At 45.9% G+C, this 60,948-nt stretch overlaps 4 protein-coding genes across 11 annotated transcripts; 2 read left to right on the plus strand and 2 right to left on the minus strand.

Annotated features, from left to right (window-relative positions):
* Window positions 1–172: 172 nt before the first annotated feature.
* On the minus strand, window positions 173–6,377 carry OTOL1 (otolin 1). The gene is made up of 4 exons (XM_077785541.2): window positions 6,152–6,377; window positions 4,362–4,451; window positions 3,231–3,302; window positions 173–3,086 (listed from the first exon to the last, which is right to left on the minus strand). Exons 1-4 carry the CDS (start codon window positions 6,375–6,377, stop codon window positions 2,209–2,211), a joined length of 1,266 nt encoding a protein of 421 aa, XP_077641667.1. The 3' UTR covers window positions 173–2,208.
* An 11,120-nt stretch (window positions 6,378–17,497) lies between these two features.
* Window positions 17,498–29,564, plus strand: LOC110476612 (serine palmitoyltransferase small subunit B). Of its 3 annotated transcripts, none has more exons than XM_021541708.3 (2): window positions 17,498–17,630; window positions 27,323–29,564. In XM_021541708.3, the coding sequence occupies exon 2, from the start codon at window positions 27,351–27,353 to the stop codon at window positions 27,585–27,587; it is 237 nt and encodes a 78-aa protein (XP_021397383.1). In that variant the 5' UTR covers window positions 17,498–17,630; window positions 27,323–27,350; the 3' UTR covers window positions 27,588–29,564. The 3 variants fall into 3 exon arrangements, with proteins under 3 accessions (XP_021397383.1, XP_021397384.1, XP_021397382.1); XM_021541709.3 differs by lacking the exon at window positions 17,498–17,630 and adding an exon at window positions 17,648–17,740; XM_021541707.4 differs by lacking the exon at window positions 17,498–17,630 and adding an exon at window positions 17,718–18,199.
* A 10,005-nt stretch (window positions 29,565–39,569) lies between these two features.
* Window positions 39,570–58,955, minus strand: LOC110476602 (serine palmitoyltransferase small subunit B-like). 5 transcript variants are annotated; one of them, XM_085588063.1, is made up of 3 exons: window positions 58,130–58,955; window positions 40,784–56,169; window positions 39,570–39,794 (listed from the first exon to the last, which is right to left on the minus strand). In XM_085588063.1, the coding sequence occupies exon 2, from the start codon at window positions 56,149–56,151 to the stop codon at window positions 55,909–55,911; it is 243 nt and encodes an 80-aa protein (XP_085444189.1). In that variant the 5' UTR covers window positions 56,152–56,169; window positions 58,130–58,955; the 3' UTR covers window positions 39,570–39,794; window positions 40,784–55,908. The 5 variants fall into 5 exon arrangements, 2 of the variants coding, with proteins under 2 accessions (XP_085444189.1, XP_085444190.1); XR_014957419.1 differs by lacking the exons at window positions 40,784–56,169; window positions 58,130–58,955 and adding an exon at window positions 40,484–40,593; XR_014957418.1 differs by lacking the exons at window positions 40,784–56,169; window positions 58,130–58,955 and adding an exon at window positions 40,362–40,496.
* Window positions 40,939–52,071, plus strand: NMD3 (NMD3 ribosome export adaptor). Of its 2 annotated transcripts, XM_021541711.4 has the most exons (16): window positions 40,939–41,011; window positions 41,095–41,229; window positions 41,732–41,828; window positions 42,274–42,354; window positions 42,589–42,717; window positions 43,213–43,303; window positions 43,444–43,522; window positions 43,809–43,905; window positions 44,109–44,226; window positions 45,148–45,293; window positions 45,799–45,911; window positions 46,532–46,604; window positions 47,050–47,156; window positions 47,613–47,683; window positions 48,120–48,249; window positions 50,235–52,071. In XM_021541711.4, the coding sequence occupies exons 1-16, from the start codon at window positions 40,968–40,970 to the stop codon at window positions 50,269–50,271; spliced, it is 1,548 nt and encodes a 515-aa protein (XP_021397386.1). In that variant the 5' UTR covers window positions 40,939–40,967; the 3' UTR covers window positions 50,272–52,071. The 2 variants fall into 2 exon arrangements, with proteins under 2 accessions (XP_021397386.1, XP_085444187.1); XM_085588061.1 differs by lacking the exon at window positions 50,235–52,071 and having other exon boundaries at window positions 48,120–49,049.
* Window positions 58,956–60,948: the final 1,993 nt, after the last annotated feature.

The raw sequence follows: 60,948 nt of genomic DNA on the forward strand, positions 1-60,948 counted from the left end.
CGAGTTTTTGAGCGAGTGCCACGTGAGTTTCTGAGCGAGTTCCACGCGAGTTTCTGAGCCAGTGCCACATGAGTTTTTGAGTGAGTGCCACGCGAGTTTTTGAGTGAGTGCCACACGAGTTTTTGAGTGAGTGCCACGCGAGTTTTTGAGCCAGTGCCACGCGAGTTTTTGAGCCAGTGCCACATGAGTTTTTGAGCCAGTGCCATGCGAGTTTTTGAGCCAGTGCCACGCGAGTTTTTGAGCCAGTGTCATGCGAGTTTTTGAGCGCATATTAGTTCCAAAGGTTGTGAGGTTTTAGAGGAGTAAGAAGTTGGGTAGAGTTTAAAGTAGTTACAAGTTTCTTTGTTGTAAGGTAATATATTAACTTTCTAATCTAATGGAAAGTTGTGACAAAGTTTCTTTTGTTTTTCTAACCGATTGTCTTTACTTCATTCTCCCATACTCTGTATACTTTTATAAATATTCCCTATTAAGGAGCATTTTACAAAACACTGGAAAAATGGCACTGCTCACACTGTAATCCACTTTAATTCCCATCAAAAGGGGTTTTTCTCCTTTCAAAAGGGAAAACCTTTCAGCAGCCAAGCAGCTGCAAGCAAAGACACAGGGGAAAAAAAAAAAAAAAAAACCTGAAAACATTTCACCTGAAATGGAACCTGGATTATGATATTATATTTGTAATCTGGGCTGAATCAATGAAATCCATTCATTTTCATCCAAATCAAAGAAGAGCAGAACTAGGATCTTACCTGGGTCAGGGAATAGAAATTCAGAATGGAAGGAGCAGGAGCTGAGTGAGGATCCAGCCTTTGAGCAGCCAAGAGCAGCTCCTTGATCCCAAATAAATGCAAATAAAAACATGGAAAACACCACAAAATAGGTGTTTTTATGGCTTTGGAATAATTTTTTATAGTTATTGACAAGAGCTGTTGGCCTGATTAGAACCCTGAGCATTTATTTTCTTCCACCAGTGTCAAAATGCTTCACTGCAGCCTGAGGAGGGGACAGTTTTACCAAACAAAATAAAAGCAGAAGTAAAAGGGAACAAATATTTTGGCAAGTGTTTTTTAGCAGGGCTCCATAATGAGGCAAAGCACATCCTCAATCAATCCATTGTCATTCTGCCACAGCACGAAAAGTGAGGGAAAACAGCTCAAAATTAAGGATGTTTTTTATTTTTTAGTATTTTTAAGGTGAAAACCAGCTTGGATTAAGGTCTTCTGGTCAAATGGTTCCGGTGAGGCTTTTTAAACATTCCCACAAATCCTCTGAGCCATCACAACACCTTGAGGGAATTCCAAAGTCTGTTCTTGGCTGCCTCCTCCTCCCAGCAGCCCGAGGATGATCCCACAGCATCAGAGGCTCAGAACCTGGTGGTCTGAGTAGGCCAATAAAGTCAAATATTCATCTCTCAGCTACTTTTGAAAGTTGCAAATTTATTTTTGTTTAAGAACAAGAGTTAGGAGGGTTTTTTACACTGATCTAATACTCTTTTAGATAATTTTATATATAATTCATGACCAAAGCACTAAATAACACTGATTCAAGGATAAAAGAGCTTTAAATCTTTTCAGGTGATCTCAAGGAACCTACTGCTCATGTTCCCTTCTGGCTGATCCCAAGGATGATCCCACAGCATCAGAGGCTCAGAACCTGGTGGTCTGAGTAGGCCAATAAAGTCAAATATTCATCTCTCAGCTACTTCTGAAAGTTTCAGATTTATTTTTGTTTAAGAACAAGATTTAGAAGGGTTTTTTACATTGATCTAATATTCTTTTAGACCAAGACTAAAGCACTAAATAATACTGATTCGAGGATAAAAGAGCTTTAAATCTTTTCAGGTGATCTCAAGGAACCTACTGCTCATGTTCCCACCTGGCTGAGCTCTATAAATCAAATCCTGGCATTTGTCAAAATCAGAGGTGATCAGAACTGATTCCTAGAGGGAATTTGGGCCATGCAAAGTCTGCAGAAGCTGAGAAGGAGTTTCACTCCATGATTTGAATATTCTAATTACAAACTGTGCTGGGAAATGCCCTCCCCATGCTGGTCCTGTTGGGACAACGGGCAAAGGATGCATGACTTCTTCAAACTAATCCACGCCTTGCAAATATAAACGTCTTTTGTTAAAACATCACAAAAATAACAACTAAACCAAGGTGCTGCCCTTTTCTCCTCTCACGCCGAGAGGGAAAAGACGTTATAAACTCACAGAAGGACCTCAAAACCATCAGGGTACAGCAGGAACCCCGTGAAGACGCTGTCGTCCTCCGCGCCGGCGTAGAGCCCGTTCCAGTCCTTCGCGACCTCCAGCCACACTTGGTCGCCCACCCTCAGCTTGAGGATGGTGAGGAAGGAGGCCTGGTCGATGTCCTGGCCGTAGAGGGTGTCCCTGGCCTTGGCCACCCTCCTGCTGCTGGCCACGAGGCTGAGGCGCGCGGGGCGGCCGCGCACGGTGACGTGGTAGGAGAAGACGTAGGCGCCGGGCACGCTGCAGTTGAACTTGCCCGTGGCGGGGTCGTAATCGTGGCGCTCGTTGAACCACACGCGGTCGAACCTGATGGGCACGTTGGGAGGAGGGAAGGGCCTGGAGAGCCCCGCGCTGAACGCCGAGCGCGGGGCCCTGGGGACGTGCCCAGCGGCGCCTTTGGCTCCACGGGAACCCTTCCTGCCCGGGGCGCCGCGCCCGCCCTTGGTGCCAGGCTCGCCCTTGGCGCCCGCGGGGCCCAGGTCCCCTTTGTCACCCTTGGGGCCCTGCTCGCCCTTCTCTCCCTGCTTGCCGGCCGCCCCCCGCGTGCCCTCGGTGCCCGCGTCCCCTTTGCTGCCCTTCTCCCCCTTGGTGCCCCCTTCCCCTCTGTCCCCCTTGGCCCCTCTGCCCCCCGGCTCCCCGCAGTAGCCCTTTTCCCCCGTGTCCCCCTTTTCTCCCTTGTCCCCCTGCTCCCCGCCCGCTCCCGGCTCTCCGGGATCGCCCCTGTCCCCTTTGTCTCCCTTGGTGCCGTTGTCACAGGTGTCCCCTTTAGCCCCCTTTTGTCCCTTCAGGCCGGGGAAGCCGTAGCTGCCCTTATTGCCTTTGGCTCCAGCTTCACCTGGGGGGAAAAGAAGATTAAAACCAATAAAATTGGATTGACCTGGAGATGGAAGGACCATCCAAAGGGATTGGTCCTTCCACGCCGCTGCAAAACCCAGAGCAGAGGGAAAGGTCAGAGCAATCCTGGATTTTCCAGGCCTACCTTGCAGCCCGGGTTTCCCTGGATAACCGGGGCTTCCACTTGCTCCTCGCTCCCCTTGCTCCCCTTTTCCTCCTAGGACGTTCCAGCATGAATTAATGGATCAATTCATTAATTGGTGCTGGTGTGTGCAGCAGAGCAAGCATCACACCCCACTGGGACCGTCAGTGTGTGCCCCTCACTTCATTCACAAAACAGACGTAAGCAATGTGGGTTTTGAGGAAACACCTTCAGGAACCTCAGCTGGATCCCACAGCCCCCAGCACCACCTCACTCCAAGATTTCTGCCCCTCTGTGAGGCAGCTGCTGCTGTTCAATGGAAGATGGAGAAGGTGACAGCTCTGCATTCCTCATTCCTCATTCCTCATTCCTCATTTCTCATTCAAAAGCCCAAAAAGCTTTTTCCAGGAGTACATCGCTGCCTAAGGGGCTGCAGGGACTGAACAGCACCAGCCTCTGCTGCTGGGAGCCCGGGTGATTCTCCAGAGGCAGCAGCAGCAGGATCCTGCCAGGATAAAGCTGCTCCAAGCCCCAGACAAAGGGCAGGGTTTCCTTTCAGGAATACTGATGGATAAACTGATCTCAATCATTTCAAAACTGAAGTGTTTCAGAGTTGCAAATTGTTTAGCTTTGTACAAAATTATATGACAAAATGAAAAATCTGCTTAAAGTACTGAATTCTAGGTAAGTCCAATTCATTCCTCTTCATTAAAGCTGAGCAAATCAGGGTAGAGGTAGGATCAGAAACCATTTTCAACTTCTGCTTAGTATATACTAACATACATCTTAAAGTTCTTTTGCCTGAGATATTGAAATTGAAATGCAGATTTTACACCTGCACACAAATTCCGTGGTGGCTTTTTCATACTTCTGTCCTTCATCCAAAGCAAACTGAACCAGGATTTTGAAGTCCTGTTCTGAACAAGAATTTTCGAGTGAGGTCTTTATGAGCACCTGCTCCTGTTCCACCTGAACAAACACTGCCACCACCTGAGTTCCTGTCCCTGCACTGATGCCAGCTAAACCTCTCCAGGGCTCAATCCCTAGCAGAAATCTTCTTTTGCTTTGAAAATTTTTTTAATAATTTTGTGGTATTTTATGAGGACAGCAGCATTTCCCATCAGTCTGGTTTACCTCTTTCTCCTTTAGAGCCTTTTGGACCTTGAGGGCCAGGAGTTCCCGGCAGCCCTGGCAGCCCAGCATCTCCCTTCTCCCCCTTGGGACCTGTAAAATCAACAAAATTACCTCAGTAACTCCAAGGTTTAACTTCTAAATGACATTTTCATCAATACTTGAGCAGCGTGGCATTGAGGAGTGTATATGAGGTGATTCCATCACCTTGGGAAGAGCTGCTTGTTTTATTTGACATCATCAAATCTCACAGCTTCGCCTTTCACTCTGGGCCACAGTTAAAGACTTTTTAAAACCAACTTTGAGCTGCCTCAGAGCCACAGGAGCTCAGAGGTTCACAAAACATCAGAAATTAATCTGTCTTCAAAACCTGAGCACATCCAAGGAGCTGCCAGAGCTTTGGGATTGTCCCTTTCCTTAAGGAGAATTAATTCTGCAAATACAGAAAGGGAACCTGGCTGAGAGTTCCACACTGCAGAAAGGAGGGATTGAAATCCTTTCCCTTTTCCATCCCCTTGGGAATCCAGAGATTCCCAGTGCCTGTCTGGGAGCAGATTATGGCAGATTATGGAAAGAGAAGAAGAGTGCAAGGCTGTTGTGATGAGAAAGAGGAGTGCAAGGTTGTGATAAGAAAGAGGAGTGCAAAGCTGTTCTGATAAGAAAGAGGAGTGCAAGGCTGTTGTGATAGGAAAGAGTGCAAGGATGTTGTGGTAAGAAAGAGAAAAGTGCAAGGGAAAGAGAAGAAGAGTGCAAGGCTGTTGTGATAAGAAAGGAGAGTGCAAGGCTGTTGTGATAAGAAAGAAGAAGAGTGCAAGGGAAAGAGAAGAAGAGTGCAAGGGAAAGAGAAGAGTGCAAGACTGTTGTGACAAGAAGAGTGCAAGGCTGTTGTGATAAGAAAGGAGAGTGCAAGACTGTTGTGACAAGAAGAGTGCAAGGCTGTTGTGATAAGAAAGACAAGAAGAGTGCAAGGGAAAGAAGAGTGCAAGACTGTTGTGATGAGTGCAAGACTGTTGTGACAAGAAGAGTGCAAGGCTGTTGTGATAAGAAAGAGAAGAAGAGTGCGAGGGAAAGAGAAAAAGAGTGCAAGGCTGTTGTGATAAGAAGAGTGCAAGGCTGTTGTGATAAGAAAGACAAGAAGAGAGCAAGGGAAAGACAAGAAGAGTGCAAGGGAAAGACAAGAAGAGTGCAAGACTGTTGTGACAAGAAGAGTGCAAGGCTGTTGTGATAAGAAAGAAGAAGAGTGCAAGGGAAAGAGAGGAGTGCAAGGCTGTTGTGATAAGAGAGTGCAAGGCTGTTGTGATAAGAAAGAAGAAGAGTGCAAGGGAAAGAAGAGTGCAAGACTGTTGTGATAAGAAGAGTGCAAGGCTGTTGTGATAAGAAGAGTGCACGGCTGTTGTGATAAGAAAGACAAGAAGAGTGCAAGGGAAAGAAGAGTGCAAGGCTGTTGTGATAAGAAAGAGGAGTGCGAGGGAAAGAGAAGAAGAGCACAAGGCTGTTGTGATAAGGACAGTGCAAGGCTGTTGTGATAAGAAGAGCAGAAGGCTGTTGTGATAAGAAGAGCGCAAGGCTGTTGTGATAAGGACAGTGCAAGGCTGTTGTGATAAGGACAGTGCAAGGCTGTTGTGATAAGGAGAGTGCACGGCTGCTGTGCAAGGAGTGTCCCCCCGAACCAGCCAAGCCCGGCCAGCATCAGAGCTGCAGCCGGCTGGGATGCCCCGGGAGCTGCACCAGCCCCGCCGAACGCTCTCCCGGGGACGAGCCGCGGGATTCGCCGCTCCCCGCCGCTCGCACACCTGCGGGTCCCCGCGGCCCGGCGGGCGGGCAGCACTCGCAGCAGTTGAAGAAGAGCTCGGCCGAGTCCAGCGTGGAATTCTCCAGCGGGAAGAGCGTGGGGAGCTGCGCTCCGGGCGGCGCCGCCGGGAGCGGCGTTCTGCCCGGGCCGGAGGCGGGAGGATGCGCCGCTCCGGGCACCGCGGCGAGCAGCAGCAGCAGCGGGACGGGAGCCGGGCAGCTGGGCATGGCAGCGCTGCGGGACAGCACGGCCGATGAGGCACACCGGAGATGCTCGAGGATGGTTCGGCTTGAAGCATCCCAAATCCCGCCCCGGTCCATCCCCGGGACACCTTCGCTGTCCCCGGTGCTCCAAACCCTGTCCAGCCCGGCCGCGGGCACTGCCAGGGATCCAGGGATGGTCACAGCTGCTCTGGGAATCCATCCCAGCCCCTTCCCACCTTCCCAGGCAGGAATTCCTTCCCAAAATCCCACCCAGTCCTGCCCTACTTCTACTCCAGACCATGCCCATAACTCCGTTCCTTTAGGGAAAAGTTTCTCTCCAGCTCTTTTGGAACCCCCCTTTGATTCTGGAAGGACATGTGGAGAATTCCATAAATATTTCAGAGTCCAACACAACTACACAAAAAAAAAGAATAAATGGGAACATGTCCAGGCTGCTCCAAACCCCGTCCAGCCCGGCTGCGGGCACTGCCAGGGATCCAGGGACAGCCCCAGCTGCTCTGGGAATCCATCCCAGCCCCGTCCCACCTTCCCAGGCAGGAATTCCTTCCCAAAATCCCACCCAAGCCTGCCCTTCTTCTACTCCACATCATCCCCATTACTCCGTTCCTTTAGGGAAAAGTTTCTCTCCACTCTCTTGTAACCCCGCTTTGATTCTGGAAGGATGTGGAGAGAATTCCTTCATGATTTCGGCGTCCAACACAACTACACTCACTAAAACTTCTTCTCTAAAATCAATTATTCCAAACTCGTGTACTTTGGAATCAAAAGTATCAAATATGCCAACATTTTTATCTTGATGTTCTTCCTTTGTTTCTGCCTGATTTTCTGGGTTTTTTAGTGTAAATTTTCACATCTGTTCTATTTATCCCTAAAGTGTTGCTTATTATCCTATCACTTCATGTTTTTTGGGGAAAAGTTTCTCTCCAGCTCTCTTGTAACCCCCCTTTGATCCTGGAAGGATGTGGGGAGAATTCCATCATGATTTCAGAATTCAACCCAACTACACACAGTTAAAGAATAAATGGAAACAAATGAAGCATCAATTATTCCAAACTCAGGTACATCGGAATCAAAAGTATCAAATATGCCAAAATTTTTATCTTGATTTTTTTTTTCCTTTGTTTCTGCCTGATTTTTGAGGAAACTTCCACATCAGAAAGGACAAAGGCAGAGGCCCCGATTTTTCCTTCAGGCCAGGTGGTGCCTCTCAGGTGACCCCTCACAAAAAGCACTTTTGTTCCTTTTTTAAAGCAGCTGGAAAGGCAGGAGGAACAGAGCCCCTTTCTGGCTGGAGCTGAAACCCAACCTCCCCCAAACAAACATCCAAATCTAAACAAAAAAAACACCATCTCACACATTCAACCTCAACCCTAACAAAAAGAAAAGAAAATTCAGCAGCTGCCATTGGGGAGAAAGTCAATCCAGAAATAGAAATGATTTATCTAGAAATTATTTATCCCTTCTCCACGAGTGGGTTTAGCCAGAACGGGATTTTATGGGCAGATTTTGGTCCAAAATTGGGATTTTTTTTCTTCCCTTACCATGAAGATTTTCCTGGGAAGTTGGTGTGGAAGGAGATGCTCAGCACGGGTAGGCAGGGAGCAGCCAGAGCCTGCAGCTACAGAGAAAAAGGAGAAAAAAGGAGAAAAAAAGGAGAAAAAGGAGGAAAAAAAGGAGGGGAAAACAGGAGGGGGAAAAAGGAAGAAAAAAAAAAGGAGGGGAAAAAAGAAGAAAAAAAAGAAGGAAAAAAAGGAGAAAAAAAAAGGAGGGGAAAAAGGGGGGGAAAGGAGGAAAAGAGGAGGAAAGAAAAGGAGGAAAAAAAATGAGGAAAGAAAATGAGGAAATTAAGGAGGAAAAAAGGAGGGAAAAAAGGAGGGGGAAAAGGAGGGAAAATGGAGGAAAAATGAGGAAAAAAAAGGAGGGAAAATAGGAGGGGAAAAGGAGGAAAAATAGGAGGACACAAAGGAGGAAAAAAAGGAGGAAAGAAAAGGAGGAAAAAAAATGAGAAAAAGGAGAAAAATTATCATCTGCTGCCTGGAAAAAGGGAAAAAAAAAACAATTTCTCCTTTTGAACAATATCCTCACACAGGAGCGCCCTGTAACAGCTGGAGATAAGTAAATAAAGCCAATATTTACACACAAAACCCCCCAGAGATTTTAGGGATTTAAGAATTTTTTGGGGAAATTCTAAATCAGTTCCCAAATCCAAACCTTTCCTGTCACACATCACAAGCCCCAAACCCAGCCAGATGGATGGACTGCTGTCCAACACTGGAAAAGCATCATTAATAACCAAATTATACTTCACCACCCTGCAAAAATTAAATTCTCAGAGCAAGGAATCACTAAACTGATTTTCATTTTAATGGGCAAGACTGTTCCTACAATCATTATTCTTAAATAATTATTTCAGGATTTTTTTTTTACATGCCAGGGCATTGGAACAAAATGATCTTTAAGGTCTCTTCCAACCCAAACCAGTCTGTGATTCTAAATAAATGCATTTAAATAAAACTGAAATTTTGGATTTCTTCATCACATTAATTCACCATCACTGAATATAAAATCATTCTTTGGAATCTCCCCACTAAAATTATAATCCACAGTGAACACAAAATAGGAAAAATTAAACTTTGCTCCCATGCCATATCATTAATAAAATTAATCCACATTTAATTGGATGTAAATATCTACTAATTATTAACACATTTCTCATAATAAGATGCAATAATACACTTGGCTTTTTGTGTATTGCTCCCTAAAATTCCAGATATTCCAGTTCACAACAGGAATTTAACCCCAATCCATCAGTTTTAAATATCAGGGATATGACTGCACTTTATCTTATTTAATTGTTTTTAGTTCTCAGATGTGTGAGGAAGAGGAAAACCTAATTCCCACGCAGTTATACATTGATTATAGACAGGAATTTTTCTGCAGACAAATCCTATTCCCTTAAATTCTGCACCTCTCTCCTACCTTACACACGCTCCCGCTCCCAGGAGGAGCCGCCCTCCATGGCACCTGGAAAAAGGGAATTTATTTGGGGAGAGAATCAGATTTATTTGGGGAGAAAATTGGTTTTATTTGGGGAGAGAATCAGTTTTATTTGGTCCCAGCTGCTGCTGTGGCCAATGAGAACCTGCAGGGGGGACAGGGGGGATTGGCAAAGTTCCCGCAAGGAGCAGGGGACACTGAAATTCCATAAATCCAACCCTTCCCTAAAATCCTGGCATTGGCAAAATCCCCTGCAAAGAGCACAGGGACACTGAAATTCCATAAATCCAACCCTTCCCTAAAATCCTGGGACTGACAAAATCCCTGCAAGGAGAAAAATGAAATCCCCAGAATTCCAACCCTGTCATTGGCAAAGTCCCTGCAAGGAAAAAGATGAAATCCCAGAAATCCAATCCTTCCCTAAAATCCTGGGATTGGCAAAGTCCCTGCAAGGAATGAGGTGAAATCCCAGAAATCCAACTCTGGGATTGGCAAAAATTCCCTGCAAGGAGCAGGGGGGACACTGAAATCCCAGGAAAATCCCAGAATTTCAACCCTTCCCTCAAGCCCTGGGATGCTGCTGGGGTCTTTTTTGGCTCTACCCCAAAGATTTTTTTGGGAATTTTTAGGGATGCTCCTCTTTCATCTCATTGGGAACCACAAGGCTCAGCAGGAATTTGTCCGGACAGTTTCGGGGAGAGTTTTGACATTTGAGGACCCAAAGGAGAAGGAATTTTTCCATTTATTTCTGCAAGGTCCATTTATTTCTGCGGTGCAATTTGTCCATTTATTTCTGCAAGGTCCAGGTTTCCCTCTGTAGTTAAAATGCAGATTTTTGGCAGCTGGGAGTGTGGAAAGGGGTAAAATTAAAATAAAAAAAGCTCTGTGGGATCATGAGAGCAACACATGTTAAATTCCCTTTACTAAGATCAAATTTCAATACTAATTTCCCTTTTTTTTTTCCCCAAATTATCAAATAGTGAATTAAATGCTTGGGTGAAATCAAACCTGAAAACAAAAGAGAAAATAATCTTTGGGCAATGCCTTTATAGTTGTTCTGTTTTCAGCTTGAATTTGGGGGGAGAGGGGATTCATTTGTGCTGAGAACTTTAAATACTGCATGGGGTAAAAAATATTTCCTTTGCATAGAAAAAGAGCAACGGTTCATGCAGGATTTTAAATACTTGACTAGAGAAAATACATAGAAAAATAGAAAATACGTACTAGAAAAAAATATCCCACTTCATAAGAATTTCCATTGAATTCGGAGGATTAAAATGATCTGGCTGTAAATTCAATCTCGCTAAATTTGGTGTTACTAAAATTCAGATATCAGGGAGAAGATGAGATGGGGAAAACCTGCATGGCTCTGTGCATCCCACAAGCCCTGCACCAAATATTGCTCCAAATCCCCTAAATCTGCACTTGCACCGAAATAGGGATTTATTGCCCTTTAAATTTCCTGGCTAGGAGATCCGAAAGCTCCCATTTCCCAAAAATAACCATGTGGGGAGTTATTTGAGAGCCTCGGAGAGTCCCGAAATGCAGATTTCGAGCAGCAGAGATCCGCGGTTATTTATGGGAGACAGCAGAATTACAGCTCAGGAATGATGCTGGCCTCAAATCCCACCCGGCGCTGGCTTTTAAAAATCCTTTTGGGATGTAAAAAATATTCCCGTGGGTGTTCTCCCAAAGCCCGCTCCAGGATTTCCTTTGTTGGGAGGTCTGGGTTAAGAAAAGCATCCATTGTCTCCTCTGGAAACTCGAGCCAGCCAAAAGGGAAAAGGGATAAAATTCCCTTTTCACCGGGGTTTTCCTTTGTCAGGCAGCCCTGGGATGTCATGGACACCCTTCTTTTAATTTTATTTTTTTTTATTTTTCAAGGGGAAAGTTGTTTTCCTTGTGTGTTTAGGAAACAAAACCATCCTCAAGAGGGTTTGGTTTTTTTGGGTGGCCAGTGGCAGATTTCAGGGAAAACTGGAAAGAAACCGGGCTGGAATTCCAGGCTGGAGGTGAGAGCTGCTCATTCCTTTGGGGCAGGGCTGCTATTCCCTCACTGGAATCATCATTTAATGCTGGAAAATCCATCGGCATCCAGCTCCCCACGTTAATGATCAATTTATGAGACAAAATGAATTCATTGAGTGAAAAGGAGATTGAATTCCCAGAGGAGGATCCTGCCTGTTCCTGTGGCACCGAGTCCCTTTGCAGGTGATTTCTGCCCAGCGGGTGCTGCAGCACTCCTTGGGAAGAAGGAAATGGAAAATTCTGATTTCCTTTCACCCAAATTCTTAATCCGAGCTGTGTAATAAAATCCGGGGCTCCAGCAAAGGGCAGAGTGCTGCAGCAGCACCTTCAAATCACAGCAAAAATCTGAGAATAAAATTGCCTCTGCATGCTGGACTCAAAAAATTCGGGGAGTTTATGGCATTTAGGGAATTCAAAAGCAAAGGAGAGTGAGATTTTATTTTTTCTCATCTATAAACTCGCTGCAGGCTTTGGATCTGCACGAAAATCAGAGGGAATATTGCCACTGATTTCTTCAGAAATGCCTAAAACTCTGCACCTCCTCTGCAACTCACCCAGAAGCAGCAGAGGCAGCAAAATATCTCCAAAAAATAAACAGGGGGATGTATAACAGTAATAAATTAGAAATATTTGTAAAAGACATTGTATTTTTTAGGTCTCCTGACTCAAATCACGGGCTATAAAATAAAAAACAAACAGGGGGATGTATAACAGTAATAAATTAAAAATAATTGTAAAAGATGTTGTATTTTTTTAGATCTCCTGACTCAAATCATGGGCTATAAAATAAAAAAAAAAAAGGAGAAATATAACAGAAAATAATTATAAATAATTGTAAAAGACATTGTATTTTTTTAGAGCTCCTGACTCAAATCACAGAATATCCTGAGTTGGAACAGATCATTTAAAGTCCAGCTGCTGTCTCTGCACAGGACATCCCACCAGGAATCCCACCAGGATTAGGGCAGGAGCAGAGTGACTTCATTTCCATCTCTCATTTTTCATTTCCAGCTCTTGTTTTTCATTTCCAGCTCTTTATTATTATTATTATTATTATTTCCAGCTCTTTTTTATTATTATTATTTCCAGCTCTTTTTTTTTTTTTCATTTCCAGCTCTTTTTTTTTTTTTTTTTTTTTTCATTTCCAGCTCTCCTTTTTCATTTCCAGCTCGTATTTTTCATTTCCAGCTCTCATTTTTCCCTCGGAAAGGGAGAAGGAGCAGAGTGTGCTGAGGTGGGAAGGATGGCTCCGGTGTGCCCGGAGGTGACAGCTGTGCCAGATGTGGCCTGGCGCTGGCACTGGGGACAAGCGCTGTAAGAACGGGGCTTCAGGCCGGCAGCTGGAGCTGGGAGGAGCAGGGATGGGAGGGCAGCAGTGGGATGGGGAAGGAAAGCACAGGGGATTTTAGGAAAACACTGAAAATGCTGCTCCAGGTGAGGCTCGGCACAAGAGGGAGCTCCAGGAGCTGCCAACAGCTCGGCCAGTGTTGGAATCTGTGGTATTGATGATTCTGAGATTGTAAAAGTCTCTGTCTGTCAGCCCCCTGCCAAAGCAGAAGCCATAATTGGTCTGTGCTGGTTTCCAGGTTGTTTATTCTGTTGATCTCTCACATGTTCTGCTGCCCTGCCCAGCTCTGTCCTGCAGGGCAGCGTGTGGGGCTCTGCCCTCAGTGGGATGTGACAAACATTAAATACCAGAAACTCCCTGGGCTGCATTTACAAGAACGTGCCAATATCTGTCACCTACGTTGGACAGTGTGTCCCCAGCCTGAACCAACAGAAAAATGCCAACACCACAGTGAGACATGGAGGGCATGAAGAAGGAGAAAAGGACAAGGCACACCCAATTTCCTCCAGCTTGTCCCCTTTGGACCCCTCATCTAGAATCCTAAAATTTTACTTTTGCACCTGTGCCACACTTAATTATTACTGATATCAAACACTCAGAGCTGGTAATTGATCCTGTAAGATTGCAAACTCTTTTCCATGGCCAGAGATCACAGCCAGTGTCTCTGGGGGCTCTGTCCAGGGGGTTCCTGACCCCTGCCAGGGTCCCAGGGCAGCCAGAGGGAAGCCCTGGATTCCCACAGGTCAGGGACAGGTTTGCAGCTGAAGCACAAAAATCAGGGAATATCCAGGTTGGAATGGCCCCACAGGCGTCGTCCAGTCCAGTTCCCACCCTGTGCAAACACCTCAGCCCTAAGAATTAATGACCCCACACACACTGAGCCATCCCAGGACAAGCACAAAGCTCCAAACCAAATATTTTCCCAGCGTAACTTCCCAAAATGGATTTTTTTGAACACAAAAATGCAGTTTCTGAGAGACCTGCACTGCTCAAACCAGTTTGTATTGGGAGCAGTGACCTATATGGAGGTGAAACAAACCTAAATAAAAAACCCATCCATAGGAAGAATTCCTCATTTTAAGGACATTTCCCATGGAGAACTGGTGTTAGAATGAGCAGGATTGATCTCAAAGCTGGTGAAATTCTTCTCCAGCCACAGGATGGGATGTGTTCAATGGGGGATTCCTCCCAGAGCATCCCAAACTCAGCTGCCTTCTCCAGAGGGAAACTCAAACCCCCCAGAGCAGCTGGATTTTCCTCTGGAACACTTGGGAAGAAACCCAGGCATTCCCAGCCCTGGGATGGGGATCCCCACCTGGTGTCCCAGTCAGGGTGGCAGTACGAACACGCTGGCATCTGCAGGTCAAGAACAAATCCCAGTTATCCCAGTTATCCCAGTTTTCCCAGCAGATCACACACTTGGCTCAGGCAGAGCCCAGCCCGGCTGGAGCAATTGGAATTGGCCAAGGGACAGAGCAGGAAGCAGAGAGGTGAGAATGTGACTCAGCCAGGACTGCAGATCCTGCCCAGCCCTTGCTCTGATTATTCCTTTGCCTTCTAATTACTTGTTCCTGATCCCAGAATTCCACCCAGCCCCTCCCCCAGCTGGGTGCAGGCCAATTAACCCAGAACATTAATTGTTATTGATATTGATTTATTGATACTGAGGAGGGCAAGGCTGCTGATAAATAATCCAAATTCCACATGAAGAGATCCCCATAAAACAGAATTCCTCAGAGGGCACCACAGAACCTTTTTTTGGCACAAAATTCCCAAGGAAATCACTCAATGCCTATTACCTATATTAAATGGTGATTTTCTATCTTTTATATGGTACATTACGTGTTACATGGTTACAGTTTTCCCCAATGCCTATTACCTATATTAAATGGTGATTTTCTATCTTTTATATGGTACATTACGTGTTACATGTTCACAGTTTTCCCCAATGCCTATTACCTATATTAAATGGTGATTTTCTATCTTTTATATGGTACATTACGTGTTACATGGTTACAGTTTTTCCCCAATGCCTATTTCCTATATTAAATGGTGCTTTTCTACTCTAAACCAATCTGTGAGTGCCAACATCACAAGAACATGGAGGTGAGGAAGGAGAAAGAGGGAGGACAGGGCAGGCCCAAATCCCAAATCCATCTTAAAACCTCTGACCCCCATGTACAAAACCAAAACTCCCCTGTACAGCACTCAGAAATTCTTCCCTTTACTTTGTGACTACTTCTACTCTAATATCTAAACTTTTGTGACTTCTTGTTCTCCCTGCAAGGTTGGTAACTCATCCCATGGCTCAAACCCAAAATCACAGCTGTTTGCAGCTGCCTGCCAGGGTCTCAAATGCTTCTGAGCTGGGCCCGGAACATCCAGAAATGTCTGAGGGACATTTTGAGTTTTGACACTGTGGTGGCACCCAAAGCACCTGGAGGGATGAGCACCCACAAAGCGCTGTCACCACACCCCACGGTGCTGATGGCTTCATCTGCCCTGACATTAGATAAAAGGCTTGTTCTCTAATTTGTTGGGATAGGGTGGCTGGGGACAAGATCACCACGCACCAAATTAGCTGACAACACAATTAGCAACACAATAATCTCCGGTTTAGCCAGAGAACCACCTCGGCCCAGAATATTCTGCAAACTCTACCACATTTCCTTGCTTAGCCTGGAAGTTTCCTCCCCATTAATCAAGACAGCCTCACCAGCCAGACAAAACCTGAAAGGGCACATCCAGATCTCTCACTGCAGGAAAGTGAAGAGGTTGGGTTGTTGCTTTGATGGGTTTGCAGGAACATCCTCAAGTCTGCTCAGGCAGGAGGTTTAGATCACATTTTAGGGAGAAATTCCTCCCTGTGAAGGTGGGGAGGGTGCCCAGAGCAGCTGTGACAAGGCCAGGCTGGACAGAGCTTGGAGTGACCTGGGATGGTGGAAGGTGTCCCTGCCATGGCAGGGGTGGAATGAGATGATTTTGAGGTCCCTTCCAACCCACAAACCATTCTGGAATTCTGGGATTTTATGAAATTGGATCTTCTGGGAAGAGCCCAGCCTGGTGCAAAGTGTCCCTGCGGGGCTGGGACAGAGCCCAGAGGCTCAGGAACACTCCCAGACTCTGCAAATCCCCGCTGGCCTTTCTGGCAGGGCAGGGATTTTATTCCTGTCTCCAGGGCTGAGCTGGATGTTTCCTGCAGCAGCCAAAACCACGCTGGAATCCCCAGCAATAATTAACACAAATCCCCAGGGGCCAGAGCAGAAAGGGATCAGATCTTCCAGAGCAGCAGCAGACAAGGAAACTAACTCCTGTATTTTTATCTACTTTATGCAGGTAATTTGGTCTGATTTTTACCACCACAAGCAGAGGGCTTTTAGGGAAGGCTGAGGTTCAAGCAGGTCTGGAGCAGGAGGATGGTAACCCTGAGGAAGCTGGCAATTAAATGCGGTTGTGTTCCTTATCTTTTATTTTATAGGCCTGATTTTAAGGCATTGGGACGTTTTCCTGCTCAGTGCAGAAGGGTCAGCCTGCAGTTGGTAAATGCAAGGGTTAGGTTTATAAATAAATTTATTCATACACATGAAGCGTCTCCTTTTCAAACCCTGCTCTAATGGGAAAGTTAGAAAAGTTAGAAATAGAAAATCCCCAGGATTTTTAGGGGATTGGGTGACACCCACCCACCCATCTCTGGCAAAACCCCTCTGGCCATTCCAAGCTCTGCTCACTCAGGGATTTCACCACCCCAGGCACAACACAGAGCTCCAGGACTGGCCGAGCTAGAAAGGGACACAACCATCTGTAAATTTTGAACGGAGCCTTTGCACGTGAATGTTTCAATATCAAAGGCTAAGCAAGCATCAGTTCCACAGTCAACATCCATAAAAATAGCAGCGGCAGAAAAGAGGCACGGCCGGGCTGGGAGGGAAAGCGCCACATCCTGATGGCCCCTTTGTCACCTGCGCAGCCCTGTTTGTGCAAGCGCCTTTTAAAGGTGCTCGCCGTGGAAAGGGCAGTTTTAAAGCATCGTTAAAATGCGTTCAGACAGGAAAAGAACAGCTTTAAGCCCAGCTGTTCCATCTGGCCCTGAAGCGGTTTGCATTCCTTTGTGCTCGGAAGGCACCGGTGGGCGCCAGAACAGCGACTTTGTTCAGTGAGGGAGATGTGCCCGGAAAATCCGGGAAAATCCGGGGGGGGAAAGCATTTCTGACACTTTTATTTCTCACTTAAACAGCAGTTAGGTTCGAAAGTAGATGTTTGCGAGCGACATTAAGCTTTTTTTATCCCTGGAACAGAATAAAGGACACAAAGGCGAGCCTCGTGATTGGCAGGGCCGTGCTGTATTCCGGGCATTTCAGATGAGGTTCTGGAACCTGTCCGTCCTTTCTGCAAACCCCTCACCTGACACCTGCGGGTACCTGCTGGACGTGAAACCAGCCCAGATCCCCTCTGCTCCCGCTGGAACACCGCGCTGCGGCCCCAGCTCCTTCCCGCTCATCCCATTGGAGCCGGGATGCTCGCAGGGACCTGCGGCGCCCTGGGCAGGATAACCGCGCTGCAGGGCTGTCTGTCGCGATGGAGGCTGCGGTGTAAAGTCTGTCTGTCGCGACAGAGGGCTGCGATAAAAAGCCGCTCTGTGCGGGGCAGCTCTGGCGCATCTCGCCCGGGAAAAGCCGGGGAAAGACGGAGATCCAGGGAAAGACGGAGATCCAGGGAAAGACGGAGATGCAGGGACACAGCTGGCGTGCCGGAGGTGCCAGCCGGCTCCATCCCACGGGTTTCCCCGGGCCCGGCTCCGCCGCTCCTCCTCCCGCAGCGGCTGCGGCAGCGGGCGGGGCGCAGGGACCGGCCCGGGGCCGCGGCCGCGGAGCGAGGGGCGGGAGGTGAGGAACGGGGAGGAGGGCAGGAGGAGGGAGGGAGGAAGGGAGGGCGAAAGGTGGGGATTTAAGCGCGGGCAGCGCCGGGCTGGGGAGCTGCGGTGCGCGGAGCGGAGGTGAGGGAGGCGCGGGGCCGCGGTGCGCTGCATCGCGGTGTTCTGCATCGCGGTGTTCTGCATCGCGGTGTTCTGCATCGCGGTGTTCTGCATCGCGGTGCGGTGCATCGCGGTGTTCTGCATCGCGGTGTTCTGCATCGCGGTGTTGTGCAGCCCGGTGTTGTGCAGCCCGGTGTTGTGCAGCCCGGTGTTCTGCATCCCGGCGTTGTGCATCCCGGTGTTGTGCATCGTGGTGTTCTGCATCCCGGCGTTCCCGCATCCCGGCGTTGTGCATCCCGGCGTTCCCGCATCCCGGCATTCCAGCATCCCGGTGTTCCCGGTGCCGGCGCCCATTCCCCGCTCAGCTCGGCTCGCCCAAGGGCATCGCTGCGGAGCCGCGTCCCGGAGCATCCCCCGGGCAGGGGCCGCTGACCTTGGCGAGCGCGGCCGCTGCCACGGCGAGTCCCCCCCGGCGGCTCGGTAAGGAGCGGGGGGAAGGCCCGGGAGCGGGGCTGGCAGCCGCAGGAGCCCCGGGGCTGCTTGCTGTGCCTCCCTCAAGGGAGCCGGGGCCGTTCCTGCCGCACCTGCCGCCTCCAGCGAGCGCTCCGGGCTTTGGGGCGTCCCTGCCGGGCGGCGATGAGATGGGCTGCAAGGTCCCTTCTCAGCCAGACCGTGCCGCGATTCCGTGACTTGTTGCTGCAGCCCTGCAGTCGGGGATTTATTCCCAGGCGGCAGGAAGATGGTTTGCCTTAGGGATTCCCTAAAAACGAGTCAAACACCGGGAATGGGAAGGTCGCGCTGGGCGGGGGGGATGGAGGAGGGAAGGAAGGTGGCTGTGCTGCTCACAGCGCTGTGCTGGAAATGCTCATCGCTGGCGGGTTTTTCCTCTCTGGTTTTCTCCCAGTTGCTGGTGGCTGCCTTCTGTAGGAAGCAGGTGCAAGTCCTGCCTTCCCTGTTGGATAAACCCTGGATAATATGGAGGAGAATCCCTGCAATAAATGCTTAGGTTCTGCTTAGTCAGCACAGGGCTCTTTGGGGGATTTTAATGTGGATTTTAATGCTTTAGGAATTGGGATGCTGGGTTTCCTTTCTCTGATGAATATCATGAGCATGGTACAAATAACTGCAATTCCATGGAGTGATTTCTGGCGCAGGTTTAGTGGGGAGAAGCAGGGAAGCTGTGCATGGAGCATGGACATTATTCCAAGATTCCAGCTGGAATGGGAGATGTTGAAAAGCTGCCTGGGGAGCAGCCTGGGCCCACGGCAATGCTTGTGCCACCCCTCTGTGCCCAAAGAGCATCCACAGAGCTGCAGCTGCCTGGGAGGCAGCCAGGGCTCTGCTCTGGGTCCTGCCAAGCCACATTTTTATGGAGCTTTTCATTTGTTTTATGGATATCAACAGCTTTGTGTGTCCAAACCTGTTTGCTCACAGCGAGGAAGTGCCTGCAAAGGAAGCTGTTCCTCACTGCATAGATGGGGTTAAATCTGTGGAAAAAGTGCGTTTTCCCTTTTATTTCTTATCTGTTGCAAGTCCATTTTTGCTTCTCCTCTCTCAGAGCAGTGACTGGAGTGGTGCAACTCTGCTTCCTTTGATGAGATCTCAGGGAAGATGCACTTGCACAAGAGTTTGGTCTCATTTTCCACTAATACCTGTCATAGCTGTGACAATAGTCACCTCCTCACGTTGCACACAACCCAAGCTGTTACTTTCAGCTGCCTCAGAAATGACTCAGAGCAAAGCAAAGAAGTCTGAATAAAATAAGGGCTACAACTGAAAGTAGATCTTATTTTAGAGCCCAGACATCTCAGTTGTTGTGTTGGTAGATTGATGTGTTTACACAACCTCCTGAACTTGGAAGCCTATGAAGAATGTAGATGATGTCCCAAATCTCACAAGGAACTGAGGTTTGTCACCAGCAGCAAATGAAAACCCCTCTGAGATATTCCTGGTGCAGTTCTTTAAGAACTCTCAATTTTTAAGTGCTGGCAATTTAAACCTGGTGCTGGCCTCCATTCCTAAATTTGGGGTTTCGGTTGGGAATAGTTCTGCTCAAAACCACGTCCCTAAATTATACTTACACTCAAAATAGAGGGGAAGGTTTCCCTTCCCCTGGGATTCAATTTGCCATTTTCCCATCTTCTCTGGCAGAGCTGCTCTCCTGCTCTGCCCCAAGGTACAAATCCTGGCACAGGGGGACGAGCCAGAGCCCAAACCATGCCCAGGAAAGCTGGAAAGGGAAAGATCTGTGCCTAAACTGCAGGGAGCAGCTGGTTATGTAAGGAAACAACTGAGGAAACTTCAGGGGAGGGAAGAGCAGGAAAAATTGTTGAAAAATTAATTTAGCCTTGGAAGAAAATGGGACAGAGCTGCTCCAGGAATGTTGTTACAGAGAAGCTGCATCTTCTCCTTTTTCTGTTCCTGAGTAAGGAGAGGATTGAGCACTGATAAATCAGCCAGGCTGCAAAGTCAGGGGTTATTTTGAGCTGTGCCTTTGCTGGGAGCAGCCTGTCAGGGGGCAGGTAAGGCATGAAATCAGCCCAAATTTAACTGCTTCCAACTGCTGTGCTGCTATTGAATTTTCCAGAGCAGACCCCTGTGGGTGCTTGCAGAGCAAGCAGGGTCAAAAACTGGTGGATCTCATTGGAAAGGAGTTTTCCTTATGGTTGTAGGTCATCATAAACCCCATCTGTGCACTCAGCTTAACCGAAGGAGAAAATCCAGCAGCACTCTGGGTGCTGTCCCATGCAGCTGGCGAGGGAGGCTGACAGAACCCTCTGCTCCAGAAGGCAGGCAGAGAATTCCAGCACCAAACCCTGTTTTGGGAGCCCAGAATTGCAGCAGGAGGAGCAGACACACAGATCAGGGTCCAGGTGGGGACGAGGAAGTCGGCTCAGACTTTGTGCAGGTGTGGCACTGCCACTCGAGGAGGAGGTTGAGGTTCCAAGGGGTAACAGGAAATCTTCCTGGGCAGAGAAATCTCCTGGGCTTTGTGTGCATTATGTGGCGTTTGAAAGAACCAAAACAGCACCTGTGTGCTGCCACGGAGGCCAGCAGGGAGGAAATTGGGGCTAAAGATTTGAAAGATGCTGGAATTCCCTCTCCTGAGGCAGGTAAAACAGAAACAGGGCTGAAAACATCATTGCTCTTTCTGCTTTACCCCTTCCGCTCGTGGAAGATTCTTTTTTTTTTCCAGCAAAGCCCACAGGCTCAGCCAAGCCATGCCCACCCACGTGTGGGTGAATTCCAAATTCTGGGAACTTGGATTCTTGGAATTCAGCCTCAGAATGGCTGAGTCATGTGCAGCACCAACATTTCCCCAGCTCAGACCCTCATCCTGGTGTTGTACAGGACACGTGGAAGGGATTTGCATTTCCTGGAGCTCTCTGATGGATGGCCAAGGGGGCTGAGGGAGACAACCTGGGATTGCTTCGCTCTGCTGAGCACTCCAGAATTCCAGGGGTGGTTGTTTATCCAAATCTGCAAGACAAGGTGGTTTTCGAGGTGTAGCCTTGTCTTCCAGCCTCACCCCTTCCACTCCTGGAAGATATATATTGCCACACTGTGACACGAAATAACTCACAGAAGCAGGCTGCAAGGAAAGAAAAAGAACTCAAAAAAGTAAACTTTATTTTCTGACTCTACTGTGTATACAATAGCAAAAGTGACAGTGGATTGGAGAGTGAAACTGCCACCTCTCCAACCACACTGGTCAAACCAACAGTCTATTAATTTACCTACAAAGAAGAATGCAAAACAATCATTATTTACATGAACACGTGTGAGAAAACTCTGTTGAAACATGTAAATATCAGAAGGCATAGGAACTTTTAGAAGAACTTTAAAACTCTCAAAAGAACAGGGAGACAATTTATATTTTTCTTCCAGCAAACCCCACAGGCTGTGCTGTGCACTCCAGGATTCCGGGGAGGTTTATTTATCCAAATCTGGCAGTCAAGGTGGTTTTTGAGGTGCTTCTTGTCCACAGCGGGAGCTGTGCTGGGATTGCTGCTGCTGGAATTTCCTCCCTGGGAGGACAAGCTGGAGGTGAAATGTAAAGATCCATGTGGGAATGCTGAAGGAACCTGAGGGCTTTGCTTGCCAGGAGGGGAAGGCAGATCCCAGGCGGAGCTGCTGCTCCATGGACATGGGATCGGAGCCGCGGGGATGCGACAGAGCAGGAAATTCCCAGGAAATTCTGGGAATTGGATGCCCTGGAACATGCTGAGGTGGTGATCCCAGGAAATTCTGGGGTTTGGAATTCCCAGAACAGGCTGAGGTGGTGATCCCAGGAAATTCTGGGGTTTGGAATTCCCAGAACGGGCTGAGGTGGTGATCCCAGGAAATTCTGGGGTTTGGAATTCCCAGAACGGGTTGAGGTGGTGATCCCGGGAAGTTTTGGGATGTGGATTTCCCAGAACATGATGAGGTGGTGATCCCAGGAAATTCTAGGATTTGGAATTCCCAGAACAGGCTGAGGTGGTGTTCCCAGGAAATTCTGGGATTTGGATGCCCTGGAACAGGCTGAGGTTCCCAGGAAATTCTGGGATGTGGAATTCCCTGGAATCTGCTGCCTCATCTCAATTTCTGCCCAACCATTCATCCTATCATTCCTTGTGCACCGTGCTTGGTGCTCACTGAATAGAACATGAATGGAAATGCCTGATGGAATGGGAATGGGAATGGGAATGGGAATGGGAATGGGATTGGGAATCCCTTCCTGGTTCTGCTTGCACTTGGAGGTGTCACCCTGCATAAAATCGCTGGGATCATCCCAGAATTATGTCAGCATTAAGAGGGACAAGACAGTGCCTTGGAAAAATCAGGATATTCAGCAGGACAAGCCCATGGAACACAGTGAAGTTACAAATAAGAACAGTTCCACAGCAATAACTTGCAGATCGAATTTCTATTTCAATCCCACGGAGGTGATTGCCCATTTAGCTCCTAATATCTGAAATTATTTGCAGATCAGACAGCTTTAAATTCAGTCTGGCACTTTGCCTGCTTGTGGGTGCTCAGGGCTGGTGGGGCTGGAACCCCCTCAGGGACTTGTGGAAGGATTTTATTGAAGCTCCAGCATGAGAGGGAGCTTAAATAAAAAATCCTGAGGGAATTTTTATTTCAGGATGCTGCAAACCCCATCCACTCTTGCTGCTGGGCTATCCCAGCAATTATTCAGCAAATGGCCACTTTTAGCCAATTAAATATTTGTATTTTGGGGATGGATTGATTGTTTGCTGCTTTTATTTCTCACCTCGTCCCTGCTTTCCATTTAAAGCAGCAGAGATCACCTGTTGAATGATCATGAGGTCATCTCCAGCTCCAGGCTTTGTTTTTCCCCACTCCAGATGAACTTTTCCTGAATATATGCTGGAAACTCTTTTTTCCTGGATGTGTAACTCAACCAACCCCTCCTGCTGAGGGCATCAAGTGTTTTTCAAGCATTCTTTGGAAACCAGTCTCTCCCAGTTCCCCTGCAAGAATGTTTCTTCCCACAGGAATTTCCCAGCAGGAGCTGTCCGGCCACGGGTCAGATTGAAAATGTGACCAAAATTCCCCAAATCCCAGCTGCTCAAGGCAGAAATTACATATTAAAGCACCTAACACTGGAATCTTCTAACTCCCAACTAGCTCTGACTCTGGCAGATAAGGTCATTAATAAAGAAATTTTGGAGATTAGGCATGCTCTGAAATGACACCATGATATTTGGATGATGATTTATCTTTTCAGCTACCCTAATCAGAGACATGTGTCAACAAGCAAGAAAATCAGGCAGCACTTAAAACACTAAAAGCTGCTTTACAGGTTTCTCTTCTTGCATTTTTTTTTTCTCTCTCGGAGGTGCAATGCTGAAAATAATCTGAATATTGCCTAACAGGAGCTGAATTCTCTTCATTTCACTCATAGCTGGCTGTAACAGTCCCGTGGCCCCAACATCATTGAATGTTTCAATCCAAATTTGTAGACAAATGAATGTTGAGTTAAAATTGCATAAGAACAAATGATCTCCTGCTCTGGAATAGTGGGAAGTGATGAGTGAATAACTCGGGGTCCTTTCAATTGGGAGTGCCAGCTGGAATAGAATAAAACACAGACATGGAAGTGAAGCCTCTCTAGGACAAATCCTGTTTAAAATACAGATTTTTAGCCTCCAGATTTTTAGATTTAGTTTGCCTAGTAATCTGCTATTCCCTTTGATTGCTGCTACAATTAATTTGGGTGGTAAAGCTGCCACAGACCTCTGGAGATGTGGGGTTTGGGGCTCCTCCTTACTCCTCATAATGTGTCCAGAGGGATCTGTGTGACCGTGCCACGGGGGAGCCTTGTCTCTCATTGCCTCAGCAGCTGCTTTAAAATGTTTTTTTTTTTCCTTTCCCCTCCTGTGTTTTCCTTTATAAATGATGCAGCTGGAGCTGTGTTTTCCCTGCACAAAGTGCAGTGTGTCAGTGGTGAGGGCACAGACTGCAATTTGCTTTTGCCTTTTACTTATCCCAACCTCCAGCATTCATTAGGAGACCACAGAGCAGGAAGGCAGCTCGTGTTCCTCCTGGAATTCCAGAGTGCCTGGGGATGGAATTACTGCCTGCACTGGGAGCCAGGCTGCTGCAAGGAAATGCAATCCCCAGGCTGGAAAAAAAGGTGCCAAGGGCTTTGGTTAAATTCAAAGGGCTGCTCATCATTTTAACTGCCTCATCCTTTATTCATGTGGCTCTCCAAGGGGTAATGGTGAGGCTGCAGCCTGGAATATCTAAAATCAGCCTCGGGGGTGTTTTTCCTGCCTGTGGCAGTCCTTGTCCAGCTCTGGATGGAGATGCAGCAGCTCTGGTCACTCAGACACCCCCAGCAGTGCTCCAGCCTTGCAGCTCCTCCGGGCAGGGCTTGGGATCAGAAGGGATTTACCCACGAAGGGATGAGTTTAACCAGCAGAGCCTGAACCCCAGTGTAAATCCCATAATCCTGGGAGTGAGGGGGTCCTTCTTCCTCTTCTTCTTCCTCTTCTTCTTCTTCTTCTTCTTCTTCTTCTTCTTCTTCTTCTTCTTCTTCTTCTTCTTCTTCTTCTTCTTCTTCTCCTTCTTCTTCTTCTTCTTCTTCTTCTTCTTCTTCTTCTTATTCTTATTCTTATTCTTATTCTTATTCTTATTCTTATTCTTATTCTTATTCTTATTCTCCTCCTTCTTCTTCTCCTCCTTCCTCTCCTCCTTCTCCTTCTCCTTCTCCTTCTCCTTCTCCTTCTCCTTCTCCTTCTCCTTCTCCTTCTCCTTCTCCTTCTCCTTCTCCTTCTCCTTCTCCTTCTCCTTCTCCTTCTCCTTCTCCTTCTCCTCCTCCTCCCCACTGTACAGGAAAGGGTTTCACCCCCTCAGTGGAAAATGCTGCTTTTTTTGCAGAAAGTCTGCACAGAGACACTTTTGGCTCCCAGGGAGTCCCACTTTGCCAGTTGGGTCGCTTTCATTGAAGGCTCTGCAGTAATTCCAAAGCTTTAAGGCCTTGGAACTCCAGAACTCTCCGGAGTTCTGCTTCCATTCATGGCTGGCCAGGGAGCTGTGGTGCCTTTCTCCCCAGCCTGAACCCCTGCAAGAAAAGCTGGTCACAGACACAGCCACTGCTACATTTAAAATGTTCATCTGTCCCCCAAAATCATCGTACAAACTTTCTTTCTAGGCAATACTGGAAGATGGAAGTGAAGGAAATGCTTTGGGATTAGTGGGGAAAACTTCCCTTTAGTAAATCCCACATCCCCCCGGAACTGAGCAGGAAAACACTGAATATTGGAATATTTTTGACCTGTATCAGTGGCCCATCCTTATTTTAATCCCAGACTGCAAATTTCCCAGTGCTGCTTTAGGATTTGTTGCTTTGAGGAACAGCCAAGTTCTGCTGCCCCAAGCTCACTGTGAGCACCAGGCTGGAGGGGTGTGAGGTCTCCAAGCCTCTTTGGTCTGGCATTTTAGGCAGCACGAGGGTAGAAGAAAATGGGACATTGGGAGGTTTTCCAGCAGGGAAATCTGATGAATTCCCTATGGACTGATCTGCTTGGAATGTCCTTAAACCCCAAAATAACAGAATCCCTCTGTAAAGCCTTGAACACTTTCTTATCATTCTATTTTCTCTAAATGGATGCTTTTAGCCTGCATTTAGAGATTGTTTCCAATGCCAAAAAGCACATTTAACAATGAACAGTGAAGGCAAACCCTAGTTCCTGTTTAATTCTTGCTCAGCCGTTCTCTTTTCCAAGTGGAGTTGGGAACAATGAATGCATAAAGGCATCACCCAAGAGAAAAATCTTTCCTAGACTTGTAATTTCCATTAAATATTCTTTTAATCTCTAAAATTTTTCATTTCTTTGGAATGAGCTGCAAAAAAATCCTTCTGCAATCAGCGATTACTTTTTTCTCCCTCTCTCTTTCGTAACTTGGCTTTTCTTTATTCCCAACAATTGCAGAGCAATAAAAATGATTATCAAAAGTAAGCAGAGGAGTTTTTACAGGGCAATTGTTTTAATCTTATCTTTATTCCGGGACATACATGGAATTTATGGAACATTTCTGGAATTGATGGAACAACTATGGAATTTATGGAACAGTTATGGAATTTGTTGAACATTTCTGGAAGCTGGGCCAAAGCCTTTCCTTTTAAATGCCTATTTCCCTGATCTCCACAGGGAACAAATAGGAAAACACACCTGGAATGTGGGAATTGCTAGAATCACAGGAAGGTTTGGGTTGGAAGGGAGTTCAATCATCCAGTCCCACACCTCCCGTGGGCAGGGACACCTTCCATGATCCCAGCTTGCTCCAACATGACCTTGGACACTTGCAGGGATGGATCAGCCACAGCTTTTCTGGGAAGTGGGAATGCCCAGCAGCTGCAGAACCCAAGAGTTCCCTTTGATCCAGGAGAGCTGGTGGCGCCTGCACCTCGGAAAATGAGATTGTGTAGTGGTTCCACAGGATACTCCAGCTGTAATCCCCATTTCCCTGTCAGTCCAGGTGCTCTCCAACCCCCTGGAGTTGAAGATGGACATGAAGAGGGTGAAGGACTGTCGCCCTGATTCTTAAGATTTTCTAAAGCCTTCTGAGTTTACATTCTGTTGGAGAACTTTCTCACACAACTTTCTGTAAACAACCTATTGTTTTGCATTCCTTCATAGGGGTGGAGAAACTTGATGTGCAGGTGGTTTGTCCAATGTCATTGGAGAGGTGGCACCTCCACTCTCCAATCCACTGTCACCTTTGGAAAAGCATAAATGCTGGAGTCAGAAAATAAACTTTCTCTTTTTCACCTTGCAATAGCAGCAGCTCGTGTCGTGCTTTCACGTGTCCTACAGTGACAGAGGACTCCCTGTACTGGCTGTACAACCAGCTGTAATCCCTATTTCCCTGTCATTCCAGGTGCTCTCCAACCCCACAGGAGCTGACGATGGACGTGAAGAGGGTGAAGGACTACCTGTACTGGCTGTACTACCAGCTGTAATCCCTATTTCCCTGTCATTCCAGGTGCTCTCCAACCCCCCCAGAGCTGAAGATGGACATGAAGAGGGTGAAGGACTACCTGTACTGGCTGTACAACCAGCTGTAATCCCTATTTCCCTGTCATTCCAGGTGCTCTCCAACCCCACGGGAGCTGACGATGGACGTGAAGAGGGTGAAGGACTACCTGTACTGGCTGTACTACCAGTACCAGCTGGTGACGTGCAGCTACGTGCTGGAGCCCTGGGAGCAGTCCATGTTCCACACCATCACCGTCACCGTGCTGGCCATGGTGGTGTACACAGCCTACGTCTTCGTGCCCATCCACGTCCGCCTGGCCTTGCAATTCTTCTCGCAGATTTTCGGGCCCCAGGCCGAGAGCGCCGTGCTGAACTGAGCCGGGCCCAGCAGGGCTCAGCAGCTCTGTGAAATGCTGATCCTGCTGAAGTTTGGCTCTTAGGAAAACCCTGCCTGCTTCCCCCACGGGCTTGGAGCGGAGCGAGGCACCCAGCACGGCCCCTCTTCCATAAACGCTCTGGGAATGGCACCCAACTCCTGGAATGGCACAGGATCCACGCAGCTCCAGGTCCTGGAACAACACAGGATCCACGCAGCTCCAGCTCCTGGAATGGCACAGGATCCACACAGCTCCAGCTCCTGGAACGGCACAGGATTCACGCAGCTCCAGGTCCTGGAAGGGCACAGGATCCACACAGCTCCAGCTCCTGGAACGGCACAGGATCCACACAGCTCCAGGTCCTGGAAGGGCACAGGATCCACACAGCTCCAGCTCCTGGAACAACACAGGATCCACGCAGCTCCAGGTCCTGGAACAACACAGGATCCACGCAGCTCCAGGTCCTGGAATGGCACAGGATTCACACAGGTCCAGGTCCTGGAAGGGCACAGGATCCATGCAGCTCCCACCTCCAGCACCAAACCCCATTTCCAGTTTCATTCTTGCTCAGCCAGGCTCTTTCCCAGTGCTGCTTTAGGATTTGTTGCTTTGAGGGATATCCAAGTTCTGCTGTCCCAAGCTCACTGTGAGAACCAGGCTGGAGGGGTGTGAGGTCTCCAAGCCTCTTTGGTCTGGCATTTTAGGCAGCACGAGGGTAGAAGAAAATGGGACATTGGGAGGTTTTCCAGCAGGGAAATCTGATGAATTCCCTATGGACTGATCTGCTTGGAACGTCCTTAAACCCCAAAATAACAGAATCCCTCTGTAAAGCCTTGAACACTTTCTTATCATTCTATTTTCTCTAAATGGATGCTTTTAGCCTGCATTTAGAGATTGTTTCCAATGCCAAAAAGCACATTTAACAATGAACAGTGGAGGCAAACCCTATTTCCTGTTTAATTCTTGCTCAGCCGTTCTCTTTTCCAAGTGGAGTTGGGAACAATGAATGCATAAAGGCATCACCCAAGAGGGAAATCTTTCCTAGACTTGTAATTTCCATTAAATATTCTTTTAATCCATGAAGTTTTTCATTTCTTTGGAAACAAGCTGCATCCAACTGCTCTGGCAGAGGCTGTTTGGTGGTTCCTGACACCCAAAGTTCTTCCAACACGATCCAGGGGCCAGATTAGAGGAGATAAAAAATGAGGATCTCCAGCAGGATTGGAGTGCTCGGGTGTGGCTGGTTGGTGACTTCCAGGCTTCAATGGATGGGAGAGGAACTTGGAAGAGAAGGCAACAGGAGGATGAACTTAAATCCATCTTTTTTCACATCTAAGTTCCTGCATCTGAGTTTGGATGGTCTGAAATATTTTCTTTTTGGAAAAATATTCTACATCTCCTCTTGCAGTTTAGGAAGAAGCAGCCCTGCTCTGTCTCAGTGCCCTCCTGCCTTCTCTGGTGAAAATCAAAATCTTTTCTTGCTGCTCCCACTCACCAAGGCAGCAAAGTGCAAATCAGCACCAGGGGAAGAGGCTCCAGAGTGGAAACAATATTTTAATACCTGCAGGGAAGGCTTAAAGAGATTTCCTTCACAAAGAAGAAATTAGATTTATTGCCATTGCCTGTGGGGAGGTTTTGGAACAGTGGGAGGTTTGTTTGGTTTTCACTCCACACAAATCAAACGTGGGTGCCAAATCATAAATTACAGCTGCACTCTGCACGTCTCTACCAGCTGATGCTCCTGTTGGTAGAAGCGAGAGTTCAAAATGTAAATAGCTTTCAAATGATGTTTGCACAGTTCTAGATTAAAAAGAAAACCCTCTCAACTTCTTTCTCAAGCTGCAGTGGGCTCCTGCATGCTTCAGAGCACAAATTTGTTTGGAAACGAAGACATGTGGTGAAGGTTGCTCAGATCTGAACATGTGTATGCAGTTTTTTCAGCCAAAAGAAAAATAAAATTTTATTCTTCAGAAACGACCTCTGGCTGCATGACTCAGCTCTTCTGTGCTTTCCACTCATTCATAAATACTCTGGATGTGTGTGGGCCAGGTTGGCACTGTGGCAGAAGGATTATTTTGTGGTGAATGTTTTGGGGAGAGGCTTGAGAATCTTTTAAAAGGATCTGGGGTGAACTCCAGCCAAAGAACTCTCCTGTTTCTGGAGGAAAATAAAAAAACTGCTCTGATCTGTTTCAAATTAAGTCATTTACAAATACCTGAGTGTGCTGAGGGCTCAGCTGGGAGCTTTGAGCTCCAACAGGAGATGTCCTGATAGTTTATCACAGTTGGGAACCTGCGAACACGAGGTGCCGAGCTGTAATCACACCTCGAGTAACAAACACAGCACTGGAGGGGATGAAAAATGGCAAAACCTGTGACAATTCCTCTCCAAAGTGTCTGTAAAATAGAGTCAAGGTTACAATCCCAACATTGGAGGTGAAAAGTGGGAATATTCACTTAGCAAGTTGGTATAAATTCTGTCTCCAAGTGGGTTTAAATTCTATCTCCACAGATTCTGCTCATCTAGAAAATACGATGATGCGAGTGCCAGGGCACTTCCTCATCAGTTCTGCTCCTTAAAAATCATTTTTAATGCCTTAAAAAGTGGATTTCTCCCCCACAACATCAAACTCAGCTTTCAGAGCACAAGGAGAAGTTTTTTCCAGGAATGCAAAGGTTGGAGCTGCTATCTCCAGTAGCACACACCTGATGGAATATTGCTCTTTAAACATTTCATTTGGCAAACAGAACCTGGAGAGGACTTTGTTCCGGATTTCCATTGCCCTCCCATGGTGGGATCCATGCAAAGCACTTTTCTTCCTTATTGTGCCTGTTCCCTTTGTTTGGCTTTGGGAGGTGCAGGAAGGAGCAGGAAAACAGCAGCAGGTGCTTTTTGGGAGGGTTTAACCAAGTAAAAACTCATTTGTTGTGTGAATTCTTCACATTCTTCACTAAATTTTAATGGGTTTAGGCAAGAGGTATTTATTAGGAAGGAAAGAAGCTGCTGAAAACAATCTCTGCTAAAAACCTTTTGAGATTTTCCCAACTCTTTTCACTTCTTGCATCCAGAAAAGCTGGAATAACTCTCCCTATGTAATATTCCAAATCACTGGGTTCCAGCAGAAGACTTCAAAGGATTTCTGGCACTCAGCAGAAAACAGAAGCATTTTTTTTTTCCCCAGCTGAAAGAGAGAGGGAGTGAGATAACACTTTCGACAGCTTGAGACCACACCACAGCTTAGGAAACTCCTCCAGCTCTGAAATCCTTTTCCCTGGGGAAAAAAACCCATTCCTGGATGATGGGAAGAGGTTTCCATGGGATCCCAGCTGCACACTAAGGTGGGAGGGTGGAAATTTGGAGCTCCCAGTAACACCAGTATGCCCAGTACATGGGTGACAGCTCTCTTGTGAGGGTTATGATGTCAGGCTCTTTATAAAAGTCTCTTTTCTCCTGCTTCATTATAGTTCCATGTTAATTGTAGTTAATTGCTTCACTGGGCTAATTGTAGCACAGCAGCTGGAAGTGTTCACACCAAAAATAATCTAAATAAAAGGAGCAAACAGAAGCAATAATCCAGCAGTGGAAAACAGAACAAAAGCAGAACAGGAGATGATCCAATTCCAGCTGCATTGACCCTGAAAGTACAAATGCCCCATTAATTTAAGGAACGAGAAATGTTGGGGCTCAGCTGGCCAGCACCATACACCTCTTGTTTAAAACTCATTTTCTTAATTTCATCTCATCAGAGCTCACATTTACCCTGCCATAAAGGTTTCCTGGCTAATTTCATGGGTCACCTCCCAAATCCATTGCTGAGGGACACAGCACACGGACGTGCCCAGACCATGAACCTCCAGAACCTTCCTCCAAGGCCCCTGAGGGCAGCTCTTACCCAAAACTATCAAAAAACAACTTCCCAAGGCCCCTGTGGGCCGTTTTTACCCAAAACTATCAAAAACAACTTCCCAAGGACCTTTTCCTTAGTGCTGTTCCCCAAGGAACACAGGGACCAGGATCACAACCAGTGGCCCTGCACGTCTGAGTGTCCAATTTACACAGAATTCCAGGGAAAATTCCTGTGCTTATGGAATTTTGAAATCTTAAATAAGTTGGGTTTTGGTTTTTTTATTTGTTTGTTTGTTTTGTTTTTATGGTGGGGTTTGTTGTTTTGGGGGGTTTTTTTGTTTTTGTTTTTTTTTTTTTTGGTTGGTGTTTGGTTTTTGGTCTTCTTTTTTTTTTATGGTTTTCTCATTGTTGTGATTCAGCCATAATCTAAAATCCTTACTTGGGATGCTCCAGTTCTAAGTTTAATTCCCTAATTATTTGGAAGTTAGGGAAAAAATTCACACAGCTGCTTAAGCCATGGTAAAAGAAGCCCAGCAGGTGTAGGAGAGTCAGCAGAACCACACAAACATCAAATTACAATCATGCAGCAGCAGTGAGAGCCAAAATTGGGACAATTCTCCCAGATGAATTTCTGCACCCCAGGGCACGGACGTGGACAAGAGGCCATGTGCCAGGCTGAGCACTGAAATTAAAGCAGAACAGGCAGATTTGCAAATTAAATATTACAGAATGTGGAATAATTAACTTTCTCTTAATCACACACAGTGACCAATATTCATGCAGCAAAAGCAGCCCTGTCCTCTAACCCCTACCCAAATAATTTTAATTATTCTTCCCTGAAACACCAAACATCAGCTGAATAACCTGAAATCCTACCACAAACTAAAAGCTGGGAAGTGAGGAGCAAAGCTGGGCTCAAAGTGCAGATTCTCAGATCCAACATCAAACCACCCAAAGCAGCCCTGCTGCAAACTTGTTGAGGTCAAGGGATTCAAGGAGCTGAAATTAATGAAATGTTCAGGGAGAATAATCCCAGAAAATTGAGAATTCAGGGTCTGTGAGGTCTGATGCCTCCTGAGGTGCTCCAAAGGCTGGATCTGAGCTTATCCCACGACTCCACCAGGAGCAGATAAAAGGAAATTGGCTCCTCTTGACTCTGTCCTCACACCCAGAGAGGAAAACCCAAAGAAATCTCTTGCTCCAAAGCACCATCAACTTTGTCCTTCATATTCCTGCCAATAAGCAATTTATTGCCTGAATTTGAGGAGCCCAAATCTTGAGAATACCTCCAGGCAACCTCCATGGGAACTCCCTGGCTGGAAGGCTCTGATTCAGGGGTGGAGGTCGGAATTAACTCTGAGAATTCCCACTTGTCATCATCCCTGCCTGCTCCACCCTGATTTCAGCAGTTGCTCCATCAGGACAGGTTAGAGCTGATAAACTCTGCTGATCCTGGGGTTTCAGGACAGCCGAGGCCTCCTTTTTATAGGAATAAGGAAATCCAAGCTCAAAATAGGCTCTGGAAATTGTTTTGTGTGGCCTGATGTAAGTTATAGCCCTCCTCAATTGACAACACACATTTGTCTGGGTTTAAAAATGAAATTAAACTCATGCACCCTCTGCATCAAAACAAGAATCTCAGTGCTGGAATATGCTCAGGCAAAAGGAAAAAACTCAGGAAACAGGACAAAAAGGAGAGGGGAAATATCTACATGACAGAAAATAGGGTAAATCTGGCAAATCCATATTTTAAAAAACAATACAAAATACAAAAAAAACCCCAATAGATTGTGCTTTCTTTTACAACGACTGAGCAAAGAGGGAGGAAATGAAGGTAAATTGTGGCAGGGTCAGGAACAGATCCATTGGCAGCCAGGGTGCTGTTCCCGTTATTTTCTCTGGCAGCTCCTATCTTTGCTTTGTAATCATGGAGTAAATCAGAAATATCTCTTTATTTCAAGGTCGTACTCAAGGATGAGTTACACTCTGTGAATTTTTAGGAGCTTTAGGTACTTAAAAAAAAAAAAAAAAGAACCAGGGGAGAAAATGCAGGTAAAACGTTCATCATGGGGAATTTGACACGAAACAAGTGAGGCCAGGCTCAGGATAAACAGCCTGGCATGGAAGGGGCTGGGATGGGATTGCAGCACCCTAATTAAAGATGGGGAGCAACAGCCTCGCCCATGGGGCTGGCAGGGGAAAGGGCTTCCAGCAGCTCCTTGCATTTCCACAGGTACAAATTGCACAAGAGAGAAGCCTCGCTGATGCAGTAATTACCTGCCAAATGCACAGAGATGGAGTGATTTATGAAGGAGCAGCTCCAAAAAAGATGCTGCAAACTAAGGCGGCACGTCCAGCTCTGGACACGGTGGTGCCTTGCTCAGGGGAAGTTTGGGACATGTCTGGTATTTCACTTCAGGTAAATAATACATCTCAAGAAGTTTTCTCCACGCATTTTTGATTTCCCTTTCCAGTAGTTCTCCCCACATGGGAATTAAAGGTGAAATCAAGTGGAATCAGACCGGTACTGAGGTGTGGGTACCTACACCCAGCAGTCTGTGCTGCCTCAGGCTTGGTGTGGAGACACATCCAAAAATTCCAAGTGCTTCCTGTGCCCAAACCTTCCACAGCTGGCTACAGGTGCCTCATGTGCTATCCAACAATCTGAGGGGGTTGGTATCCAAGTTTTGGCTAGTTTTGATAATTAAAAGCTCTTCCTTATCACAGATGTATTTTAGTGGCACCACCGAAATACCTCAGAGTCCCACACCCAGTTCAGCATCCAAACTGGATTTTGGAAAGAAATCCTCCCGTGGGAGGGTGGGGAGGCCCTGGCATAGGGTGCCCAGAGAAACAGTGGCTGATCCATCCCTGGAAGTGTCCAGGGCCAGCCTGGACAGGGCTTGGAGCACCCTGGAATAGTGGAAGGTGTCCCCATGGCAGGGGGTGGCACTGGATGGGCTTTAAGGTCCCTTCCAAGCCAAACCAGGACTTGGGCACTGAAACAGCCCCTTGCAGCAGCCCTGGCTCCATGGCCTCTTTTCCCCAAGAAATCCTCAACTGCTAAACCAGCATCACGGGGATCATCTTTCATATAAATGCAGATACTCCTAAATAAATAATGAGCTGCAGCACCGGGATCAGCTGGGGAAGTTTCCACTCCCTTGGCCATGCAGCGAGCCCTGGTTTTGCAACGTTCTGGCTGAGCAGCACCTGCACAAACACCTTTTCCCAGGGATGTGTCAGCATTCCATGTCCTGCCCGTGCCAGCGAGGTGGGAGCGGTGGGAAAGGATCCATCCCACGACAATTGCGACATCTCCCCCCCAGGAGTTTATTTTGCTGAATAATTGTAACAGGAAAATGCCATCAGAGAGGACTGGAGCAAGCAGAAAGAAATAATGAGTGGTTAAGAAGAAGGTGTTAATTGTCATTTCATTTAGCAAATCTCATTTATTTCAACACATCTTAGGTTGCCACAGGGAAGATGGTTAATGCTAAAATGTCCCAGTGGTCTGATAAAGTCCTGGGTGAACAGAGAGTCCCTGTCCTCCTCCTCCTTTTTCCATGTTTTCCTTCCCTGATTGTTTAACCAATCTTCATTCACTGAACTGTATTTTTGGCATTTTCCCTGGTTTTGTCTCCAGCCAGACAGAGTGAAGCAAAGAAAGTCAGGAAAGTGAAGTCCAGAAATGTCAGCTCTCTCCATAATTTTTATGTGCAGTTTTTGAGCAGGAATAATGTGCAAAATATTTTTACCTGCATACTGCTCTTCTCATGCTCTCTCATCAGAGAACTCAGAGTGAAAAATACACTCATTTTCCTGATCATAGGGTTACAAAATCATTGAGGTTGGAAAAGATCTCCAAGATCATCAAGTCCAACCTTTAACCCACTAAATCATATCCCAAAGTGCCACATGCAGTGCTGCTCAAACACTTCCAGGGATGTGACTCCACCACTACCCTGGGCAGTCCATTCCAATGCTTAAGCACTCCTTCAGTGAAGGAATTCTTCCTGATATCCAACCTGAACCTCTCTGATGTCCACACTTGTCCTCTCCCAGCAGCTCTCAGCTCACCCCACCTCTCAGCAGGATTCCTTTAATGGGATGAGATGTTTTAGCTGGCACACGGAAGATTACCAAGGCAAGTGGAAAGCAAACAGCTCCTGTATGATCATCCTCATGTTCTGATGAGCAAATATTTATCTTTTTAAAACAATTATTTCTTAGTCTGAGGTTCATGCCTAGTGCAGCCTGGTAACAAACACACAAACACACCTCCTGGCTCCTGTCCATGCTTGCCTTAAAGTGAAACCTTGGCCATGGCTGTCCGTGGTTATCAAGGAAGGAAAGGACATGATGTTTGAGTTATCACAATTTCACAGAATCCCAGAATCCCAGAATGGTTTGGCTCTGAAGGCAAATTAAATCCCATCCTATCCTCTCCCCTGCCATGGCAGGGACACTTTCCATTCTCACAGGCTGCTCCAAGCCCCAGTGTCCAACCTGGCCTTGGAGACTCCCAGGGATCCAGGTGAGACAGAGTGAAAATTTAACAGGGTAGAAACCCATTTAGATTTAGGTAAAATGTGCCGCTTTGAGCTTCCTAAATATGTTATTTAGTCTGGTGACTACAGCCCTAGAAAAGCTACCCCAGCTAAGGAAAAAGAATGCAAATTTCCACACTAAAAGATAAAAAATAAGAAAGACTCCTCAGGCCTTGAAACAAACAAGGCAGAGTAACCCAGGAGTTCTTTCTGTACTTTCTAACAAAAACTGAGCACAAGTGTTACTAGCTATAAGTGTAATGTAAAATCAGCAGAATAAATATGCATTAACCTATTGTAAAATTCTATGCATATAAAAAATAATAAGAGTAATAAAAAAGATTGAGATTTCTCAGAGGTACGCATGTCCATTAAAGAACAATAAGTCCCAACATGCGTCCACAGCGCTGTAAATAAACATACCCATTGCTATAAATCTTCATTAAAATTGTAGAGTTTAATTTTTTATCCGTGTTGCACAGGGGCAGCCACAGCTGCTCTGGGCACCTGTGCCAGGGCCTCACGGGGAACAATTTCTCCCTCATCTCTAATCTAAATCGACTTTCGTTAATCTGGGATGTCTCCTTGTTTGAGCAGCTCAATACAGTTTGGATTATAAAGGCTACTAAGACAAATCCTGCTTCTTGTGAGCCCAGGACAGGCACAGCAGGAGTGTTTAGAAGGTTCCAGGGATTTAGGAAGCAGAGGGTGCTGTTTGCTCCTCTGTGTGCACAAACTCAGCAGCTCTGCCCCTGGCACGCTGAGCATCCAGCTACTCCCAGCTGCCTGAGCAGGGCTGGGAGTTATCCCCTGTCTGACACAGGGCAGCACTTCCAGAGGTATCCCTGAACTGCATCCCACGTGTTTGACGTGCAAGCTTCACACACACATGAAAAGAAAGCCAACCCACGGGGATTTGTGCTGTGACAACGCTCATTAAAGCTGGTGATGCAACAGTTTCACCTCCATCAGCTGAGAGTGGGATGTCACAATATCCCCATCCCTGTCACAAAGCTATTTTAAAGGAGCTCTTGTGGCTCCTTTTGTTCCTGCCTTGAAGTTCAGCAGTGATAATGCTCGTGGCTCTCACTGTAAATTGGATTGCTAATTGGATTGCTCACAAGAACTGAAGAAATAGGCAAGAACTGGAAAATAACTGGAGCATTATCCCAGTAAATTTAGTGCAGGTGAACACACGGCGAGCAGCCCCTGGAAGTGCCGTGTCCCAGTGGAATCAGGGAATGTTATTCCTCCCGTTCAGACCACGGAGGACACGCCAAGCAGCAGCCCTTGCTGAAATTACCAATTTGCAACTTCCCAGCTGCAATCTATGAAAAGAAAGGAGAGCCCTGCTTTCCAAAGGAATAGACAGCTTGGAGATGTCTGATTACAAACTGGGAGCTGGATCCTGGCTCGGAATAAACCTGGGAGTTGCCACCCCACACAAAGGCCAGGCACAATCTGTTCCTGCCCAAGAATGTCCCTGGTGGCACTGGGAACTGAAACAGCTCCCGTAAAAAGCCCTGCCTTTCATTCCCCTTTCTGAATCCTGGTGACTCTTCTGTTGTTGATTCCCCTCTCTGAATCCTGGAAATTCCTCTGTTGTTAATTCCCTCTCTGAATCCTGGTTACTCCTGTGTTGTTAATTCCCCTCTCTGAATCCTGGTTACTCCTGTGTTGTTAATTCCCCTCTCTGAATCCTGGTTACTCCTGTGTTGTTAATTCCCCTCTATGAATCCTGGTGATTCTTCTGTTGTTAATTCCTCTCTCTGAATCCTGGTGACTCTTCTGTTAATGCTCCTCTCTGAATCCTGGTGACTCCTCTGTTAATTCCTCTCTGAATCCTGGAAATTCCTCTGTTGTCAGAATGGAAACTGCTCCATTTCACTAAATCGTGGCTTCCTGCAATAAGAAGAGGAGCAAAATTGCCAGGAATGTGTGAACACTTGTGAGAAATAATTTGTAAAGAATTCTAGAATAGATTTGAAAAGAAATACAGACTGGGTACCTCCAGGATCCTCCTCAGAACTAAACTGGGCAGCAGTAAAGATCAGAAAGGTGTTTAATTTTATTGCACAGCCCTTCCCATGCTCCCATCTGGATGCTGTTACTAAAACCCTACAGTTAAAGGAGGATATTTTTATTGTTTGTGATGTGCACACTGCTCTGAATCCCCAATTTATATAGAAGTGAATAGGAAAATGTAAGTGTAAAACATTCTTTGATTGTGTTATTAAATTCCTGCAGTTTTATACTGGAAATGAAAACAGCAGCCCAGAACAAACCCTCCTTGGGAAGGTCAGAGCAGCTCCTCAGGAGGAAAGGTCCAGGAGCTCCTGGAGCACCTCCTTCCCTGGATCCAGTTTATGTGAGGGAAGAGTGACCTCAGGTGTCTGTTAAATTAATCACAGGGATATTCCATGAATTTACCGTTCTCTTGGACATTCCTACTGAAAATGAAGCTGCTGGGAGCTGCTGTCTCTGGCACAAATCTCCTGGTTTTTCTGCTTTGGCACTTCAGCTTTCCCAAAAACACCTACAGGGACTTTCTTGAGGGCTCAGCCATCCATAAATAAGCCTGAGAGCAAATCTATATTGAAATCCATTTCTAAATAGTGTGAACTTTTAAATTTTACATATATTTAAATGGTGTGCTCACTGTCATTGCCTGTGGCACAGATCCTTGAAATGCTGTGAAAGAATATGGCAGTAGAGGCAGAAAATGCCTATATAAAATCAATATAACATTTAATACTCACTGAAAAACACGTAAGAAATCATTACAAACTGATATGGCTTTCACTAGGGGTGAGATTCAGGCTGCTTTGCTTTTTACCTCATTTAGTGCAAAAATATAAAATCCTTCAGAACTGGTTGTAACACAGTTTAAAACACAATTTTTCCACGGAAGCCAGAGGACAACCAGAGCTTGCAGAAGCAAACCTTGATGACTACAGAGAACAGAGTTTTGATATTCACTGAGGCTGTGCCTTGAGCTGAGGTGGGATTTGGTCTATTAGCAGCAAAATTAAGTGGAGAAAATAAACCTGCAGTTGAAAATAAATCTGCAACAGAAACTTTTCCAGCATTATCATGATCCAGTTCTCCTCCCAGTGATTTCAAAGATGTGGCTTGCATAAAGGACAGGCTTTGTCCTAGCCCTCTCCCAATGCCAGACTCTCCAAATGCCAGCCTGGAAGTGTTTTATTCCAAAATCAAAGATCAAGTGATCCATCAGGGCTTCATGGTAAAAACTACGTAACACCCGCTGTGTGGCAGAGGTTCTGAAACAAAACTTCAGGACAGGGAAACATTTATTTTATTTATTCTGCTTTTTCCTTTCATTGTTTTTAATAATATGTTCCATAGTAAGTCTCCAGAAAGATCTGCAAACAAACTTAATTTCAAAGGAGCAGAAGTGAGTAGCTGTGTAAACACAAGCAGCACACCAAAGAAAAATGTGCCAAAGAATTAAAAACATAGCAGACAGCTCAATAGGCTGTGATCTTCAGTCCTTGAGTGAAAGAACTCTTCACTTCCATCAGGATGTGAAGAGTTACGCATTAAATAAATCCCACACAACATGTTGATGCAATTTAGCTTTATTTTTCTCCGGCCTAACCTGCAGGAAACAAACGCTGATGCACAAATAGAGCTTGGCGTCACAGAATCATCAAATACCAGAATGCTTTGGGCTGGAAACGACCTTAAAAGTCAATTAATTCTGACACCCCGCCACGGTGGTTCCTCCTTTCCACAGGGTGCTTATCACACATAGAATACAAAGCGAACGGACTGTACCGGCTCCTCCCTGTAAATAAAAATATAATTTAATTTTTAATTAATGAATTGTAACACCCGTTACGATTCCCGCCCACTTCATGGCTCCCTCACGCCCTTTCCGGGCTCGCTCAGGGCTCCTCCATGGCTCCCTCACGCTTCTCCATGTCGGCTCCATCACGATTCCCTCACAGCCCTTTCTTCCCACGTTCCCTCATAGTTCTGCCATGATCCCCTCACCGCTCCCCCGCGCCTCTCCATGGCCCCTCACGGCTCTTTCCGTGTTCCCTCACGGTCCCCGCCCGCCCCTCCATGGCTCCCTGCTCCACGGACCTTTCCTGCTCCCTCACGGCTCCCGCCCGCTTCTCCATGTCGGCTCCATCACGGCCCCCTCACGGCTCCCTCCCTCCTCTCCATGGCCCCTCACAGCCCTGTCCACGTTCCCTCGCAGTTCTGCCATGATCCCCTCACCACTTCCCCGCGCCTCTCCATGGCCCCTCACGGCCCTTTCCTGCTCCCTCACGGCTCCCTCCAGCCTCTCCATGGCCCCTCACAGCTCTGCCATGATCCCCTCACAGCTCTGCCATGATCCCCTCACCGCTTCCCCGCGCCTCTTCCCCTCGCAGCCCTTTTCACGTTCCCTCACGACTCCCTCACGGTTGACGCCCGCTTATCCATGGCTCCCTCCCGGCCCTTTCCTCGCCCCCTCACGGTTCCCACCCGCCCCTCCATGGCTCCCTGCCGGCCTTTCCACATTCCCTCACGGTTCCCTCCCGGTTCCCACCCGCCCTCCATGGCTCCCTGCCGGCCTTTCCGCATTCCCTCACGATTCCCGCCCGGTTCCCTCACGGTTCCCGCCCGCCCTCCATGGCTCCCTCCCGTCCCTTTCCACGCTCCCTCACGGCTCTCACCCGCCCCTCCATGGCTCCCTGCCAGCCCTTTCCACATTCCCTCACGGTTCCCTCACGGTTCCCGCCCGCCCTCCATGGCTCCCCGCCGTCCCTTTCCGCGCTCCCTCACGGCTCCTCCATGGCTCCCTCACGGTTCCCGCCCGCCCTCCATGGCTCCCCGCCGGCCCGTCCCTCGCTCCCTCACGGCTCCGTCCCGTCCCTCCCCATCCCCTCGCTCCACCCTCCCGCGGGCCGGGTCCCGCCGTCCCCTCCCCTTCCTCCGGCGGCCGGAAAGCGCGGCGCGTCCCGCGGCCATGGAGTACCTGCCGGCCGCCGCGGCCCCGGCGCCGGGACACATGTGAGCGGTGGGGTTGGCGCTCCCGGTGCTGGCACTGCCCGTGGCCGTGACTAACTGTGCTTCTCTTTGTCCCCGTGTCCCAGCCTGTGCTGCCAGTGCGGCGTCCCCATCCCGCCCAACCCGGCCAACATGTGCGTGGGCTGCCTGCGGGCCCAGGTGGACATCACCGAGGGCATCCCCAAGCAGGGCACGGTGCACTTCTGCAAGCAGTGCGAGAGGTGAGGAGCCGCCAAAGCGCTGGGGATGGCAGCGAAATGCCCTTGGAATGCACCTAGAGTGCATCCATCTCGGGGTCTAGGTAGGCAAAAGCGCACAGGTTTGGTGAGGAGGAGCTGGGGGGCTCAGTTGGAGAAAAGGATGCTCAGGGGAAGCTTCTGGCTCTGGGAAAAGTTGGTTTGGATATCGGGAAGAATCCTTCATGGAAATGGATATCCAGCCTGGCACAGCTGCCCAGGGTTCTGGTGAAATGCCCATCCCTGGAGGGATTTGAAAGCCATGTGGGTGTGGCATTTTGGGATGTGGTCCATTGTTGGCTTTGGCGGTGCTGGCGGAATGAACTCGGCCACCTTGGCTGCTTTGCCATGATTTTATATGATTATAAAAATTGTAGCTGCATTGGTGTTACTAAACTGAAAGCTTTGGTAGTAGCTGCTCGCCCTTGGAGTGATTTAAGGTGCTCAAGCAGCTTTAATGCGGTGTAAAATGCTCCCTGCATCCCAGGTATCTCCAGCCTCCAGGAACCTGGATCCAGTGTGCCCTGGAATCGAGAGAGCTCCTGGCTTTGTGTCTGAAGAAGATCAAAGCTTCCCTGAGCAAGGTGAGAAGCTGATCCTGCTGGGATGTCACAGCCTGGTCACAATTGTTACTGCAGAGATGGGAGCTGAGCAGAATGAACTGGGGGAAGCTGATGTGCTTTTAATCTGCCTCAATTTCAGAGTATTTTTCACATTTCAGAAATTATTTATGCAATGTATGTTCTCACTGGTTTATGATGATAGGAAAAAGGGTTGCAGAGGTCTGTACCTAGATTAACTCAAATTCACATGCTTCAGTTGAATAAAGCATCCCCTACGTTCAGAATATTATTAGAGGGAAGGACCTGAGATTGAGCATCTTGGTTTTATATCAACCTCCATGTTCTAGCTAAGTACTATTAATTGGATATCTTTAATTCAGATTATTTACTTGTTTACTGAACCATAAGTTTCTGTTTGTGGAGTTAGGCTTGGTTTTACTGAGCTCTTGTCCTTCCCCACGGGCAGGTCCGGCTGATTGATGCAGGATTCATTTGGACAGAACCACATTCCAAGAGAATCAAGCTCAAACTGACTGTTCAGAAAGAGGTAACTGGAGCATAACCTTCTCCCTGTGGCTTTTAAAAAGCTGTTATGGCAAACAACAAGATTTTTAAATTATTTTTTTTTAATTTTTAGATTTTTATCTTGCCTAAATTTTGTCACTGAAGTGCCATTCATCAGCATGTAGAAAGTTATTGTCTGTTGCAGTAAAGATGGGAAAATACTGCAGTTATTTGTGAGCCAAACGGAGTTTGAACCTCAAACACTTTTGTTTTGCAGGTGATAAATGGGGCAGTTCTGCAGCAGGTGTTTGTGGTGGAGTACATTGTTCAATCTCAGATGTGTGAAGACTGCCACAGGATTGAAGCCAAGGATTTCTGGAAAGCTGTGGTGCAAGTCAGGCAGAAGGTAGAGGCAAACTGAATTTTTATTTGCTCGTGGCAGAACAGTCAGGCAAAGAATTGGGTGATTTTCTGGATTTCTCACACAAAATGTACTCAGGCTTAGCCACAGGGATATGTTTTGTGTTCAAGCTTGTTGAATTTTTTCCGACTCAGTTTAGAAAAACTTTTTGCTGTCCAGTGTTAACATTCTTTAAAATGATGCTGGCAGGAGAATCTTGTGTGCATAACTAAATACCCTCCTGTATGTTAAGGCAGTTTTGAAACAGTGGGACACATACTTAATTCTTCTTTAATAGATTTCTCTAGCAACCAGTTACACAAAAGTGAGAAATGGAAGCTTTAAATAAGTATAAGTAGAGCACTCTGAAATATTTTTGTTTAGTTGGATGTTCTTTCTCTAGGTGATCTCTTCATATAAATGTTTATTCTTCAGAAATCCTGCTTTGTTACTTGATGCTCCTTTAATAACCTCGATGCTTTTGTGTTTGTTTGGCTTTAGACTGTGCACAAGAAGACTTTTTACTATTTGGAGCAGCTGATTTTGAAGCACAGGCTCCATCAAAACACACTAAGGATCAAAGAAATCCACGGTGAGTGGCTCTGGAGGCAGAATGACCTGGATTTATGATGGATGTTTTCACATGTGTGTGCTGGGAGCTCTGTAGAGAAAAGCTTATTAATTATATTTGATAAAATAGAATATAAATAGATTTGTTTCCATGCTTTTCAGATGGCCTGGATTTTTATTACTCTTCCAAGCAACATGCCCAGAAGATGGTGGACTTCCTTCAGTCTACAGTTCCATCCAGGTACAGCTCTCCTGTTCATTGCCTTGAGCACTCAGAACTTTGGGGAACTGTCTTAAATCCTCCCTTTTAAAAGAACTTTGTAAGTGCAAGTATAAGGAGTCTGTATTTTAATCAAAACAGATAAAATCTCTTCTACAAAAGTCCCAAGTTTTCCATTTAGCTATGGTAAAATTAACCTCTGTTTCCTTTATATTTCCATTTGTGACACAGACACTTTGTTCTGGGAATCTCCTGTTCCAGGTGATGTCCCTTCTTTCCTGAGAACTCAATTTTTCGTGTTTTACAGATCCAAATCATCCCAACGTTTGATCTCCCACGACATTCACAGTAATGTCTACAACTACAAAAGCACTTTCTCTGTGGAAATTGTTCCCATATGCAAGGTAGCTTCCCTCTGCTTCACCTTTAGGGTGGGAAGATTGGGGTTTGGAGATTGTAGGGTTTGGGGGTAGGGAGGGATCCACACGGGAAATGTAGAGGTTACTGGGGCTAGAAAAATAAAAACACCAAGTTAAAAGATTTATTTCAGGAGATTTGGTTAAAAATGAAGGAAATGGGAATGTCAACTGAGTGTGTTGGTTTGCAGGACAACGTTGTGTGTCTGTCACCCAAGCTGGCCCAGAGCCTGGGGAACATGAGCCAGATCTGTGTGTGCATCAGAGTGACCAGCACCATCCGCCTCATCGACCCCAGGACTCTGCAGAGTAAGTCTGGGGCTTTCCTCAGCACCTGATTGTTCTGCTGGCACAGTTATTGTGGGTTTGTTTCCACAAAATCTTGGATTTTCGAACCTTAATGTTGTTAAATTTATCTGTACAGTAGAAATTTCATAGTGAGCTGAGAGTTCTCTGAGCTTGATTCCCATAGGATCCTGGGCAGAACGTGCAGGCTCAGTTTGAGCTCCTGGAGGTTCTGAGCATTTACCTGTGTCAGCTTTATTCCCCTACAATTACATGGCATCTGGAGTGAATTTTCAGCCACTTCAGTACCAGAAATTCTCTGCTTTGCTTGATGTGCTGCTCAGCTTGGGCAGCAGAATCCCTCTAAAAGGATGGATCCGTATTGTAAATGCAGGTGAACCCAATGGGAAGAAATGATGATGTCTGACTCAATTTAGAAGGCTAAATTATTTCTTTATTATAACTGTGCTAAAATATATTAATATATTTTATAAAAGGAGAATACTAAAACTACACACTACTTTCTCTGACTCTAATACAACTCGTGACCCTCTCTCAAGGGTCCAGCCCCAGGTGGGTTGGATTGGCCACCAGGCTCAAACAATCCTCACCAAAATCTAATCAAGCACTCACTCCAAGTAAACAATTCTTTAAACACATTCCATGTAAGAAAAACAAAGAGTAAAAATAGAAATTGTTTTCTCTTTCATTTCTCTCTGTGCACCTCTATGAAAAATTCTGAGAGGGAGAGAAATGTGCTTGCCACAGATCCAGGGAATAGTTCCTTTGAGTAAAGTCTGTCACAGATCAGCTGCTCCTGCAGCAGTGTGGGCCACGTCCTAAATAATTCTGTTACAGTGATGAATAAATTTTGTCAGTCTATTGCCTTCACTTTGGTTAGTGGTTCTTTTTCCACAAGAAATTCTCTCCCTGCTCATTTTGCAGTTGCTGATATCGATGGCAACACCTACTGGCGCCACCCCTTCAACAGCCTGTTCCACCCCAAGCAGCTGGAGGAGTTCATCATCATGGACATCAACAGGGTCCATGAGAAGAAAAAAGGTGCTGGGGCAGGGGCTCGATCACTCAAGGTGAGAATGTCTCTGTTTAATTCATGTTTTGGGCCTCCTGCTCAGCTGAATTCATGATCTGCCTGGAACAGTCAGACTGGGCTGTTCTGGATTTTAACCACTTTTCTTGGGACCATTTGGTTTGGAAATGGCACAGGCAGGATGTGAATTCCACTTCCAGGAACTCTTGCAGAGTTTAAACTCAGCTTGTTACTGGGTATGGAAATATTAGCTCTGCAGCTTTAGTGACTGAATTGGTTTTGTTGAAGCATTTAGTTTTAATCAGAATTAATGGATCTCAGCTAAAAGCTAAAATAGGTGTCTATTTATAGAAACAGCCTTTGGGAATTCCAAGGAGTTGCCATGTCCATTTCCTTTTATGTAATGAGCAATGGGGAGTAGCAAGGGATGCATTGGATATGTGATGCAGAAACACAGGTTTAATGACAAGTGGGGTTTAAATCAATGCAGAAGTTGGGGTTAAGCTGGGTTTAGTTAAGGAAGGTTTTATTTTCCTTTCCCATAGCACACTCTGGCTGAAGCCTGGGTCAGGAAAACCTCGGAGCTGGACACGGATCACCAATATTTCTGCTGCACTCACCTGGGGCACATCCTGAATCCTGGGGACCTGGTCTTGGGGTCTGTTTTTCTTTTCTGAAACTTTTATTAAATGAGTATTTAATGACTGAATTCATGTTCTATCAAAGAAGTGTTGAACTGCTCTGATTTCAAAATGAAAGCAGCAAAAGGTGGGGAATCATCCTGGTCCTAATCCAGGAAATCTTTTCTAGAAGGAGTTTTCACGTACAAATTCTTAGAAATAAGAGAGCTGATTGCCTTCAGAGTGCAGCTTGGAATCACAATTTAGCCACAAATAAATGGGAAGGATTCTTAAAACGCCAATTAATTATTTGCTTGCTAATGAATATCATATACAGTGATAACAAATGTGAATTCTTTGTAAGATTAGGCAAATTAGGTGATGCTTAAAAAGGTTTAAACCCATCAGAACCTCAGTGGATGTGGCAGTTTGGATTCCAGAGGTTGGGAAGTGCCAACAGAGCAGGATTTGGGAACTGCAGCTGCTCACACTTAGGAGAGCTGCACATTAATGTGGATTTTTATTTGTTTCCCTTCCTCTGGAAATATTTCTGTTCCTTAGGAGCTGCACCTTGCACTGTGCTGCCCTTTAGCACAAACGTGATCCACTGAGGTCTGGGTTTTTATAAAGCAGAATAAAAACCCTGTTTCTGTTTTAGCTTCGACTTGGCCAACTGCAACTTAAATGATGAATTTGCCAACAAGATGAACCCCCAACACATTCCTGACGTGGTGAGAAAATCCCAAAGTTCTCTCCATTACCTGAGGCTGGGAGGGAGTGTGATTTTATAATGAGCAGTGCCTGAAGGAAGAGAGGATATTAACAGTGAAATTTGAGCATCATCTGATTTTGAAGGATTATTTCCTTAAATATTATAGTGATGGTTAAATTATACATTTATTGTTGGGGTTTTTTTTCCAATTACCATGGTTAGATAATACATTAATTGTTGGTTTTATTCCAATTACCAATCACTGGGTGTTGAGTAATAACTCCAGAGTCTGTCTGTCCCTTCAGGGCCATTTCCCAAGTGTTTGGAAACATTTGAACCAACAAACTCCCTGTCAATTCAATATATGCTGAGTTTTAATCCAGCTGGTTTGAGATGCCCAAATGTGGGTTTGGGTGCTGCTTTGGGATTTTGGGAGGTGCAGAAAGGAGCTGCTTCTCCTGCAGGTGCTGATCAAGAAGAGCTACGACCGCTCCAAGCGGCAGCGCCGCAGGAACTGGAAGCTGAAGGAGCTGGAGAGGGACAGGGAAGCCACAGACACAGATGATGAAAGGTTCAGTATCTGCTCTCCTTGTTCAGTCACAAAGCAGCTCCTAAATAACCTCCAGCTGAGAGGAGAAAAGAAAATGAGAAATAAATAAGTTGGGAATTAATGGGTGAGGGTAGAACAGCAGCGAGTTGGAAATGCGGGGATGCTCTCAGGTCTGATGGGGTCTTGTTTCTGTGATTTTACTTTGTTGCATGAATTTTCATCATGAAAGGTTCAGTATCTGCTCTCCTTGTTCAGTGACAGAGCAGCTCCTAAATTACCTCCAGCTGAGAGGAGAAAATAAGAAAATTAGAGATAAATGAGTTGGGAATTAATGGGTGAGGGTAGAACAGCGGCGAGTTGGAAATGTGGGGATGCTCTCAGGTCTGATGGGATTTTGTTTCTGTGATTTTATTTTGTTGCATGAATTTCCATCAATCCAAAGGAACAGGGAGTAAATACATCCCACATCTTTTACAGACAATACCAGGACTTCCTGGAAGATCTGGAAGAGGATGAGGCCATAAGGAAAAATGTCAACATTTACAGAAGTAAGGCCTTTCTAACTCCTTCAGGGGGTGTAATTAAATCATGTTTAAATAGTGTTTGAGGCAAAACAATTTTACTGAAATTCTCTATTCGCATTCTCCAAACTCTTCATGCCTGGAGAAATGCTCTGAAGTGTTTCACAGATGTGTTTCACCTGATGGGTTTTGTTTCCTTGCCTTTGAGTGAAAGAGAACTTTCTTCCTGCACCCAAAATCTCTGCTTGGTGAAGGATTTGATACAGAATTGATTTTTTTTCCATGAGGGGACTGTTGAGTTTTTAGGAGGAGTCTGGGTTTTTGGTTTTGTGGTTTGTTGGTTGTTTTGGTGTTGTTGGTTTGATTTTTTTTCCCCTCATTTTCCCTTGGGGTTGCTCTGGTGATTTGGGGTTTGTTTTCTTTGCTTAGCTGTTTTTCTGGGGGGATTTCTGTGTGTTTCTAGATGCAGATATTCCAGTGGAGAGTGACACAGATGATGATGGAGCTCCACGGATCAGCCTGGCTGAAATGCTGGAAGATCTCCACATTTCCCAGGACGCCACTGGAGGGGAGGGGGCAGAAATGCTGACAGAGTAAGGACAGTGCCTTACACCCAACAAATATTCCCTTGGGGAGGAAAAACTCCCCAGATCATAACTAACCATCACAAGGCCAGGAAAAGTGACACAACGCCCACTGCACCCCAAAATAATGGCCTGGAATTCATATTTTATGGATGATATTCCAGAGAATCAGCAATTAAAGTTCAATTTCTGGTAGAAGCATTGCAATATAAATTCTACAAGTTCCTCCCATCCCTGAGGGATCTTTCCATGCAAATTCTGCAGTGGAGAAAATAAGGAAGGATGTCCAGAGGGAAAGCTTTTATTCCAGTTTCCTGGATTTTAGGCAGAGTGCCAAGCTACTGTTACAGCTTTTATTTCCCACATGAGGAAGGTTTTCCCCATTTTTTGGCACAATGGTTTGAAGCCTTTTATGATACTTGTAGATTATTCCATATATCCATATTTTGGGGAAGCTCAAGACTCTTAATTTCTGTTCCCCTTACACAAAGAAAACTTCCCTGCAAAGCCCTTGATCAGAAAGATTGGAAAGTCCTGTGGAGTGTGATGAATATTGGAATATATCCCATGTCTGGACGAGTGATTAAAAGCAACATGCACAGCAATTAAATAATAAATCGGCTATAAAGGATTAAAAACCTCTCGAGATACTTTGATTCATCATTTTTTTAGTTCATTTTCAAATCCAGTTGCCCTCTGCAATTCCAAAGAGGACAGAATAATAAACTCCCTGTTGGTGGTTTAATAAAATCTGAATAATATGATGGGGGAATAATAAAATCTGGGTTTAACTGTGCTGTTTTCATCAATCCTTTTCTTCCTCCCTGCTTCCTTTGCTGGAGTCTCTCAGGAATGTTGGATATTTTTTGTGCTGTCTCATCCTGTTATCCCTGGAGATTTGCCTCTCCCTTTCCCCCCTTCCTTGCTGTGCTGCCAGCCTGGAAAAGCTTTCCTGGATCTCTCAGCAGGAGGATCCTGTGCTGCTGAATCCAAGGCTTGCCTGGGTTTCTGGGATTTGTTGGCTGGAGCAGCTCCCCAGAACCAAAGTTGGGTCTCTTTGTAGGTTCTCAAGTTTCCAGTGCCCCTTTGGCAGCTCAGAGGGGTTTAGGGAATGTCCAAGAAATTAAATATTTGCCAATATTTTCACTGGAATTAACAAAGGTATTCACTGTCATGGATAAAAGCTGCCACCTGCCCCACAGCTCTTCTGAAAATCGCCAAGTTAAACCACAAAAAGCTCTTTTTATATAACAGAAATCCTTCAGGATTCTAAGTCAGACCTGCTCAGCGATGCATTTCCACCCAGATGTTGATGAATTTTGAGTTGGAAGTCATGGGAGAAGCTGTGCAGAACTTTGGGATTATGTTTTGCTCAGAGAATATGGTGAAAAAAATGTGCTGTATAAGTCAGAGCTTACAGCACAAAAGCTGGATAACTAAGGGGAAAAAACAGAAAAAGGGGATTGGGGTGTGCAAACACTCATTTTTCATTTATTTTTCCTAGATAAAAGTCTTGTGTGTTAAGGTGATGATTTCACCTTTAATTGCTTTAAAAATCTGTTTGTGGATGGCCTGATGCAACTCCAGGGGTGTCAGATTTTCCCAAATGGAAATGGCTGAGGTGAAATATTGAGGGCAAAACTCGTCTGAGCTCAGGCCAGGTGCCTGGGCTTGGCTGCACTCCAGGGACAGCTCCTGGGCCAGTTTTGGGAGCTTGCAAGCTGAGACATTGAGACACTGATCTGGTGGGGGCTTGCAACAAAATCACTGTTATTTCAGCCTCTTCCTCTTGGAAGTAGTTTAAAATAGGGAATTCCAGAGGAATATTGTGTCAGAAAGTTTTCTATAAAAAAGTTAGGGTAAAGATTCCTTCTGTTGGGTTTTTGGGATTTGGAATAATTTCATTGGAATGCCAGTGGGAAGAGTCTGGTTCAATTTCCACCTGGGGCTGACAGAGATGGATCCAATCCCATCTCTTCTCCCTTCTCGTGCAGGAATATCCATGGAAAAATCAGGATGTGCCTGTGCTGAAGGTGAGACTCCACCTGGTGTCACTGTTCCTGCACGGCCCAGCAGCTGCTCCCTGCTCCGAGGAAAAGGTGGCTGAAAACTCAGGAAAAGCTCTGGATGCTCATGCAGTTCTTGGCATTTAAATTCAAAATAACACTGAGCTAAAGAAAAATAAGACAAAAACTGCTTTGAACTTGGTGTTGGAGGATTTAATGTCAGCAAACTACTCCTTCTGCAGGTTGATCTCAACTCAGGGCCAGCTGCACCTCCCAGAGCAGGTAAAAGGAGTGAGGGAATTGGAAATCCAGAGGCATTTGGGAATGGTTCCTGGAGCTCATTCCAGGATATAATCATGGATCAAAGAATCTTGTTGCTGTCAGAATCTATTTCCTTCTAAATACAAGATGGGAACCTGGTTAAGCCAAGTCAGAAAGAGGAAATGAAGTTTAAGACTTGTCAGGCTTTGAGTTCCACGACAAAACCAAAGCCTGATGGTAAAGCAAGAAACTGAAGGGATTTTGTGCAATTTAAACATTCAACTTCCTAAAATGAGAGCATTTTGGATGACATAAATCCCCAACAAGGACTGAAAAGCCTTGAAAGCCAATTTTAAACTAATTTCTAGTCAGTGAGATCTGTGAGATGGAAGGAAACTCCTGAGGCTGTGGTGGTGTTTGCACACCCTGCCGAGGGTCTGTGCTCTGAGGATGGGGTTTCACACCTTGATCCCTGGAAAAAAATACTTGGAAAAATATCTAAATAAATCCCATTTCATATCCTATCTCTGCTCTATGCTGGAAATGTCAGCAGTAGGGGAAGGAGGAGTTTGCTGTCTCAGGGAGACTGGAACTCAACTGTTGCATGAAGCAGTTTCAGCTGAGCAGGGAAGTGAAGCAGAAACTTGCAGCCGAGCAGGACAGAGGAATTTCAGGTCAGCTCTGGAAAAGCAAACGGATCTGCTGGAAACTCCCCCCTGCTCTGAGCAAATCCCTGCGAGATGGAAATGCCCTGTGGGATGCAGAGGCCAGGAAGTGCTGACAGGTTCATTCTGCAAGCAGGATTTTCAGGTCGGGCAGTGGGGAGCAGAGATAAGAACTGCAATTACACGTGGAAAGAAAGCGAAGTGCAGCTGTAGGAGTGCAAAACAATAACAGTAACAAGGAGGAAGAAATTAGCTCAGAAAGCTTCTAAAAACTCCTGAAGTGATCAGCAGCAGAGGGGCTAAAATTCCACATGAGCACAACCATCTTTAGTGCCTTTAGGAAGTGTAAACTCTTTGGATCAATAAAATTAAAGATTAATGGGAGATAAGGTGTGAACGTTGTACAATAAAATCACTCCTAAGGAGGATGCTGGGAATCCACCAGGGTGTTCTGGCTGGAAACATCAAAGGTTTCCTGGAGAGCAGCAGGAGCAGTTTGATTTTAGCAGCTGGTTCTTATTTTGCTGTTTAGTTTCCACTGGTGCTGAACCAGCGTGGGTTAAGTGCTGTGTGGCAAGCACATTTCTCTTCCTCTCAGGATTTTTCATAGAGATGCACAGAGAGAAATGGAAGAGAAAACAATTTCTATTTCTGCTCTTTGTTTTTCCCATGTGGAATGTGTTTGGAGAATTGTTTCCCTGGGGTGATGCTTGGTTGGATTCTGGTGAGGATTGTTTGAGCCTGGTGGCCAATCCAACCCACCTGGGGCTGGACTCTCTTGAGAGAGTCATGAGTTGTGTTAGAGTCAGAGAAAGTAGTTTGTAGTTTTAGTATACTCCTTTTATATAGTATAATAATGTATTTTAGCATAGTTATAATAAATAATTCAACCTTCTAAATTGAATCAAACATTGTCTTTTCTTCCCATTAGGTTTGCCTGCATTTACAATAGTGGTGCAGTTTGAATATTTCCTTTTCACGTGGCAGGGATCTGAGTGGTGCTGAAGGTTCTCCTTACATTCCTTTCTGCCAGGACAGAAACTTGCCCCAGACAGACAGAGCTGACCTTGGCGTGCTCAGGGAAGGGTGTGCAGGGAATATTCCACTTCCATTCCTCTTGGAACACTTCCTGCTCCAACCGTGCATTCATTCATTCATTTAGGTTTGGAATGTTGAGCAGCAAGTGAGGAAAACTAAATGTTGTGGCCACTCAGAGCAGCCTGGAGCTGCTTGGAAAAATCTGGGGAAATATGGAAAGAGCTGTTCCACCCCAGCAATCTGCCCTGTGCATCCCTGGAGTGGTGTCCAAACCCTCCTGGAGCTCCAGCAGCCTCGGGCCATTCCCTGGGGAGCCTGGGCAGTGCCCAGCAGCCTCTGGGGGAAGAACCTTTCCTGCTCTCCACCCTAAAGCTCCCTGGCCCAGCTCCAGCTGTGCCTGATCCTGATCCTGTTCCCAGCTGAGCCTGACCTGACAAACCCTGTCCCCCCCAGACTTCCAGCAGGAACCTGCCCAGGCACTGCTGGGAACTGAAATGGGATGAAATATTTGAAATCCTGGAGCCTTGGGACAGGCAGGGGAAAGGGGGTGATGAGGAAAATGAATCAGGAGCTCTGGGGAGCTCCAGCTGCCGCTTGGCCCCTTTGATTCCTCTGATGGATTTTGGTGCTTTCCTGCCCCTGTCCTGTTGCTCCAGCCCAGCTGGATCTGGGGGTGGGAGCAGAGCCCCACCCCAATCCCATCCCAATCCCACCTAATCCCATCCCAATCCCACCCCAATCCCATTCCAATCCAATCAAATCCCAATTCCACCCTCAATCCCATCAAATCCCATCCCGGTTATTGTGGAAGAGGCACCAGGCACTGGGGCACCCCCAAGCACCACGTGGGAAAGGGCAGCAGTGACACAACCAAAATCCTGCTCCTCCAGCTGCTGTGGGATCCCTGAGTGCCCAGAAATGCTGGGGATGTCCTTGTGTGTCAAAACTCAAAATGTCCCTCAGACATTTTTGGAGGTTCCGGGCCCAGCTCAGAAGCATTTGAGACCCTGGCACAGCTGCAAACAGCTGTGATTTTGGGTTTGAGCCATGGGATGAGTTACCAACCTTGCAGGAAGAACAAGAAGTCACAAAAGTTTAGATATTATAGTAGAAGTAGTTACAAAGGAAAGGGAAGAATTTCTGAGTGCTGTACAGGGGGTTTTGGTTTTGTACATGGGGGTCAGAGGTTTTAAGATGGATTTGGGCCTGCCTTGTCCTCCCTCTTTCTCCTTCCTCACCTCCATGTTCTTGGTGATGTTGGCACTCACAGATTGGTTTAGAGTAGAAAATCACCATTTAATATAGGTAATAGGTATTGGGGAAAACTGTAACCATGTAACACGTAATGTACCATATAAAAGATAGAAAAGCACCATTTAATATAGGTAATAGGCATTGGGAAAAACTGTGAACATGTAACACGTAATGTACCATATAAAAGATAGAAAAGCACCATTTAATATAGGTAATAGGCATTGGGGAAAACTCTAACCATGTAACATGTAATGTACCATATAAAAGATAGAAAAGCACCATTTAATATAGGTAATAGGCATTGGGGAAAACTCTAACCATGTAACATGTAATGTACCATATAAAAGATAGAAAAGCACCATTTAATATAGGTAATAGGCATTGGGGAAAAACTGTGAACATGTAACACGTAATGTACCATATAAAAGAGAGCAGCAGCCCTGGGCAGGGGAGACAAGAAGAAGGAGAAGAAGAAGAAGAGGAGGAGGAGGAGGAGGAGGAGGAGGAGGAGAAGGAGTCAGAGAGGATGTCAGGGTGTGTGTGTGCCTCTGCCTGAGCTCTGAGCAAACCACAGCAGCTCCAGGAGAAAATCTTTTAGATAATTTGCAATAAACAACCATGAGACCACACAAGAGACTGCTGAGCCTTTTTTTGGAAGCACGAGTTAGAAGAGAGGATTTTCCACCACACGGAGCCTCCCCTGACCTAAAGGGAGGCTCTGACACTTGTGGAGCCCTGCAGGAACTGAGGCTGACCTGCTCCTGCCCCGGGCTCACTCCCTGGCACATCTTGAGCAATATTTATTGACACAGACTTGAGAAATACAGATTTTGTACCTGTAATGCAAAGTACTGCCTGTGTTTGTATTAGAGGCTGACAGGCTGGGAAAAAATCACTGTCTCCATAAATAGTCTAATAATTAAAAGATTCCATCTTGTTCCTCAACATCAGTAAATACAAATTATAGTGATAAATATCAGTAAATATAATATACAGACTAAGCATGAAAGCAAATCTACACTAATTACTACTTCAACCATTATATTACTTGAATAAAACATCCCATTGGATCCACATTCAAAAGTATTGAATAGATTTTTTTTTTTTTACAAACTTAGAGATACTTGGGTATCGTTTAAAGACTTGGAAGTTTGAGCACAGCTGTCCTCATTTTCTCAGAGAAATCATTTTAATCATTTTCATCTCTTACCTTATTTTTCCATAATTATAAACTGGGAAAGCAGCTGACAAATGACATAATTACAAATGACATAATTATTGTCCTCACTTTGTTTTGTCGCCTCCTGTGACCAAGCCTCATTCCCTAAATCCCTGGATTACCACCTACAGCAACAACTCACCCTCTGGAAGGAGAAGACATTCCAGGAGCTTGGAAAAACTCCCAAACTCACCTCAGTGTGGGTGGAAAAATGTGGATTTCTGTCACCCTGTGTTGTCCTGCTCTGCTCCCTTCATCTCCTGAGGATTCCAAACCCAATTCTCACTGCCAAGCTCATCCTGCCCACTGCAGGGAGCTGCCAGCACAGGAATCTGCTGGTTTGAAGGCTAAAAAGTCACAGAATTTGGAACAAAATCAGTCCCAGCCAAATCCAGGTTTTTACAGCTCAGGAGTTTGTGGGTCAGGCACTAAACAGGGAGAGCCTGAAAGGTGAAAAGGAAGGATAAAGGGTTAGGGAAAAAGGAGACATTGTATTTTTTTGTTTTTAAGGGGTTTATTTTCAACTGACACCCTCCCACAAGTGAATCTGTAGTGTTACATTCTCTAGATGATGCACATGATTTACTCATCTTCTAAAGTAAACCAAAAATTAGCTGTTTTTATAAAGCCCAAGAATCTGAGAATTCCATCAGAAGTTTTCACAGCAGCACATCCTCACACGAATCTGTGGCATCGTTTGCATCGTGATAACGAGCCAGCCAAATAATTCATTGTAGAAAACAATCAAGGAGACTGAAAAAATCCTGAAATCATTCCATAAAAACACAGCAAGCTCAGGGAAGCACCTCCCACTCGTCCAGGATTTTTGTGTGCACATCTCTTCTGGCAGACAAGAACAAATTCATGCTCATTTCTCCAGCTGAAAACTTTCCATATCCAAGCATGTTTCCCTGGAATAACAAAAATCTTCAGGGGGATTATTCCTTCCCTCTGGAATAACAAAATCTTCAGGAGGGCTTTTCCTTCCCCCAGAATAACAAAATCTTCAGGGGGGTTGTTCCTGTCCCAATCCCAGCTCTGTAATTCCAGCGGGTCATTAAAATTGCAAGCTCTTGAAGAATCAAATAGTAAAAAACATGGATTGATTGGAGGAAAAATAATTTGCTGTCAGAGCAAAACACAGAGAAAGAATAAAGCAGAGTTTGCTGCTCCTGGATAAAAATGGGCAAAGGAAACTCCTGGATGCCAAAGGCAGGTGGAGGTTTTACTTCACCACAGAAAGAGAATTTTCCCGTGGGTTTCCCAGGAAGCTGCAGAGGAGCTGGAAGGCCGAGCTGGTGTGGAAAGCCAGGCAGACATAGGTGGTGTAGAGCAGCAGCCCCAGCATGGCCAGGTTGAAGGAGTAGAAGAGAACTTTCTCCCAGGGCTCCATCAGGTAACTGCAGGTGATCAGCTCAAACTGGCAGAAGAGCCAGTACAGGTAACTCGGGGTGTTCTTCACATCCATCCCTGATCCCAGAGATCCCTGTGGGATGAAGGGTGGGGATGATGGAATGAGAACCTCATATTCATAAAGAGTGGGGATGATGGAAATGGAACCTCACATTGCACATGAAGGATGGGAATCATGGAAATGGGAACCTCACATTGCACATGAAGGACGGGGATCGTGGAAATGGGAACCTCACATTGCACATAAAAAGTGGGAATCATGGAAATGGAACCTCACATTGTACATGAAGAATGAGGATGATGGAAATGGAACCTCATGTTGCACATGAAGGGTGGGAATCATGGAAATGGGAACCTCAGGTTGAACCTGAAGAATGGGGATGATGGAAATGGGAACATCACGTTGCACCTGAAGGATGGGGATGATGGAAATGAGAACATCACGTTGCACCTGAAGGATGGGGATGATGGAAATGGGAATATCACGTTGCACATGAAGGATGGGGATGATGGAAATGGAACCTCACATTGCACATGAAGGATGGGGATCGTGGAAATGGGAACCTCACATTGCACATGAAGGATGGGGATCGTGGAAATGGGAACCTCACATTGCACATGAAGGATGGGGATCGTGGAAATGGGAACCTCACATTGTACATGAAGAATGAGGATGATGGAAATGGAACCTCATGTTGCACATGAAGAGTGGGAATCATGGAAATGGGAACCTCAGGTTGAACCTGAAGAATGGGGATGATGGAAATGGAACCTCACGTTGCACCTGAAGGATGGGGATGATGGAAATGGGAATATCACGTTGCACATGAAGGATGGGGATGATGGAATTGGAACCTCACGTTGCACCTGAAGGATGGGGATGATGGAAATGGAACCTCACGTTGCAGCAGCCTCACCAAGGAGGCTCCCTGAGAGCTCATTTCATCCCTGAGCTGAGGCAATTCCATTCCCCAGGCCGAGCTGCTCCAGGATTTCACCTTGCACTGGGTTACTCAAGGCTCTCTTGCAGCAGCTTAATTAAAACTCCCTTTAAACCCTCTGTCCTTCCTCCTCCTCCTCCCCACCTGTGGATTTCTACCCCGGATTTGCTACAAGGCTGATTCCTACCACTGCACACTGGATTTTATGTCTCATGCTCCAGTCGCTGCTGGAAGTTCCAGGTGCAAACGGAGAGCATGGAGAACTCCACACAAACTGAATTCCAATAAAAGGAAACTACATCCAGGTTATCCAGCTTTTTCTGCAGCAGGGATTGAATTGATCTTTGAATTTTACTGAATTTCATTGCCAGAATGAAATAATAATAATAATAATAATAATAATAATAATAATAATAATAATAATAATAATAATAATAATAATAATAGTAATAATAATAATAATAATAATAATAATAATAATAATAATAATAATAATAATAATATTTTTTGTATAATATAATATATTATAGATAATACATAATAATGTAAAATAATAATAAACACAGATTTCTTTTAAAGAAAAAATAAAATCAATGCTAATAGTTACTGAGTGTTGCATTATGGCATCAGCAGGACACAGAACTGGGGAGGAAAAGGGGAAATGGGACTATTTCAGTTATTGACACTTTCTGGCCTTGGTGACTAAGAGGAAACAAACCAAAAACTGTGATTTCATGCTTTTGAATAGGGAAGTAAAAAATTCCCGGTGGTGTAAAAAAAAGAAGTTTATCCCTCAGAAATGACATACAATTAACTCCATAGTTCCAAATAAAGTGGGAATTTATCCTAAAAAAATCTATTTCCCAGAGATTTTAGTGACATTTTGCTTCCATATCTCCCCCACCTCTTTTCTTCCTGCCAGGTGAGCGGAACAAATGCCTCTGCACTTTGAAATATTAGCAATTACTTGTGGCAGTATCCTCATTAACCATCCCATTTCTGCCCTTCCACAACTTTTGCTAAGAGCTGAGCCTCCTCCCGCCGAAAGCATCACTTTGAGGAAAAATTGGGGTTGCAAAAAGCAGAACTCACCTGTCCACGTGCCCCAGCGCAGCCGGGCAGGGGATGCTGCGGAGCTGGGCAGGGAGCAGCTCCCGTGTGGATGGAGAGGCAGAGCCCAGGAGCTTTGATCCTCAATCCCAGAGCGTGTCCTCCACTCGCTCCCCGCCCTCCTCCTGCTGCTGAAATCTCCTGTGGCCACAGGACTGGGATTTATGCAATAATTTATGCTCTGTCTGCACCCCGCTCAGGACACGGCACCTGGTTCTTGGAGGCGAGCCCAAGCTCAAGGACTCTGCAGGGAGGAGCACGCCAGGCAAAACAAAAAATATTCACAGTTAATACCTTCCCTGATTTCAAACCTCCCAAAACACCTCTGCCCCTGTGGGGCTTTCAGCTCCTACAAGGGGCAATTTCATGTCTACGCAGAATTATGGGGTTAAGCAGCCACAAAAATGTGGCACAGGAAGGTCTGCAGTGAAGCCATCACCTTCTTTTGCAACCTCTGATTAGAATCATTTTCCAACAGCTCCCAATCTCTGCATCTCCCAAATCTCATCCAGAAAGGCCAGGGTGGAGGGAATTTGGGGACGAGGTTTGTGTAAGGAAAGGAGAGTGAGATTTCCTCAGAAAAGCTGCAAAATAAGAGCAGGCCGCAAATGCTGGAGGCATTTTAATGATTTAATTGGGCAAGTAAACGAGGCAGGAATCTGCATAATAGCTGGTGTTCTAAACTATCTGCCTGCAGCCAGATCATTTCCAAATATGAATCAGCTTCTCATGGGGGTGAGGTGCCACAAGCCATGTCTGAGCCTCACCTTTCCTCCCCAAACACAGCCTGAGCTCACCTGCCAGCAAACCCTGCCCTACTCCCTCAACCTTCTGCTCTTCCCCCTCGTGTTTTCCAACAAAATCAAGTTTTCTCTTTAAGAACTGGCTCTTTCCCCTAGAAAATGCAGCAATGGGGAAGGACTGCCCCAGGCAGCAGCAGTCAAAATGCTCAATTTTCAACCTTTCAACCGAATTCTCCATGTCCGACCCTTGTCCCTCAGGAGTTCCTGCTTCCAGCCAGATTTTCTCAGCCGTGGGTTTCTGTGGAGTTTGGAGGGCTGGGGTGGGATGCTGCAGAGAGGCAGAGATAGTAGAAAAGGAAAAATAAAATATGGTTTAGGCCCTGCTACTCCAGCTAAGATAGCAGTAGCTTATAAGTTCTTCATAAGGAAAAATCATAAGAATGAAGGCAGCTAACATAATCATAAGGCAGCTAACACAATCATAAGGCAGTTAACAAAACAGTCTATTCTATTAAGAAAAATAAGTTTACACTTGCATAAACAAGGGATGTGACCCATGAGAACCAGTGAAGAAAATATGTAAGCAATCCAAGAACAGAGAGATCTGATGGAAAGGTAAAATGCCAGTTACTAACCCATGAATTGAGTGGCAAGAAAACCAGGAGTCAAGTGGAGTTGAACACGAGGCCTGTAAAAACTGTATAAAAATGAGTTATGTGAATAAAGAATTGGCTTTTCTGTATGAAGAAACTGAGTCCTGTTTGCTTTATTCCTGCAAATGTGGGACAAGGTGCTCCCCAAAACCATCCTCAGAAAAGCCAGGAAAACTCAGGAGATTCTTCCATCACTCCCAAGTATGAAACCACACAGAGATTTCCAGTATTTCAGTGATTCTCCACTTTTAATAACAAATCCCCTGAGTTGAAACAACGCCAAGTGAGACTCGTGTGGGCTTGTTTAGCTCCAGAAGTGTTCCCAAAATTTTACCTGATCCATTGGGAAGGAGCTGCAGGTGGGGTGGTGTTGGAATCCGAAATGCAGGGAACTCTCAGAACTCTGGGGCCGTAAGCCAAAGCTTAGAATTAACCCAGGATTTGATTGAAGACCTTGGAAAAGGCTTCCAAATTTAGGGGCTGGAAGCAAGAGTTTGGATTTATAGTTTAAAGCAGAGCCAGTTAAGCTAAGCAGAGGAAAGTTTAGATTTTAGAGTACAGTGCTGCAGGTTTGTGTGTCATAACACGCTTGGCTAAGAAAGCTCACACTGCAGCGTGAGTCCATAACATGAAATATTTAAGGATTGGGTAAAAAACATAAACATCCTTGCTGGCAGGGTTTTATTGGTCAATAAATCCTTAAAATGTCTTGTAACTTGGGGTTTTGGGACCTTCTGAGCCATGCAGTGAAGATGTGAGCTGAACTCACCTTTCCTGCCTATGTAGGAAGGTAAGAAAAATAAATCACACCATCTAAAGCAACTCAGAGGTCCTGCCTCTAATTCATTTGGAATTCCCAAATTCCAAAGGGAATTGGAAGGAGCAGGATGGAAAAGAATGAGCAGGATCCATTCCCAAGCAGGGAGGGATGGAGGAGTGGAAAAGCCCCAGGCGTGCTCTGCTGCTGCTCCCGCTGCTTTTTCCAGCTGATATCCCACGGGGAGATAAGGAATCATTAATAACTTTCACACTGCATAATGAGGTGTGGACAGCTTCACTCAGAATACAGGATTTGCTGAAATCTCTACCTTTTAAAGCAATTTTATCTCATGTGCTCTAAGAGACTCTGTTTCACGCACAGAGAAAAAATAACTCAAAAAATATTCAAAAGTTCTACAAAGAAACAACTACAAAAAAAATCCCAGAACAAACCATGTTCTAACTTGGATGGATGACTGGAAATACATTTAAAAAGCTTTTTTTTTTTTTTTTTGCAAAGATTTTACCCTGAAGAGTAGGTATGAGACTCTCCCAGTAGAACTTTGACCCTTGTTTTAGATCTCTTGATAGTGTTCCCCACACAAGTGGATTTCAAAATCTCTTTTTATTGCTGCTCCCTGTGCTT

Source organism: Lonchura striata, chromosome 9, assembly GCF_050655825.1.
Source record: "Lonchura striata isolate lonStrDom1 chromosome 9, ASM5065582v1, whole genome shotgun sequence".
NCBI lineage: Eukaryota > Metazoa > Chordata > Aves > Passeriformes > Estrildidae > Lonchura > Lonchura striata.

Coding starts and splice junctions, on each gene's coding strand:
- OTOL1 (XM_077785541.2), bottom strand. CDS start 6,377: ATGCCCAGCTGCCCGGCTCCCGTCCCGCTGCTGCTGCTGCTCGCCGCG. Junction 4,452..6,151: donor CGGGCCGCGGGGACCCGCAG/GTGTGCGAGCGG, acceptor TTGATTTTACAG/GTCCCAAGGGGGAGAAGGGA. Junction 3,087..3,230: donor AGGGAAACCCGGGCTGCAAG/GTAGGCCTGGAA, acceptor TTTTCCCCCCAG/GTGAAGCTGGAGCCAAAGGC.
- LOC110476612 (XM_021541708.3), top strand. CDS start 27,351: ATGGACGTGAAGAGGGTGAAGGACTACCTGTACTGGCTGTACTACCAG.
- NMD3 (XM_021541711.4), top strand. CDS start 40,968: ATGGAGTACCTGCCGGCCGCCGCGGCCCCGGCGCCGGGACACAT. Junction 41,012..41,094: donor GCCCCGGCGCCGGGACACAT/GTGAGCGGTGGG, acceptor CCCGTGTCCCAG/CCTGTGCTGCCAGTGCGGCG. Junction 46,605..47,049: donor CCCAACACATTCCTGACGTG/GTGAGAAAATCC, acceptor CTTCTCCTGCAG/GTGCTGATCAAGAAGAGCTA.
- LOC110476602 (XM_085588063.1), bottom strand. CDS start 56,151: ATGGATGTGAAGAACACCCCGAGTTACCTGTACTGGCTCTTCTGCCAG.